This window comes from Tursiops truncatus, chromosome 3 (assembly GCF_011762595.2).
Source record: "Tursiops truncatus isolate mTurTru1 chromosome 3, mTurTru1.mat.Y, whole genome shotgun sequence".
Lineage (NCBI taxonomy): Eukaryota > Metazoa > Chordata > Mammalia > Artiodactyla > Delphinidae > Tursiops > Tursiops truncatus.
Window position 1 is genome coordinate 3,522,803 of NC_047036.1, and position 72,089 is coordinate 3,594,891.

Sequence of the window (72,089 nt, forward strand, 5' to 3'; positions counted from 1 at the left end):
GCTTTTTATAATAAAGAATCTTTTAGAAGGCAGAAATGTGTAGAAATAAAAAAGAGACATTTCTTTCCCATTGATGAATGATGAATACTTAAAGTATTTTGTGAACTAAAATAGAGTAGTAATTTTGTAGATATTACAAAATAGAATGCATGGTCTCAAATATTGCTTGACTGAACCATATAGAGTAAACACTGCATTTTTACCTAATATTTTACTACAGGTGCAATTTATGTATTTTGCATGCGTTTAGGAAAGATGAGCTTTCTCTGGAAGAATATGACTTTCATTTCATGGCATTCAAAGTTTTGGTTTTCAAGCTGACTAGCCATTGATTGAATTCAACATGATCTAGCTGTCATTTTATATCAAGACTAATATAAAAATTGTGGAGAAAAGTTTTAGCTTACATTTTTTATTTTAAACAAAAAAGAAATTTGATAAAAATTATTCTTGATATTCCGAGTATGATGACAGCCATATGTTCCTTCAACGCTTGCCCTTAACAGAACAATAAATTTGTTTCCAACAAATACACTTAATATTCCAAGCTGTTGTCAGAGACAGCACAAGTGTCAAAGATCTGGCAAAGACAGAGAATAAAATTTGGGATATTGTTTTATTGTTACCTTTTCTCTATCTGTGTTTAAAGTTTTAATCTCAGGTCTAAAACTGATTTACGATTAATTAACTCTCAACGTGTTAATAACAGTCCTGACTGCAATGTGAGTTTGCAAATGTCTCCTTCCGTCATGTAAGTATTTATGGCAGGCAGTAGCCATGTTTTCTGGGACTCCAGAAGGAACCAGTATTTCTGGGAAAATTTAGTTTAGTCAGTGTTATCTAAGGGAGTCTTTGTTGATAAAACTCCAGACTGTGCAGACTTTCACTTGTCCTTATTTTAGGAACCCCACATAAACCAATTCCCTTCACTCATTTTCTTCTTCATTTGCATATAGACTCATAAATTACTTAAATAAATGTTTATTGAGTAATTCCTCTGCATCACATGAAAGATCAATGGGGAAAAATCAGCAGCTATAAGGGAAAAGTTGTCCTGGACTTTGTGTTACAGTAGGTCACTATCTTCAAATACTTATATGCTTTTTTGGAAGTGTATGAAGCATTTCCAAGGATTATGAGGGGTTGGATAATTTCAGAGAGTGAGCTCTCTGGATTTTCATCCTAAGTACTCATTCACAAAACTGGTTTGCAGGAGAACAGGACAGAGTGCTTGGTAGGAATTTGCCCATTTTACAAGAGAAAGGCATTCATCTGTCCCATTCCAATTAGCAAGGTTGTATCTTGTCCCCATATGTGAAAAACCCAAGTTCCCAGCATCTGCAATCAGAATATCCCAACACAGAAACCCCGTAGGTTTCCAACTTCCTTGACAAGTTAGATGAGACAGTTAACAGTGTTCTCTGACCTAATATGATGCCTTGTTGGGATGTTCTGATTGCAGATTATGGTGGATGGGGAATAATGACCTTTCTGTTTCATGATTTTCTTATTCCCATCTTCCAACCATTGTTAAAAATGTACAATTCCTAAGAGACTATCTCAAGAGAAAAGTCAAGAGTTTTGGAAATTTTTAGGAATGCCAAAGTTTTAAAGATACTTTGGATTAAACTCATGGGCAGAACTTTACGTGATTTTTTTCAGATTTTGTTTGGATTATTCTGTGAGGCATGAAAACATATTTTATGAAGTTATATCACAATATATTCTTTTCAACTGTAGTTAATTCTCAATTCATCTTAAAAATGTTTACTGTGCTCTACTGTCAGTTAACCAAATATAAAATATATAAAATACTATGAAAACTACCATACTGATTAGATGCAACAATATGTACATTTTTCTCTTCATTAAAGGCATAGAAAAAAATCAACGATTTATCTCATTAAGAGTTGCATTTCTGGGACTTCCCTGGTGGCACAGTGGTTGAGAATCCACCTGCCAATGCAGGGGACAGAGTTTCGAGCCTTAGTCCAGGAAGATCCCACATGTCGCAGAGGAACTAAGCCCATGCACCACAACTATTGAGCCTGTGCTCTAGAGCCCATGCTCTAGAGAACAAGAGAAGCCAGCACAATGAGAAGCCTGTGCACTGCAACTGGAGAAAGCCCGTTGTGCAACAATGAAGACCCAACGCAGCCAAAAATAAATAAATAAAATAAATAAATTTATTAAAAAAAGAGCTGTGTTTCTAATAAAATTTTGCTTCTTTATTCTTAAAATTTATATACATATGAAACATAGGTTGTTTTAAATGATTGGGCACTAATATTATTTGTAATATTTTAATTCTTAGAGCCTTTAATCACAGGCAGTATAAAAATAAAATTTTGAATTTACATACTTTCTTTTTCAGATAAGTTAGATAGGATGATCTCTAAGAGTTTCACTTTTAAAATACATTTTACTTTCATAAAACTTACCAAAAATTTTAATTTGATCAAGGAGGAAAATCAAAGCTGTGAATCATTGGAATGTTAAAGAATATTTACATGTATTTTTAAAAGTATCAAATCTTTTTCTTTTTTTTAATTGGGGTATAGGTGCTTTACAATGTTGTTTTAGTTTCTTCTGTATAGAGAAGTAAATCAGCTATATGTATACACATACCCCCTCTTTATTGGATTTCCTTCCAATTTCTAGGTCACCACAGAGCACTGAGTAGAGTTCCCTGTGCTATACAGCAGCTTCTCATTAGTTATCTGTTTTACACACGGTAGTGTATATGTCAATCCCAATCTCCCAATTCATCTCACCCCCCCTTTCCCCCCTTGGTGTCCATACATTTGTTCTCTACATCTCTGCCTCTATTTCTGCTTTCAAATAGGTTCATCTGTACCATTCTTCTAGATTCCACATATATGTGTTAATATACGATATTTGTTTTTCTCTTTCTGACTTACTTCACTCTGTATGACACTCTCTATGTCCATCCACATTTCTACAAATGACCCAATTTTGTTCCTTTTTATGGCTGAGTAATATTCCGTTGTATATATGTACCACATCTTCTTTATCCATCCATTTGTCAACGGACATTTAGGTTGCTTCCATGTCCTGGTTATTGTAAATAGTGCTGCAATGAACATTGGGGTACATGTGTCTTTTTGAATTATGGTTTTCTCAGTGTATATGCCCAGTAGTGAGATTTGTTGAGTTATATGGTAGTTCTATGTTGAGTTTTTATGGAACGTCCATACTGCTCTCCATAGTGGCTGTATCCATTTACATTCCCACCAACAGTGCAAGAGGGTTCCCTTTTCTCCACACCCTCTCCAGCATTTATTGTTTGTAGTTTTTTTTGCTGATGGCCATTCATCATACTCGTGTGTGGTGATACTTCATTGTCGTTTTGATTTGCATTTCTCTAGATGTTGAGTGTCTTTTCATGTGTTTGTTGGCTATCTATATGCCTTCTTTAGAGAAATGTTTATTTAGGTTTTCCACCCATTTTTTGATTGGTTTGTTTGTTTTTTGGATATTGAGCTGCATGAGCTATTTGTACATTTTAGGGATTAATCCCTAAAAGTATCAAATCAATGTGGTTTTTGGGTTCTATTGGATACTTTTAAATGTGGTCTGTCATTTTATTTTTAAATATCACTGTTCATAGTATGTTAGAAACATTGGAATGTATAAAATATGAGTTTCCCTGGTGGCTCAGTGATTGGGAATCTGCCTGCCAGTGCAGGGGACACGGCTTCGAGCCCTGGTCTGGGAAGATCCCACATGAGGCGGAGCAACTAAGCCCGTGCGCCACAGCTACTAAGCCTGCACTCTAGATCCTGCGAGCCACAACAACTGAGCCCACGTGCCTAGAGTCCATGCTCGGCAACAAGAGAGATCACCACGATGGGAAGCCTACGCACCGTGATGAAGAGCAGGCCCCGCTCACTGCAGCTAGAGAAAGCCCGCTCACAGCAACAAAGACCCAATGCAGACAAAAATAAATAAATAAAATAAATTTTAAAAAATGTATAAAACATTATAGATGTCTATTTGAAGTTCTGTGAGTGGATTTCAAATTTCCTTTAGGAGGATTTGTGCAAAACCACTGAAGTTCAGTGATGTGTGTGTTAATAACTATGTCCTATTTTCCACTCCTTAGCACACTCCATGGAGTTTACAGCTTCTCTGGGTCTCTGGACCAACTTGGAGATGAAGACACTCTGAACTGGAAAAGGGCTGCTTTTCACCAGCCCAGCATGTCTCCTCAGGTCCTGTCTCCACGTTACCAAATGCTTGCTATGCTTAGTCGTCAGGTTCTTTCTACATACATGCAACATCTCAGAATACTAGCCCTACTCACGCAGAGAGATATATATCACTTGGAAAGGTTGACTAGAAAAAATAAAGTACTAATTAAAAGGGCAACAGAAATCCTCCCATGTAACTTGCTATTTCATTCCACACCGGAAGGCCTATGTTTTCTTCTCTGATTATCTTTTATCTTTGGTAGCCGCATCATCTTCTTTTTTTTTTTTTCTAAATTAATTAATTAATTTATTATTTTTTGCTGTGTTGGGTCTTCATTTCTGTGTGAGGGCTTTCTCTACTTGAGGAGAGCAGGGGCCACTCTTCATCGCGGTGCATGGGACTCTCACTGTCACAGCCTCTCTTGTTGCAGAGCACAAGCTCCAGATGCACAGGCTCAGTAGTTGTGGCTCACAGACCTAGTTGCTCTGCGGCATGTGGGATCTTCCCAGACCAGAGCTCGAACCTGTGCCCCCTGCATTGGCAGGCAGATTCTCAACCACTGTGCCACTCACTCCCAGTGAGTCTCTATGCTCTGTCAGTCACCTAGCAAAGCCAAAAATTAATGTTCAACACTGTATATAACTGTGAAAGGTCATCCACTATGGGAAGAAAGTACAAGTATCATTACACCAAAGTTTGCCTGTAATGCTTGCTTGTTTGTCCCAGGAGAAAAGGAGAGATTTATCTTTAAAAATCCCACGTGACTTGAAAATGGGTTGCTGTGCAGACAGATAATATTTTGATCAAAATAAAAGAGACCAACTCTGATCAGCTTGAGGAAAAAAAACATGGGAAATCTATTATATTATTATTATGGAATCAAGGGATGGTTGGACCCTCAGAATATGGGATAGGTGATAAACAGGCATCCTTTTGTCCTAAGTATACAAGGACACTTCTTGGACCACTGCCTTCAATATCATTTGGTTCCAAATACTCCCAGACTCATTTTGTTCCTAGGAGAAAAACAAAAACTCCTAAAGAGAGAATCTGGTTAGTTTGGAGTAGATGCCCACCCCTCCCCTTAACCAATGAGCTAGGATTACAGCCTAGGGCTGTTCAGAGATATGGTACTGGGATAGATCCTTCTAAATAGGAAGAAGGTCACAAACAAGTAGGTATTGCTATGCATAAGGAAGTCCACCAAATAGAGCTCACTTCCTCTTCTTACCACAGAATTGTCTAAGGGTGCAAAATCATCATAAAGCTTTGTACAGGTAGCCATGTCCACCTCTCCTCAGAAAAGGGAGAATTATGTTTACTGTGTGGACACTGGGGGAGGTTGAATTGTGTTCCTCCAAATTTTATATGTTGAAGTCTTAACCCCCAGTACGTATAAATGTGACCATATTTGGAGAAAGGATCTTTAAAAGAATAATTAAAGTCAAGATGAGGTCATTAGGGTGACCTGATCTAATATGATTGATATCCTTATGAAAAGGGAAAATTTGGACACAGACACAGACGTGCAGTGAGGGATAAGATAAGAAGACCCAGAGAGAAGACGACCATCTGTAAGTCAAGGAGAAGAAGACTCACAAAGAGCCAACCCTGCCAAAAACTTGATCTCAGACTTTTGGCCCCCAGAACTGTTAGAGAAAAAAATTGTTGTTTAAGCCTCCCACTTTGTGGCACTGTGTTATGGCAACTCTAGAAAACTCCTACAGACACCATGGGCAGCAGTGAGCTCTCAGGTCAGGACAAACTGCTGCTAAACACATTTGAGCCTGCTTTGCTCTGAGATGGAGAAAATGTTCCTGAGATCACACCAAGGATGCACACCAATAGCTGCTCCTGAATCTTCAGCTAAAAGTATTTTGCTCAATGCAAGGTCATGGTTATTAGTTAAAAATTTATACAACAACCCAATGTTTCAAGTGTGTAGTTATGCCATATTAAAGCAAAATTAATAGAGTTTTAAATATTAACTTAGAACCTGGGACAAATAAGTCTAATCCCAACAATGGCATTTCTGGTTTAATGGCAGATATTTGCTATTACTCTTCAGGCAGAGCTCAAAAGATTTAGCCGGTGGTCATTTCACATTTACTTCCTTGAATGCGCCACATGTTTTATGGTGTCTTCCATGGGATTTGCCTTCCTTCCTCCATAATGAAGTACATTGGCTTGATTTCTAGCAATATCTTTAAGTAGGTCATTAAGAAAAAACATTCATAAGAAGCAGAGGTCAATCCCAGGCCTTTCCCCTTCCAGTTAAATTAGAAAGAGAAACAGATCTGAAATTTATCTACTGTGCCGTGACATTTTCTTTTAAGATATTTGGTACATTTTCAAAATTAGTTACCAACACAAACATAATATATTATGTCCAAGAGTATATTTGACATTTTAGAATTACACATTGTTTACTTAACATCCTTATTTTATGTTTTGAAGTGAAGCAATACATTTTGAAAAACCCTTAAACTTTTTTTTTTTTTTTGCATGATAACCAGTGGGTTAGGCTAAAATTTCTGGGACCCACATGTGCTTTGCTCATCTGGGAAGGCTTTAAGATTTTGTGCAGGTTTGAATTTTCTGACCTGAGGTATTATGCCACCATGAAGTTATTCTTGAAATATTATGAACATTTTCTAATCTTGGACATCTTATTATGAACATTTCCTTAGTGTTTTCCTTGTTTTCTAATGATTAAGCACACAGTTCTCTAATCAATATCTATGTCTAAGTACCCAGGCTGATGGTCAAGAAACATTTATCCCCATTGATGAATCCATCAAACCGTTTCACCCTCACATTTATCCATGTGGCTTTGGAGAGGAATGTTCTGTGGAGGGATTTGGCAATGGTGCAGTATTCATTCATTCAACTATTTCTTTAGCAAACATATTCAATTAATGAAGACCAAATATTAATAGGTACAAAAGGAACTGGTTTTGGGTATCTGTGGAAATATAGAGCAAGGACACATTTGTGGTTAACCTAAAATTTGTATTTCCAACAACACTAAGAGCTTGCCTTTATCTCTTTTCCATAGAAGTAGAACTCATGTGGTAATAACTGGTGCCTAGTGTTATCTATAGGGTCAGTTGTTTATAGGAGGTAGAAGTCACAGAGCAGGGATCCAGTTGGTGATGTAGTCTGTGTGTGTCCCGGAGCAGAGAGAGGCAAATAAAATGGTGCAACAGGTATCAAAGATCACAGTAGGAGAAACAACAGAACTCTGAGACTGATGTGACACCAGTTATGTTAGTGAAGTTTGGTAGAATCATAATGAATAATAGGGATCACCATCTTTAAAAAACGGAAGCTAGTCTAGGAGGGACGAAAATGTGAATAACTCAGTAAAGGTTTCACTCTTTTTTAATGGTTAGAACAAAAATGGATTATTTAGAATAGTCATTTGAAAATTTATATGGTAATTTATATGATTTTGTGATATCTTTATGATATTTTCATAAGAATATGAAATAAGTTATCTGTCTTTTGTTCATTTGGCTACGTTGTAGTCACCTCATAAAGGCTGGATAAATGTCCTTAACACAATGGCTAGACTGATGATTCAACACATGCCAAGAGGGTGTAGTTTTATTATGCACATAATAAGGCTTTCTCGGGGGAGGGAAAGGCAGGCTGTCAAGCAGGTCAAACGGTGTCTCAGGAGAGTGAGCTGGTGGAACTTGTTTGGCTTTACTTGTAGTTAGGGAGTGGGACCAGATTGGGGGTTCCTTCTTGAGGGTTTGGCTTGCTTACATGGCTTTAACGTCCCATTCATACAAAAGGAAGGAGCATCTGAGCTTCTGTATTGACTTGGCCAGAAGTGAGGCAAGAGGGAAAGAGCAAGGGTGGAGGTGGGAAGCAACAGCAACAGCATCCAAAGTGGAGTCAGACTCTTTAGTATAATCTGTCCAAGGTGTTCAAGTGAATTGTAATTGACTTTCCACAAGGTTTTGAGAGACTTGTCACATGATAACTAATGATGTCCCACAGGTATTAACCCCCTGGTAGAAGTTCTTGCTCCTGAAAACCTCTACAATTTGGGATAGATGTTTCCAATAGCAGCCAGAGACGTGAAAGTTAGTCTGTGCAATGTCAGAAAAAGCACTGGGCATGGTCGCTGGGAAGCCACAGCAAATGGGGGAGGTGCCCGTGCTATTAGAAAAACTTTGACTGAGAAAGAAAACCAAATAAATAAAACTCAGTTACAATAGATAAACTTGGAATACCTGACCTCTGTTTTATCAAAATAGTTATCATAAAAATAATTGGAGAAACATAATGACAATATTCTAAAATAAGATAACATTATATATTTTATTCTGATGGGAAGAATATTTTCACCTTTCAAGAAATAGTGCCATGAGAGAAAATAAACAAAAAATTTGAGCATGTAATAATAGCAATACAAATACAGCACACAGACTTAGATTATAAGCAGCACCAGCCTAGCCCAACAGCTAACTGAACTTCCTAAATAACAATAATATTTCTTCATAGCAAAGCTCGCAATGGAAGGTAACTTAATTTTTAAAGAAATTAACAAAACTCCTCGCTTTTCCTGAAATGCTATCATTTATGGTAATATTCAAGGCAGTAATGTGTAGATGTAAAGGTATAATACATAAATGGTAGAAAAGATAGGTTGGAAAAAATAGTATTTTAAATACTAATTAAATATGGTTCACTTTTTTAAATAAATAAAAAACAAAGTTAAACCTTGATATTTTAATTGTGTAAAACAAATAGTATATTGTGGACTCAAATTTACAACCTGTAGCCACCAAAACATCCCTGTGATCATTCTTCAAAGATGTAATAAAAAACGGGTTGAAGAAACATAATTAAGACAGACAGTAATTGGACTTTAAGTTCTGTGTCCCTGTTGTATAGTAAATGAAAATCATCAAATTAATCTTTAAGTATTTTTATTTAATTATTTAGACACAAATGAACTTCACAAAATTCTGACCTAAGTAAAACAGTTTTGTGATGTCCAAACACAGGTAATTTGTTCTCATACCCACTGCTGGTTTTGTGACAATTGAGACACTTTTTTCAACTCTTGAATATAAAGTTCTACTTCTAGATATGTTCATCAGATGGACATAAAATTCTACTTCTAGATATGTTGACCAGACTAGACCATGTTTCAGAGTCTGAGCTTAAATACAAAGTCATGGTGTAAATCCAAAGAATGAATAAGTGAATAAGAATTTACCATTGAATATTCTATTTTTAGATAGAATTTTTTTTTTTTTTTTGCGATACATGGGACTCTCACTGTTGTGGCCTCTCCCGTTGCCGGGCACAGGCTCCGGACGTGCAGGCTCAGCGACCATGACTCATGGGCCTAGCCGCTCTGTGGCATGTGGGATCTTCCCAGACCAGGGCACGAACCCATGTCCCCTGCATCGGCAGGCAGACTCTCAACCACTGCGCCACCAGGGAAGCCCTTTAGCTAGAATTTTAAACTGATTTTCTCAGATATTTTCATAGTGAACCCAAAATGATTTGAGTAGGCTATTCCTGAATAAATGTAAATATATTCTATGGAAGTATTCTCTACTGCCCTTTTACTTCTAATTTTCAATTATATGGATTTATTTTAAGTGCTGATTGATTTATTAGATCTTTGTGCAAGATACAGAAAATCGATACAAGAGAAATGAATGCAAAATATAAGTGGCCACAAAAGATCTCATGTGTGTCTACAGAGGTAAGTTATGATATAAATTTAACTCAACAGCTAAAATGTCTTTTATTCCAGACTTCTATAATCTTTGCTCTTAACACAATATTTAATGAAAGAAAAGAAAGTAAAACAGCAAATCTGACTTTAACAAAGAAACTCTTTAAAGAGTAAAATCTATTTAATCTAGTCCATTTGAAAATGTCAAAATATTATTTTTAAATTTGTCATTTTATTCTGAGATAAATATATATTCACATGCAGTTGTAAGAAATAACACAGAGAAATGCTGTGTATTCCTAACCCAGATTCCCCCAATGGTAGCATCTTGTAAACTATAGTAAGTATCACAACTGGAATATTGACACTGATAGCTGAAATGCAGAACATTTCAATCACCGTGATGATCCCTCATCCTGTCTCCTTACAGCCACAGCCAATTTCCTCCCAATACCCATTCTCTCCTTAACCATTAGCAACAGCTAATTCATTCTCCTTGTCTACAATTTTCTCAGCTCAAGAATGTGATAAAAATGGAATCATACAGAATGTAACCTTTTGGGATCATCATTTTATATTCAGCAGAATTCTCTGGAGATCCAACCAGGTTGTTGTGTATGTCCCTGTAGGTAAGGCGCCATGTCTCCCCTACTGTTTTCAAGATTTTTTTCTTTATCTTTAGTTTTCTAGTGTTTGTGATGTATCTCGGCATGAATATTTTTAGGTTTATCCTATTTGCACTTCATTTGGCTTCTTAAATCTGTAAGTTTGTGTCACTTTTCAAATGTGGGAGGTTTTCTGTCATTATTTCTTTAAGATTTTCTTTAAGTCTTTCTTGCTCAGCTTATTCCAGGGCTCTGATGAATCAAATGTCATGTCCTTTGTTATGGACAAACCATTCCTTAAGGCTCCATTTTTTTTTTTTCAGACGTTTTTCTCTCTGTTTTTCAGATTTGGTATGGAAGATGAGAAATGTAATTGTAGAACTTGAAGATATTTTTATCTGGTGTAGGGATCTAGAACCTGGTCTTTGGAGAGAACATGGATCTTGACCTTTTGGGAGAATAAGCTTCTTCTAAATTTCAAAGCAAATTCTATGTGTGTCTATGTGTTGCATTTTTTCTGGGGTAATGTTCATAAAGCTCATCTTTTTCTAAGAAAGGTCCCTACTTCCCTCATCCCTGCCTGCGAGCCTCCTCTTTTCAGAACGGAGGATGCCTTCCGGTTTCCATTCTTTAATCACAGTCCCAAAGCCCCTTTCCATGCCCGACACTCCTTGCCCAAGGATATATTTGTTGAAAATGCACAGGACATTTCAGGAAGGCAGATGTGTCACCACATCAAGCCAGATGACTTGAGTGAGTATTGCCAATCATGAGCAGATTCATATTGAGGAACAAATAATCCCCAAGCTTGTAGAGATGACATCTTACGACTGTAGAGGGAGCTACAGAGGTGTTGAACAGATAACAGACACAAAGGTAACACCTCCACTGATAAAGTCAAGCTCACGCCTCTGGCTCCCCCAACACGTGTGGCTCCAGCCTTGATAAACTCCATTCAAGTCCCTGAAGGCCCCACACATTCTCTTCCCAGGCTCTACAAAGTTGATTCCATGGTCTCTTTAGAAGACATAAGAGTCATTTAGAATTTGAGGATTAAAAATACACAAGAATAAGATTTTTCTTGTCTGCAAAACTGTCTTGAAACTGTTCATTCAGAAATTTTAAAATGAGCTGAAAATTTCAGCATCCAGAACACAGCCATGGTACAATCAGCTCATAATACAGAGCCTGTGAGTAACTGGTCTGTGCAGGCTCCTTGGGTTCCAAGATAGCATCTAAGCTAAAATTCAAACAAATGTTATGTGAAGCTCTCAAGTGGAAATTCACATTGCAGAAGCACACTGAAAAGAGTACCTTCATTTTGACATGGCATTAACTTTATTTTTAATGATAAAGATATAAGATCAATTGAATGATCTAGAACTAAACAAAAATGAAAATGGGTTCTTCATTTTAAAAAATGATACAAATGAACTTATTCACAAAACAGAAACAGATTCACAGACATAGAAAACAAAATTATGGTTGGTTACCAAAGGTGAAAGGTCGGGGGAGGGATAAATTAGGAACTTGGGAATAACACACAAAAACTACTATACATAAAATAGATAAACAACAAAGATCTATTGTATAGCACAGGGAACTATACTCAGTATTTTATAATAACCTACATGGGGAAAGAATCTGAAAAATAATATATGTGTATTATACATATATATGTATAATAGATATATATGTATGTATAACTGAATCAGTTTGCTGTACACCAGAAACTAACACAACATTGTAAATCAACTATATTTCCATACAAATTAAATTAATTATTTTAAAAAAGAAGCATGACAGATTGGCAAATGTGTGTGCAAATATGTGTGAGTCACTCTAGTATCTATTTTCCATACTGTAGTATTATAGAATATTACATTATAATTTTATAATAGAATTATTTATGGCATTATATTATAGTATAGCATGATATTATAAATATAACCCGAGAGGCTGGTATAATTGGCTTAATTCTAGAACAGGATTTTTTTTTTTAATAAAAGTGACTCTACAGTGCAAAGTGGCATCCAGTCAAAGGGAAAGATTCTCTGTTTGGGAAGGGTTGGCTTAATCTCTGCTTCCCTGCTTCTCCTTTTCTTTAATAAACAGATCAGTCAAGTCCCTCCTTCCTTCATAAGTGACTGTTTGGATCAGGGAATATTGGATTGGAAGGTTGTTGAAGCAGTGAAATATGTTAAACAGTATATGAAAGGGAGGTTTTTTTTCTCCATTTTATAAAAGTAGAGGGAAGGGCTGTAGGAGGACATGACAGATGAAGGCAAAAGTAGAGGAGATCCTTGGAATTCATACTGCTAGTCAAAAATGTTCCACATGAATACTGACTTTCATACCCATTATTGAATATACAGATGGATATTTAACTTTGATGCACATTAGTGCATGAGCTCTTAGGGGAACCCAAGCCCAGGGCTCCCAGAGCTTAAAGTCAGGGATAAGGGTAGAGTGAGTGGTTTGGGAAATGTTCTCAGAGAAGGAGAAATGTCCACTCAAGAGGGTTTTGATGATTCTGATGCACAGTAGGACGATGAGGACAGTTTGTTCAGAAAGAAAAGTGTGAGCATCAGAGAAAAAACAAAGTGACTTACCCATAGTCAGAATGTGACTCGCTGCTTGTTGGTGAATACATTATAAATAGAAAACCCAGATTAAAAAAGTAACCCAAGAGCTATTGTATCTGCTTTCTATTCCTATTTAACAAATCAACAGAAATTCGGTGACTTAAAAGAGCACAAATTTAATCTCTTACATTTCTGGAGACCAGAAGTCTGCACTCAGTTTCACTGGGCTACAGTCAAGGTGTCCGCAAGAGTGATTCCTTCCGGAGGCTTTAAAGAATTGCTTCCGTGCCTTTTCTAGCTTCTGGGGGCTGCCTGCATTCCCAAGTTTATGAGCATTCCCTGCATCACTCCAACCTCTTGTTTCTATCATGGCATCATCTTTTCTACTCTAGTCCAATCCCCCTTTGCCTCCTTTTGTAAGGACACATGTGATTACATAAAGGGGGAACTTGCATAATCCGGGGTAAACATCCCATCACAAGGTCCTTAACTACACCACACCTGCAATGTCCCCTTTGCCATATCAGGTAATAGCCACAGATTCTGGGGACTAAGATATGAACACCTTGCGGTGTCATTATACAGTCTACCACAACCATTAAAGAAATTGAATCAATAATAAAAATTTTCTACTTCCTCCCACCCCACTAAATCTCACCACAAAAAGATATCTGGCCCAGATAATTTTACAGTAAAAAATGTTCAATTCATCCAAAGAAACCAATCATCTCTATTTTACTTTTTTCCAAATATTTAAAATTTCAGAAAAAAGTGAGAACTACCCATCTAAGGCTATTATAACTTGATCTAAAATGTTATTTAACAATATAAGAATCTTTGAAAACTAATCTTGCTTATGAATATAGTTGCAAAAAGTAATTAAAATGAAAGCAAAGTTAGCTATATCTAAGAAATGCAGATACAGTGAAGCACCAGAAAAGCTATTTATATAACATACTAAATTAGCAATTCAAAGCAAAATTACTTTTGATCATATTAAAGATGCATAAAATATTTACTAAAAGTCATTACCCATTTATGATACAAACAATTAGCAAATTAGAAATAAAATATAACTTTATAACCTAATAAATTATAATCTCCCCATCTAAAAGAAAAAAAGCAAAGTATCAACATATAGATATGAAGTTCATAGGTAATAAACACAAATAAACAAAATACAAGAGAAAGAAGCTCAACCTTACTAGTAATCAAGGCACTGCGAGTAAAAGCCACAGTGAGATACTGGCACAGGCTGTAGATTAGGAAAAATTATAAATATCTAACAATTGCAAACATTACCAAGGATAATGAAGAAACAGGGAATTACACACCTGTCAGGGAATCTACATTAATGTAAGATGTTGAAAGCAATTTATCTGCTCTGAAGTGATTACCATTAAGCCTCCTCCTTCTGGTTCTAGGTGGGCCCATCTTGGCCTGGGTGGGTCTCCTTTCTCCCCTGAACACCTGTTTGCATCCCCCTCCCCATGTTCCTGGGACAGTAAAGGGCTGTCCTCAGGTGATATCTCACCACCCATTCCTTCCTTGTCCTTGCAAGAGAAGACCCTCCAGGTGCTTATCTCTTCAGGCTGCACATCTTCTCCACTTCATATCACCTCTTAGCCTTCCCTTTTCTCTTTCCTCAGTAAGGAAAAACAGGCTTTGTGGGTGCACATTTCAATCTTTATTTCTCCTGGTGACCAGTGCATCCTTGGAACATCTGCTTGGTGGAATTGGAGCAACAAAGAATCCAGTATTACAAGAATAGAAAACAGAGGCTGGAAATAAGCAGAGAGCACTCTGTGACTAGTGTGTTCAGACTGCTATACCAAAGTACCACAGATAGGGTGGTTTACAAACAAAAGACACTTATTTCTCACACTTCCAGAGGCTGGGACATCCAAGATCAAGTCTCCAGATTAGATGTCTGGTGAGAGCCATCCTGATTCACATATAGATATCTTCTTGTTGTGTCCTCACATGATAGAAGGAGTAGAGAAGCTCTCTGGGGTCTTGTTTATAAGGGCACTAATCCCAATCCTGGGGGCTTCACTCTCATAACACAATCACCTTTGAAAGGTCCCACTTCCTGATTCCATGACTTTAGGGGTTAGGTTTCCACATATGAATTTTGGAGGGACATAAACACGGTACTCCAGCTTCCACACATTGCCCTGCCACTGCACTAGCAAAGCTGAAAATGAGCATCATTTAAAGAGATAAGTGTGTAGGAAGTGTCAGAAAACAATGTCCATTGTAGCACTGGTGTTATATTGCATTAAAGAAAAATACAGAAACAATGTATATCTCTTAATAGGAGAATGAATATATACATGGTAGCACATTCAAATACAATACACAGTTCAAACTCATGAGCTAGCACTGGATGTGTCAACACGGATACACTGCAAAAAACAAACAAAAACAACACAAACAAAAAACAAACAAATAAATGATGTTTGGCAAAATACAGAAGTTGGAGAAATATATATATATATATATATATGATATAATGTCATTCATCCAATTTCAAAAATATATAATTTATTTATATGAAAACAGGTATGGGTACTATAAACACAAAAGTAAGGAGAAGACTTCTATCTGGGAGGGAAAAACAGGAGTGGGAGTGAGAAGAGGATGCACAGGGCCTTCAATTCCATGTGGATGGAATTTTTTCTTAAAAAATACTTGGAGCAAATATGTAAAAATGTTAAGTTTTGTTAAAACTGGGTGAAAAGTACATAGTTGTTCACTACATTATTCTCTATGCTTCCCAGTATCTTAGAAATACTTCACAGTAAAACAATCATGATAACAGCAGTCCCAACAAACTCACACACTGGGAGAGAGTGGCTGGTGGGCCATGAGTTCCAGTGAGGTTTTCTTTCTATTTTTGCCTCTTTCTCTGCCTTCTGCTCTTTGTCCTTTTTCTTTCCTTTTGGTAGCTAAGATACATTCATATTTAATCATCACAATGGAAAGAACCAAAGGAAAGAAAGAGGGGGAATGAAGAAGCCAGAGAGACAGGAGGTACCCAAGGGGCTTTGTCCAGAGAAAGGCTGAGATGGAAGGATGAGATGGGAGGATGAGACAGAAAGACAAGTTCCTTTCCAGATTCAGATTCTTACTTTAGAATAAAGAGAGCAGTTTCTCCTTCTCTTCTGGGAAAACACCCAAAAGCAACAGGATCGTAGGAAGCACATATGCAAACTCCATATTTGATGAATTTAGGAGACATCTGCAAGCCTGAACCGCAGAATGTGAGGAAGGGATGCCAAGTGCAGAGCAGGAAAGGACGCAGAAGATGCTGAGGGTGGGACCTGAGACAGCAAAGCTCAGGCTGCTAGAACGCTGTGATTCCAAGCAAGTGGTCGCTCTGCAGGGAAAACCACAATTCCTTTTGTTTAAATAGGAGAGTCTACCACCTCTCCTTTTGTTTAAATAGGAGAGGTGGTAGAAGGAGAATCAGTGGACGCAGCTTGATGTGGTTTCAGGAAACAGGGAAGATGAGAATAAACATGTAAGCACAGAGCTTGGTCATCTTTGCAGGGAGCCATCTGCCATGGATGAGAGAATGAACGAGCATTCCTGAGTGATGAAAAGCTGCCATGTCGTACAGGCTTCAGGGAGGAGAAAGGCTAACAGAGCCCTCTCCCACACATACCTCCTCATCATTAGGAGAACGGCTCAAGATCATGGTCCTGATCTCTCCCAGAGATGATTCTCCAGCAAACCCTAGTGCAGGAAAACTAGCCTAATTCAAACATGATCAAAGACAATCATCATACTAGGCACTAATAGTATCTTCCAGATATTTTAAGAGAAGAGGAGGAGTGAGGCAGGAAACCAAAGGCAAGCAAAGAACTCCCACCAGCAGGATGCTGCCACTGGGCAAAGGAAATTACACCAAAGATACTGGCAGCTTACACATAGATAGTTACTAACCAGCAGTGCAGGAGCTGGCTTTACTGCTCAAGAGAGTGAATGAACATGTTTCTTCCCAACTTTAGGTTCAGTGACGATGCAGTGATGGCTTGAAATGGGTCCTGATGAGGGTTTACAGCATGGAAACTGGCACATGTTGCAAATCAAGGTATTCTGTTTGTTTGCTTGTTTTGGCTTTTCCTTTGGAAGGTGATTATTAATCATTCACCGGCACACCACTGGTACATATCCTATGCCTGGTATTGATTTGGTCTCTCTTTCTCTCTCTCCATATATATATATATATATATATATATATATATATATATACACACACACATATATATATACACACATATACATGTATATATATATAAATATACAGATATATATGTGTGTGTGTATATATATATATATATACATTCTTTTCATTAATTATCTACTATTTTCAAAAATTCTTAGTTCAATAGGATTACATTACACTTAATCTGGTAAAAACTACATTATTCCATTTAGATTATTATTCCCTTTAAACTCAAGAAAAAAAGGGAAGTTTTCTTTTATTACAATTCTTAAAATTATTCTGGCAGTGTTAGAAAAAATAAATTATAAAAACAATGGAAAGTGTAAATGGGATATTATTTTGCAAATTATGTGATTTTTTTAATATGGAAAAAATGAAGAAGATCAACTAAAAGAAGATTTCTGATGACTAACTGTAAATAATATTGATATTTAAGTATCAATCTAACACATACTAGAAGAAATACACCATTTACAAAAGTTACAAAAATGTCAAAATAACTAGGAATACATTTAAAGGATACATAGTACGTAAAGAACATTTTAGACATCTAGCATGAGACATTAAAAAAAGTAAAATGGAAGATACGTCATTTCCTGGGTAGAAATATGAAGATTAAAAACTAATCTTGAACCAAACTATATATTTTTAAACTTCCCCCAAATTGTAGTATAGTTTACATACAGTGAAATACACATATTTTAAATGTATAGTTGGAGGAATTTTGATAGTTCTATATACCTAGGAATCAATCACTCCAAATCAAAATATAGACTATTTCTATCATCACTGAAAGTTCCCTTGTGACACTTTTAATTACATCCCTCTAGCTAAATGCAACTACTACTATTGGTATATCTGTTTTTATATATCAGTTGTGCCTGTTTCTGAGCTATACATAAATGGAATCATATACTATGTATTTCTTTTGTGACTGGTTTCTTTGTTCAATGTAGTGTTAAGTATATATTTAATATAATTTTCCCTGTTGTATGCATAAGCAGTTCCTTCCTTCTAATGATGAGGAGCATTCAAATGCATGGATAAACCTCAATTTGTTAATCCATTGTACAGTTCGTGAACATCTGAGTTGTTAATCATTTGGGGCCCTTATGACCTGACAAAATCTTGTCTCTAGAATATGGAGACACAACTCACAAACACTAGAATAGCTAAATTTTTTTAAATGACGACAACAAAGGTTAATAAGGATGTGGAGCAACTGGAACTCTCCTACATTTTGCTGATGAGAGTATGAAGTGGTGAAAACATTTTTGAAAATGATTTGGTAGAGAAATAAACATATGCTCACAAAATAAATTATATAAAAGTGTGCACAATATTTTTATTAAATAATAGCTAAAGTCTTATTTTATTGTGGTTCCAATAATAATGTCAGTTAGAATTATTTTTTTTAATCTTTTTTAGTTTTTAGATTCTGGTAATGTTCATATAAAAAAATAAACAAAAATAACCATAAATTTTGTGGAAAGAGTAAGGAGCAACTGACGTGCCAGATATTAAAAGGCATTATACAGCTACAAAAATTTTAAATACGGTGGTACTGGTACATGAAAACAAAGATACTCTTGGAAAAAACAAATATATATATATATATATATAGCTACAAGTATAGAGATAGACCAATACAGGCATTAACTATTTCAAAAAGGTGACATTCAAAATGGGGAAAGGGAGAAGAATGTATTGTTGCTTAACATTTTATGTTAGACAAATGAGCAGCCATATTTAAAAAACAATACAGTCGGATTTCCTACTTGACAGATTACCTCATAATAAATTCCAAGTGGATCAAAGTTTTAATTCACATATTAGATAATAAAACATTTATTCATCCCAATATGTTCTTCCCAACAGATACAGACAAAAATTGGATAAATTTCAACACATTGATTGCAACCTAATAGTAGCAGGGAAATGCCTCAATCTCATATGAAATATCCACCAAAAACCTACAGTAGATAGGCTTAATGTTAGCATATTAGAAGTATTCTCTTTAAAATCAGCAATGAGTAACACCAACTCTTCCTGTCTAAATTCAACATTACACATGGCCCTTGTCCATGAGGCAAGATGAGGAACAAATAAATAATAAAAATACACAGATGGGAAAGGAAAACAAAAATTCCTGATAGAGACAATATTCTGTCTACATGAAAAATCATTGGGCAATTTATCATAGCTGATAAGAGACTTAAGTCAAATCACTGAATAAAAGTTAAATAAGATACAAGATAAAATATTAGATAAAAATGAACATTTTTATTGCCAACTTTACACAGTTAAAATGTCTAATTATAAGCAAGATTTACAATGACAACAAAATTTAAGCTAACTAAAAATAAATCTAGCAATCTTGCAAGAATTTAAGGAAGAAAATGGTGATGCTTGCTTGAAAGATACTGATGGAGACCTAAATTAATGGATAGGAAAATGAAATTTACAAATGTCAATTATCACTAAATTATATATTCCCTATAATTTCAAATAAAATTCCAAAACATTTTCACCTTTAAAGTTGATCAGCTGATTTTTAAAGAATAAAGAACCTCAAATAGCAAAGATATTTTAAAGAACAGGATGAGGGGATTTGCTTTACGTTTTATCAAGTCTTTTTATACACAGTGAAGGAAACCATCAACAAAATAAAATGACAACCTATTTAAGGAGAGAACTATTATTGCATAAATTAACTCCGAAAGATTAAACATATAAATGTGAAAAGCAAAATTTTAAAGCATTAAGAAGTCAGAAAATACCCAGTGAATAAGATATTTCCTTAAACAAAATGGAAAGAATAAACTATAAAGGAAAATATTGGTAATTTCTACTTGATTATTTAAATCTACAAGTGTGTTCAGCAAACATCACAATTAAAATAGCAAGAAAACAATAAAAACAACTGCCAGAAGTTATTTCCAAGATTTAAAACCAACAAAGGAGCAGTATTCAGAGCATAGAAAAGACTGCAAATCAATGAGAACAAGATAAATGACAAAATATTAATATGAGTAAAAGATATAAGCTGACGGTTTCCAGAAATGGAATGGCTCATAAACAAGTAGATTGTTTGGTCATCCATTTGGTCATCATTTTTTTTTTTTTTTGGTGGTACGCGGGCCTCTCACTGTTGTGGCCTCTCCCGTTGTGGAGCACAGGCTCCAAACGCGCAGGCTTAGCGGCCATGGCTCACGGGCCCAGCTGCTCCGTGGCATGTGGGATCTTCCCGGACCAGGACACGAACCCGTGTCCCCTGCATCAGCAGGCGGACTCTCAACCACTGCGCCACCAGGGAAGCCCCATTTGGTCATCATTGATGGTCAATCAATTTAGTAATCAGAAGATTTTCTCTTCTATTCACCAGACAGGTAAAATGTATAGATTTTGAAAATATCCATGTTGGTTAAAATGGGACCAACATGAACACTGATGAACGCTGGTGGAAGTGGAAACAGGCAATGACCAAATCCCTAGCAAAGGTGAACGTGCACACCCTCCATACCCCTACAATCCTTCTCCTGGGTATAGTCACGGTATGGCAGGTGTTCACAAGGAAACCTGCACATGCATGTTCACAGCAGAAAGATTTGCACAAAAACCAATTTGGATCGACCTAAATAACTTCTACAGGAGAGTCAATCCATATATCCTCACATTCTAATGCAGTTGGAATATCAACAAACTAGGAAGACAAAACCAACATAGAAGAATCTCGTAAAAAGGATATTTCTACCAGATATTTCTAACATTATTTAGATAAATTAAAAAGAAAATATATATTGTTTCAAGATGAAAGTCACCTATGATAAATATGAAAAGAAATATAGGAATAATGAAAGCTAAATTTGAGATCATGGTCAACTCTGGACAAGGCGGAGGGGCTGATGTGGTTTGAAAGGCTTTCCTGGAGACTTCAACACTATGGATGCTACTTTATTTCTATATAAACCACTGTCTAGTGGACACATGTTCCTTGAATGTTGACAGCCTGACCTTAATTGTCCCACCCACTTGGCCTTAATAACTCTCCAGCATTTGTTGAGATTCTCCTCAGGTTCCACCTCCTTTTGGAAGTGAGTTCCTGATTTCATCCTGCTCTTAAACATCCCCCTGCATCACATGGCATAGTCAGGTTGCTTTATAGTTATCAGTGTATCAGTTCATCTCAGTCACAGGGCTGCCACTGGAGTCAATATGAGAAACAATTTTCATATTTTTCCATACCTTATATAGGCCACTCACCATCTAAACAAGTTATACATATCCATCTCCAGATTAAAGAGTTGATGAAAATTATGTAGGCATTGTTTAAAAGTATTTTCCATTAATCTTTATGTCACAAACAGCACTTATTATGTGCCGGCCAATATCAGATGCTTCCCGGATTAATTTCCCAGAGCTTCTATAGACGATTATCCCATGCCGGTTAGCATAAAACAACAGGAATTTATTTTCTAGCAGTTCAAGAGGCCAGAAATCCAAAATCAAGGTGTCATCAGGGTTGGTTTCTTCTGAGGGAGCATGAGCTTCTGGTGGTGCCTACTGTACGTAGAGTTCCTTGGCTTGTTGATACGGTTCACCAGCCTCTGTTTCCATCTGTACAACATCTTCTCCACTGTGTGTCTTAAAAGAACACCAGTCACTGGATGTAGGGCCAGCCCTAAAGCCAAGCTATTTTCGTCTTGAGATCCTTAGCTAATTCCATCCACAGAGAACCTATTTGTAAATAAGATCCCATTCCGAGGCTCTCAGTGGACACACATTTGGGGGGACATTATTTATCTCACTAGACTTTCCAAATATTTACTCATTTAATTCCCACATAAGCCCAGGAGGTCAATACATATTATCATTCCCTTTTATAGACGAGGAAACCAAGATACAGAGGGTATAAGTTCTTGCCTAGAGTCACACGGCTAGAAAGAGCAGGGATTTGAATAGGGTCTGTCTGACACCACGTCCAGGGCTCTGTCCACTTTTCCAGGCTCACAAGAAGGTTATCTGCCCTGAGCTCTTGCCCGGGCTGCCTCGCAGGGGAGGGCACGAATAAGTTGACTTTGATACTCGCCAGTGAAGTACGACTTCCCCCACCCACTCTGGGGACCCGAGCACACCACATTTGAGCACCGTGCTTTTAAGTGATGAGTGCAATTACACGTGAGCACCAGCAGAGGCGCTGCAGTACAGTCCGTGGTCCTGGAATCCGGGGCAGGGAAATGGACCCTCCATCATCTCCTTGGAGACGGTTAGTTTTTAACTTTGGTTTGAAAGTAACCCATGTCCTCCCTGACTAGCATCCCAGGCCTGAGAAGACAGTTCCCAGAGTACTCGTGAGAGGCTGGAATGGGGAAGGAGGAGACCTCCTGCAGGCTGGAGTCCCAGCCCCAGCGCTCTTCGTGCCCGAGATCACGTGGAATACTATCCCCAGTTCTACTTTTCCCTGGTTCTGAGACTCTTGGATGGGACATGTCTGTCTGTGTGAACTCATCCCATGGAGTGGAGGCGCCGCTTCCACCCCATCTCCAGGCCCAGCCCGTCCGCTCCAGGCAGCCTGCGCTCCGCCAGCCATCCTGCCCTGCCTGCTGTCCTGGGGCCTCAGGAGGGCAACCCTGGGGGTGTAGTGATCATGGGGTAAACACCCCCCTGGGTGTTGGGTTCACAGCTGCAGCTCAAATCTTATAACACCCGGGAGGCGCGATTATCTGCTGTCATGCTTTAATTCTTAATTAAAATAAGACCTAACACTGAAATTGGATTGGGGAGCAGATTATGCTCTACTCTGGTGAGACAAGGGGTGCGTGGGGTCCCTGAGAGCTCAGGTCAGGCCCCCTCCTCGGGGCAGAGAGGTACCTCTGTGAAATAGTGCTGCATAAATTGCCGAGGATCCCCCCAAAAAGCACAGGTGCTGGGACTTTCTGATGCCAGCCGCACTTCAGGGCATTCTCAGGTTCACACTCTTTTAACCTTTTAAGCGCGTCTGTGAGACGTGTTCTCATTAGCAGTCTTCTGTGGAAGCAAGAGGGAGGGGCTGGGACTTACCCTTCTTATTACGGAAAATTAGAATAACTGGGTGTTATATTTAATACAGTCTGGCCAAACCTGCAATTAAAGAAAGTAATTTTAAACCGTGGTGAAATATTAATATTAAAAGTGTTTCAAGGACAGGAATCTAATTAACACAAGTTAAAGAAAAGCCTTAAAGATTCTAATTTTATGATCTTCTTAAATAAAAATTAACCTGATTAGACTCCTCTCTTAAAGGTTACATTTATTTAAAAGTTCCAAGCAATTTAACGATAATGGGTTTCGACAAGACAGCTTCCTGTCTGCACAGCCTCCCTATTTTTAAATTTTATGAGGTTCTTCTGGCAGAGTTTTGTAGCAGTTAAGATGAAAATCTGGATGCAGGGCACCCTTTAAAAGAAGGGTGGGGAGAGAGGAGGATGAGGAAGAAGAGGAAGAAGAAAGAAACATAATCAATTTGGTATCAAATTTATTCCAAAGCAGAGAAGTGCATATTTTTTTTTTTTCTGATGGTGGAAAAAAGACATGCAGGGAGGTCAAAGGTCACACAAAGAGGAGACAGTATTGTGTAGAAACTGTCACGCATCACCACCTATTTTGACATGCATGGGGCCGTTTGTTGTCTGTCGAACATGCAAATTAAGTGCCTGCTGTCATAGCCAGCGGATATCTGAGAGTGGAAAATGAGGCCACCTGTAACCAGTGAATGGCATGATGGACAAGCATTCAGTGTGCGGCATCTCCGAGGCCATTCACACCACCTTCGAATTGCATATGACATGTAAAAATCTTTTCTTAATATTCACAACCGGGAAGTTTGGGGAATTATGGAGGCTTCAACTGCTGCATCTAATGGGTTCTCCAAGCAGACAGCTGTGACTGCGAGCTGGCTTGATAATTAGGTGTCCAGGAAGATTTTATGCTACGAATCAGTTAAAAGGGAGAAAAGAAAAAGAAAATAATGGCAAGCAAAACTCGCTGGAATGGAAATTGCATTAACCCTTGTGTGTCTTCCCCGGCTTGGAAGCTTTATAGGCACCAGGATTCATTTTCTAGATCTGGCATAGACACACCTCTCTGTGCACGCTTTTAATTTATAAACCTGCCCCCGTGTACAGGATGTAACGGCCAGCTAATTCGGGCTGCCGTCCAGAAGAGGGTCACTCAGCACTAAATGCGGTTCCGCTTTCCAAAGTTATGCAATGCTTCTTCACATGCATGCAGATTTTGCTGTCAAAATAAAAATTTTGAGAGGTGTAGTCTATCAAAATAATAGGCGAGAACAGGGAAGGATGGCTGCTTCATGCAAATCAAAGAACTTAATACACAGCTCCAGTCCTTTACAGTGTTTCTTCACCAGATGTTCATACTTACTTGTGTGAAAGGGGCACCAAACGTGGCATCTATGCAAAAAGAACAAGGAAATAAAGTCTGATGGAGAACTTTGTACTGCCTGAGTTTGTGTTGAAACTGAAATGTAAGAAGCACTGGCTACCTTTCAATGCAACCTGCTGATTTAAAGTGGAAGAATGTTGTTTATCAAAAATCATCATGATTCTCCCCCTTCAGACACTAACTCCCTAATTCCAGCTGAGCTTAATTGGTTAAATCCAGAATGGCATCTCTCAGATAATGGGCTTCTCTTTCCTCTGCTGTCCCCTCAGTGAGCAGGGATGCTGACAAATTGCACAGACTCAGGCGACGGTTGGGGTATCCGAGGCTATGTGTGGGACTTGCCTGGTGCTGGCCAGGAGCTGAGTTCCTGTTTCTCCTCGTCCCTCTATCAGAAGGCCAAGAGCAGAGCTTTGCTCCAACACGGAGCACAAACAACAAGGAAACTAGACTTCTTTGAAGGAAGCCATGGGAACTATAGCTAGTTCATCTAGGGTACAGACAGATGTGGAAACAGGTTCCCATGTAGGGCTTGGGGTAAGATGATCTCATCTTTCTTCCATCTGAAGATCACAGGATTAAAATATTAAATTAAATATATTAAATATATTAAAATATATTCTGAGCAGGCACGACCATCATCCTTTATCCCTAAGTCCATAGATGACCTCTTGTTTCACCTGCGGTTTGGGATGTCACTGCTATTTGTATTACTTCCAATCTTAGTGTTGCTATTGTAGAAAGTGCTGATAATTGGCCAAACTACCTTTTGTCCAACAAGTATTTATCAAGGACCCACTGTGTGCCAGGTTACAGGTACCAGTGATGCTTCGATGAACAAGAGTAAAAATCTCTGCCCCGTTGGCACTTGGATTTTAGTGAAGAAAAACACCAAGTGGCAAAGATATTAAATGACTGACCGTACAGAATGTTACAAGGCAATGGAAAAATAAGCACAGCAGGGAAAATGTTACAGGAAACACTGCATTTAGAGGACAGCAGGAAAACAACACCAAGCTAAAAGCTCACTGTTGCATCCTGTTGTATCCGTTATTTGCCAAAATTGAGAGTATTATTAATTAAAACAACCTTATGAATAATGGAAAATGTCAGAGAGGTCCGCTCCCAATGATATACCGCAGCCAACCTGAGGGGCTTGTCAAACACAGCGACCTTTTAAAAAATAAATTACATAGACTTGCAATTAAATTATATCACAGACAAAAGTAGTAAACTATAAATAACACTTTGTAATTATTTTGGTACCTTTTACTATTACGTTTGGTCTTGAGGTGACTTGGGTGTCTTGCAACTGTATGAAGGAACTACTACATAAGGACGGTTGCTGTACATCTTTTTCCAGTGCTGTGTTCAGTGATGTCACCTCGGTAGGATGAAGTTGACTGTAGTGGGAATATTTACACCATGGGATTGGCAGCTGCTACCTACCAAGGCCTTCCTCCCACCCGCTGAGAGCTGACCAGTGGCTAAACACTTACCAGCACATCGGTTACTTAGGGAGTGTTGCCCTCACCACCTCATGACCTGGTCTGCTCTGGTTGGGGTCCCACGACTATAGGACAGTTGGTACATCACCTGAAAAAGGTGTGAAGCATCAGGGGAAGGAAGCCTAGTGCCATCTCATCCTTTTTGAGCCCGGATGCTGGCCGCGATGAAGTTTACTGTGAGGGACCATATCCTGCTTCTTGGGAAAACTTCTCCCAGCCCAAGACCTCCACCCTTCCCACCTCTAGGTGACTTTAAGGCCCTGGGTCAAGTTCTCCTCCCCATCAAAAGAGGTTCAGCTCCTAAATTAACATACGGGTCCCAGAGAAGCATCCGCATAGATGATTCTGACTGAGATGATTTCTAATTGGGAGAATTTCAGAGCCTGGGAGTTTGGTTCTGATAGAGTGACTTTGTTACGTGTCCTTTGGAGGGTCACATGCCAAATGACCCTTGGAGTGGCCACAGGAAATGAATTCCCTCACGGGGCTCCTGTGTTCCCTGATCCCGGGGTCCTCAGTGCCTGAGAACAGGTTAGGCAAACGCTCCTGGCCTTTTTCCAGCAACATCGGACAACACAGAACCCCTGGGACTCTGTGAGGCCACATCTCCTTGCTGGGTGGGGTTCCCACAGGCCAGCCCAGGTAGCAGACTGAGCTCTAGAAGCCTGGAAATGAGACAGAGAAGGGGGTCACTTATGAAAGCCAGCAGCATTTTTAAATGAGATGTTTCTACCCCAGGCTACATCATTGGGCTACATTCCTCCAAATCCATTTCACAGTCATCTTGTCTTGGAGGAAATTTATCAACTACTTGTTTTCAGTGTGGAAAAAAAAAATAGTGGCTATTTTTTGAGATTATATTTTATTCGTTCTCACTCTTTTGAGGGTTTCTCTATGTTCTTGTATAATATTCTGGGGCTTCATATCTTGTGCCTTCTGACTGTGTTTTTGTCCTTCGCATTGGAAGTGTGGAGAGTCTTAACCACTGGACCGCCAGGGAAGTCCCCGTGGCTATTTTTACAGAAATAAATAGAGATGCTTTTGTAAAAAAAGATACAGAATGCATTGGTTCATTCATTCAGTCAGTCATTCTAGTTCCACGCGGTGACTGAGAAGAAAGATGCAGAGCATCAAGTAATGCGTCCCAGTTATTTCCTACCTGTGCTGTTTGGTTTAGGGTCTTATTTTTTTATCATTTTCAATGACAGGAAACAATTAAAATATGCTTTCCAGTAAATTCAGAGGAAAACATCTTTAACTATCCCATTTCTGAGAGCTTGCACCCAAATTAACACAAAAGCAGCAGCTTCACTTCTGTAGAAGGAGCCAGTGTCTGGTGGAAAAACGGATCATGGACTTGCTGTGGTTTAAGGGCTGCCAGCAGTGGGGCCATGGGCAGGGTGCTGGAGCAGAAAGACAACCTGCTTTTCCTGGAGGATCAGGACACGTGTCCTCTGGAGGCAGCAATGTGGCTGTCTGTGCCTTGAGTGATGGGCAGGGTTTCTGTGATATTTATTCTTCTGGCTTAAGGGCAATTTTTGTTCCCAAATAGTGGAGCCAGGCCTGGAGGCTGGAATTTGGGAAGCAGGGGTTACAGAGGTCTGGAGCTGGAAGGAGGGGCCCTTTGGGGTGGGGAGTTCTGTGTGAACCACTGTTGGCCACTCTGTCAACTTCCAGGGCAACCCAGGTTTTGAGACCCTCAGAGGTGGGCTGCAAAGGCATGAGTGCGAGGGCAGTGTGATGACAGCCCCCTTCCCTCCTCAGCCTCCAGACCCACAAAGGCTGTGAGAAAGATTTACTCTTGAACAATTTGGAGGTTTTATATCTTTCTCTTTCTTTTGTTTTTTGTTTGTTTTAAAAACACTTCCCTTGTGCCATGTATTACACTAAGCAGTTATTAAATATTTAATATTCAAAACAATCCTAGCAGGGAGTCATCATCATTTCCATTTTACAGGTGAGTGAACCAAGCTTTGCTGTTGTTTACAGCTCATTTCATATTTTGCTTCTCGGGCACAATTCTGAAAAATGGATGATGTTACACATCATGGTTGTATTTTTTTCTATAAAAAAAATGTCAAGAACTTAACTCTAGAACTTCAAACATACCTGTGTTAAAACAAAAATTTAAGGTAACCATCCCAAGGATTATTTTTTACTACTGAGGTCAGTTTGCTGATTTGCAAACAGCTGATTTGCTGTTTAGTGATATACCTTTGACTAGTATTCTTGCTATATTTTAATAATTAAAGGGTTTGAACACTTACATAAAAACAAAAGCAAACCCATGCATATTTAGTTTACCCTTTTAGCTGACATTTATTTGCTGAAATCCTAACTACTTATGTTTTTTGTTAGCGTGGCCCCAAACACTGGGCCACCATCTAGAGAAAGAGATAAACATGAGCTTCCTTCAAGGATCTTCACCTCATGGAACAGGCAAGGAAAGAAAGAAAGATGCAATGGAGGATTAGACGTACATGAAGGAAATCCATGTGGGGGGCCGGGGGAACATGAAGTGGCGAGGAGTCTGTTCTAGCTGAAGTCCAAGAATGTCTCAGAGACACACCTGAGGTGGAGGGATTCCCAGCCCTATGGGAGGGGACAGTTCCTTTCTCAGCAGACAGTGTCCACCTGCCCCACCAGCTCCTGCAGAAGATGTTTTATAAACTGCTAGCACACTGGTGTGGGGCTCCAACCGAAATGCAGCCTCTTAGAATATTGTCTTCTGACCCGAGAAAGTTCTAGATTTTAAAGATGAATGTTCATGACATCATTCGACTGAACAAGTCAGCAATATTTTTTTCTTTCATTTGAACTGGAAATGGACTCAACAAGACTCTAAAGTCTATTGAATTTGCCATATATTAGAACAGTCTTTTTAATTTGTCTTTTAAATTCTCTTGTTAAATGATTAGCACCACACTGCCTCCCAGGGTCTCTTCACACTGCTGCCTTCCAGGTCCACAAACCCAACAGCTCTAATTTCTATTTCTGGATTCTTTTCCATTTTTTTCCATTGTGAAAAAGGCAAAGCAAGAATCATAAAATGTAACCATCATGTGTAAAATACATTATTTCACATGGAAGTTTTTCTATCAGCTTAAAGTAGAACATCTTGGATTATAAATTTCTCGGAAATTTTGGCTCCATTTTAAAGGTACAACTGGATATGGTTGTCATTTTAATGTTCTACAAAGGCTTCAAGTTGTGGACAACTATCAAAAAAGGAGTTTTGACACACAAGTTGAGTGTTTTCTCTATTTTCACCTTTCATGTTGTTTCAGATTATTTGTTGGAAAGGAGCTGAGTACACTGAGAATCCTATAAAGGTTTAATTACAGTTTCATACAGCCCTTGGAGCTGTGCAACATTTCCTATGCTGCATTTACTTGAAATGGGGACTCCGTACATTACACCAAAATTAGCCATGTCAGATTATAATTGAAGAAAACACACTGAACCTTTCAAGGTACAACTACGTTTTTCCTACTAATTCTATATTGAAACTCTGACTAATCCTAAAGAAAACCTTCAAGGCTCTTTTTTTTGTTGTTTTTCCTGGGATTATGTTGATGTGATCTAAGATATTAGCATGAGTTTTTGTTCTACCTGCATTTCACTTTAGAAGACGACATTACAGTGCTTTTCTCAGAAGACATCAGGGCTGCTGCAGAGATTTGCAAGCAGAGAAGAAACAATGTGCATAGGTGCAGCTAGCTGGAAACTTCCACCACCCCTCGTCTTTGTTGATGTCAGGACAGGCATGGTTTTTCATCAACATCATTCCAAGGAGGGAGAGTGAGAGAGAGTGCATCAGGTGATTCCTTCTGCAAGAACATTTGCAGGTGTAAAACCAGTGCCCACGATGTCTCCATAATGTAAAGAACTCAATGTTCAACAAAATTAAACAAAATCTTTCTAAAGACATGTGAGAGCTATTGGACTAGTGCACTGATTTAATACGAAATGGGGCATTTCGATTCTGAAGAGCAAAAAGAAAAATGCTTTTGTTCCTTTAAAAAACAAAACCGAACACCGGAGCCTAAGTAAAGGCTTCTAATTGATCAAGCGTACATAATAATTTACAGTCTCACCCGAGAAAGTGTGAAAGGCCTCCATGCAAACTGGTTTAGAAAACATGTATTTTAATACTTCCATTAATACGCTAGTTTTTAAAGATTTTGACAGAGTTTTTAGGATATTTAATTTGCAATTATTATTCAAAGTTTGTGTGATTTGGTGATAGAAGTCTTAAAAATACTTTATCTTTCAATAAAGTTGGGTAGTTTCCTCCCTAGACAGTCTTCTTATTTTTTGGCAGTGACAAATATCTTTTCCTTAATATCACATGCATATATATCGTGAAGGAGTTCACTTTACTTCATGGGTCTATGGTATGTGAAACTGGTTACCATTAGTAATATTTAAAAATATAAGAAATGAAAAGTTTGGCTCCTACTTTTTTTCAGAATTCCAGACTTCTTATTGTGTTTCAGTCTCATTTGAAATTGAGAGTGTAATTCCATTGAAAATATTTCCATTTTAAAAGTTTTTCTGTTTTTAAAATATATAATTATTTTAGAAGAAATTTTCCCTTCTATGCTTTTTCAGGAAAAAAACAGAAGGATTAAAATTGCTTCTACCCTGTCTGTAGGGGAAGCTCACTTTTGGCACAAGTGTCATCCAGGGATGCAGAGAACAAACATTTTCTATCACAAATACCTACAGCTCCACCTGCATATATAAATGTGCAAATACAAACATAGCCATATGTGCTTCCTATAGAGGCGTAAGGTAGACCTTCAAAACAGAAAGTGGTCTGGAAACGGTGTCTTGATCATGATCAGTCCTAGAAGAGATTTAAAATATTAGATTAGGTCATTGTATATTTTTATATTCTATAATTTTTGATATTGCAATTTTTAATTGTTTAAATTTCCAATTTTTTAGACACCAACTTTCTCCATTAGTTTCTTTTTACAAGAAAAAAATTAAAACTTCTTTCATGTCTAAAAATGTCTTGGGCTTCTCTGGTGGCGCAGTGGTTGAGAGTCCGCCTGCCGATGCAGGGGACACGGGTTCGTGCCCCGGTCCGGGAAGATCCCACATGCCGCGGAGCGGCTGGGCCCGTGGGCCATGGCCGCTGAGCCTGCGCGTCCAGAGCCTGTGCTCCACAACGGGAGAGGCCACAGCAGTGAGAGGCCTGCGTACAACAACAACAACAACAACAACAAAAAAAAGTCTTGTTTCCAAACTGACTACTATAACATGCTTAATGTAGAGAAAATCTCAGAAGATAACAATGTAAAAGAAAACATACACCATAATAAAGTATCCCCCAAATGACCTTTTTTTAGAAATATACTTTCAGAATTGAAGGATGTATTCTATTTTAACTTTTGAAAAAAACTATTTTGCGTTCACTTTTATATAATGATATAATTAGGCGCGTGGCATCTTGATGCTGTTTTTGCAAAGACCGTTGATGGCATTGATTACAGAGGCTACCTATCTTTGTGATCATCTAGCTTACTGCTAAAAATACCTATTTAAAAGTCATCCATGCAGTTATTCACAGTGAATCAAAACATGTGACTGGAAAAACAAATACTAATGATGTCAAGTGTGTTTTTGAGTATTTTCAATATTAATAATTTTTTCTTTTACATTTTAGTAAGACTATTTCGATAGATTACTTTCAGGAAACTTTTTCAACCTGTTTTAAAATAGTTGGTTAAAAAATGTAGGACAGCACAGTATGAATATAAATTATTTGTCAACATATGGTGACAGAGGGCATGGCCAAACCAAACTCAAAGCCTCCACAAAGAGCAGGCGTTGTTCAAGGTGATGAAGTTCTCAAATTGAAGTTCCGTGGTGGCGGGAGAAGTTGCTTGCACGCTCTGAGGTTACAGCACTTGGTAAAGCCGGGGACAGCTGCATCAATTGTACATAATTAGTCAAGGTCAGACACTGCAAATGGAGGACATTCGCCATTTGTCAGGAGAACAATGGATGGGACCTGAGCCTCTCAACTGGGAACGACTCAGGGAGAGGCTCATTGAATCCAGGGTGAAGCAGGCCTGCCCTTTTTTGTGCTCCCTGGAAGGGGGGCAGCCACTCAGGAGGATTCAAATGGTAGCACTAGCCAAGCTAACCAATGTCACAAAACACAATCTTGTTTTAACTACCAGAAGCATATGTTCATTGACACAGTGTAATGTTGGTGACACTTGAAGGAAACAGTAAAAGAAGATATGAGAGAATAAATGAATTTTCTCAATGTGCTTAGCATTTCATGTTTTCTTCCTCCAAGGGTATAATCTTTTAAGTTACCAACTGATGCAATGTAATCCTTTAAATAAAGGGGCGATTACTTTCAAATGAACAGTAGAGCTTGGAATGAGTACAAACAGGTCGTTGTATATAGAATAAAATTATTTTTGTCTTAACGGTTGCTTAGAAAAATGCTGTATTTTTAACAGGAGAAATTAAACATGGTTTTAAATGGTCTACTAAAATAAGTTAAAATAAAGGAAAATGTTTGGGGCTGATAGATATTTTAGACCCACTAAGGAATTCTAATCTACCCAACAGGCAAGTGTATACTGTGATTTTGAAAGCTAAAAAGTCTGCACTAGTTTTAAGGAAAAGAGAATAGGACCTTAGCGTTTAAATTGAGAACCACAAAGGCTTGAGATGTTAATTTGTAAAAATGCCTGTGCCTCTGTATCCAGTGAAAAGGAGGGCTGTCCTTTATCTTCCTGTCTCTCCTGTGCTGCTCCTTCCAGGGTGGGTGATGTCGTTTTAGCCCAGGGAGGGCATGCTCCAGCCTGCAGTAGGAACACCCTAAAGCACACAGCGGGTCCACGGGACACCTCCTTCTTCCTTCCCCAAAGCAGCCCTGTGGGAATGAGCTCGGGGAGGGACAGAGGACAGGCGGGCGTAGAGGGGAGCAGCAGGGCTCTGTACTGCCCTGATTTCTCATTAGCTCGCTCCCCTGATCACAATTTCCAGGTGACATTCTTTCTTTGGACTCTGGGCCCTCATTAGTGTCTCATTATAATATCTTCCCACATTTCAGATTTATTTCACCTGCCACAGCATGGGAAAAAAGTCAAAGAATTACTTTAAAATTAAGAAAAATTTAGTTGATGGCTCACACACACACACACACAGCACATGCACACAAAAATCGGTTAGACATTTCAAAGCACCTTGCATTCATAGAAGGTGCCAGAAGAGTAGGACGGTTTACCATCTTTCAATTATATGTCCTTATAATAGGAATTCATTATCTCATTGTGGACAAAGCAATACAGTTCCTAATTAGCCTTTTATCACACCTTCATTTTCAAATGAATAAGTCTAATAAGAAACTGCACTATAAAATCCTCCCCCATTACTGCTAGTGAGGCAAGTGAATTATACATTACACATAAAGTGCTAAGTTTTCATATGAGTAAACGGTATACATGTACTTACATGTATGCAATATACACATACAGAGACACAGAGACACACATGCATGCAGAGTGTGGGTCCCTCTTGTTCATCATTCCAGCTGAAAGAACAGCTCTTTCACTCACAAACCCCTCACCGCCACATAAAAATTAAAGAGGGGGGAAAAATGTTATCTCTGCTATTAGAACCATTTCTCCCATATTCTTCACATCTTTAATATTTTCTCCTGTGTCCTCTTGAGGAAATGACAGAAGCTGCTGTGTAATTTAAGCAACCCCAAATACAGTCTTACAAATTTCACTCTCTGAAAAGTTAATAAAGATAATGACCTATTAACTTCTTTATTTCTCTATAGTGCAATTTATCCTTGGGCATAAGGAACTGTCAATTTTATGTAAGCATGGAAAATGATGTTCTTTGCACTCTCACTGGAAAATATATTCAGCAATTAAAAATGAAATATGCTATTAAGCAAAGGCATCATCTATGCATGTGTTCCCTTTATGCTTGCATTCTCTAAATTCAGGGTAAGAGATGCCACTGTTTCGACCAGGCAGAACTGCATCCATTGCAGTTCCTTTAAGACAGATTTTGAGAAAAATCCTAGCAAGAAATTCTGCTGTGCAGCCCCACTGTCACCATCCCTGCATCCACAAACTACTGTGTTAAGGATGCTCCTGGTACTTCATCATGTCGGGGGAAGGGATGCAAAGCACACCAGGGCATCTATTGTTTCAATTTCATGCAAGTAGAATAGTAACTGCTAACGTGAGAATATGATTCAGCACGTTTATTACAATGTCATTCTGTCTGATGATTTTTATTTCAGTTACTACCACCTGCAATTAACACAGTCTCTAAAGACTAAAAAGTAGTCCTATATTTATTTCTGATCTTAAACGCAACTAAAATTGACTAAACTAATATAATGAAATAACATTCATCCTTAAGCGCTCAGTGTTTAAGCCTCAGCCTTTGATAAATGAAAAATGGTTTCACGGCCAGAAATGTATTCAGACTGAACTGATTTAACCTTAAAGAGGTAATGGTATGCATGTAACATATGAACAATCTCCTACTTCTCAAGATATTAAAGAAATTATCTTCACAGGTTAGTTTCCTCTGAATGTAGGGTAAAGCAAGCACATTTCTATTGAAACCAAAAATAACTTTAGTATCTGAAAACAGTCTACTTTTCACCTTTAACTTTCCTAAGTTTAGAAGAACAAATAGTAGGTAATATACGGCTTATAATCGCATACTCCCTGTTCTTTCACGTGGGTAACTTTAGACTTCACTATAACATATCATAAAATAACACAAAAGTGCAATAACTAAATAATTCTGGAAAAGGGACATACTGTAGCTTTCTCTTGTTTCAAAATTTAAAAGTAGCTTAAAATCACCCCCGTCCCACCTTCGTTTAGGTATACAATGTTTTTCATATTAACTGAAAAAGAAAAGGGGACTCACAGGAGAATATTTTTTTTCTGAGTTAAATCTCATTTTAATTTTTCAAACTAACTCATCTAATTTTTAAATATTAGTTGAAAAACTTTAAAAGTCTAGGAATCTGTAAGTTAGTGCATGATTTTAAAATGTCCTCTTTGTCTCATGAAGTGATTGTTTTCCACTTTGAAGTATCTTAACGCTGTAATTATTACCATCAATCTTTTTTTTTAAGACCATATTTAAGTCAGTTCCAGGTAGTGAATATTAATAACTACCACAGCGTACCCAATGGGAATCCTAGTGAACTAAAATAATTAATACACCTAAGAAAAGGCCAAAACTGCTAATTAGAAGCAGGCCAGGGAAATCCTACAGACTCAGCCCCAAGATGCAAGAGATTCTGTACCAGCAACAGACCGATTTGGGATTTCCCACTTCTGGGTTTAGATTTACCTTCCAATATCTGTATTTTCACATGTGTGAAGATAGTCACACATGATAGACCATAGGTAGATGGGAGCCGACCATCGCTGTTTTTGTTTGCTCCACACTTTTGCGTTTTCTTTATGGAAATCACTAACTGCTCATCTTGACTGAGGTTCCTGGGTTTACACTCCACGAGTAGAAAAGATGCAGAGCTGATGAGGTTGTGATATCTGGTTGGATGGCGACATGGCTTCCAAAAGCTGCTGCCTGGGGCTTCCCTGGTGGCACAGTGGTTGAGAGTCCGCCTGCCGATGCAGGGGACACGGGTTCGTGCCCCGGTCCGGGAAGATCCCACATGCCGCGGAGCGGCTGGGCCCGGGAGCCATGGCCGCTGAGCCTGCGCGTCCGGAGCCTGTGCTCCGCAGCGGGAGAGGACACAGAAGTAAAAGGCCTGCGTACCGTAAAAAAAAAATAAATTAAAAAAAAAAAAAAAAAGAAAGAAACACAAAAGCTGCTGCCTGAGACCTGAGACCGTAATAAATGTGCGAATATGCACGTGTGTTTGAGAGTTTTATGTTCTCCTCTGAAGTCTAATGAGTGTATTCATTTCTTCATTGTTTCATTAAATGTTAATGAAGAAAAAGGTTAATCATTAGCATTAAATAGCTACTGAAATTAGATAGTCAAAGAGTTTATTGTCTTCCAGAATCTGAGAACAAAAGAGAAAGGCTAACTTCATACAATTTTTCATGAGATACTGATTCTGAAGGAAGATTTACTATTTTACATTAGGTAGCTCCTAAACTATTATTAGAATTATCTCGGCATCTGACGTTATTGAAATCCGTTTGGAAATTCAAGCATATACTGAATGAGGGATTCATACATTGAAACAATGGCATTATTAGTGATTTGACCAAATTGTTTCTCCTAAGTTGATGCTGTATTTTCCTTCATTTTCTTTAAATTCTGTGATGACTGTCACTGTGTTTCTTTGCTCCATCCCAAAATATTAATTGGGGAACTACTTGTTTATACTTGTGCCAAACTTCCAACTGAAATGTATAAAACATGCCCAAGAAAATAATAAGAAAAAGAGAAAAAACTTTTAGTAGAAATGGTAATTTGGAATCCTGATTGCAGGTGTAAAATTTAGAAAAGGTCCCTTTCTTGAAACAGTCCTCTGGAGTGGTCCAACAACACTCCCTCTGCTCCCTCCAAGGGGGAAATATCCATCACATCAGCCAGCATCCCTGCCTGCGGGAGCCGGGTTTTGAAAGACATCAGCCTGTTTCCTTGTTCCAAAGCAGCCCTGTAAGTACAGACCGGGCAGAAACCAGTGAAAACCTCCCATAAAGGCTTCCCAGGTGAAGCCTGTCATAAGTTTCTCTTCATTAGCCGACTTGATGACTGGCCGGAGGTCACAATTAAAGGGGGTTATTTTACGGCGTTATTAGTGCAAAGAGTATTAACTGTGACTCCATTTGTCATGCCTTATTGGCAAAAGCATGGGAAAATATTAAAATCACAATAAACTCAACCTCCCCCCAGAATGCTGCCAAATGGACTTGACTTTCCCAGGCTCCACTCCATACCAGTGCCTTCCTGTTGGAAAGAGATGGAGCTGAGGGAGGATTTGCCAGCCCGGGCCAGGAAGAAGCAGGCTTACTTTATGGCACTGTGGTTCCAAATCTGAATGTTCTGCATGCCTTCTTGAATTCCCAATATTTATTCCTAAGGAATACACCTAGCCTAAGGTACTGACATGGAAACACCTTGCGGTTTTAAATCCCAGGGATGTGGATTGAGACACAAGGCCTTGTGTGATTAAAGCAGAAGGGCTTTACCTGTGGGTAGGTGTTCCTGTTCGCAAAGGAGCTTGCATTTTGCTTATTAAAGCAACAGAATACACACACACACAAACACATACATACACATATACATACACATACACACACACATACATCCTCATATACATACAAACACATACACACAGAGACACACATACACACACATACACACCACACACATATGTATATCTTAATTAATAAATTTATTTAATTACCTTATGTATAATTTCATATGTCACGTTTACCCCCCCAAAAAAAAGTTTGTGCTAATTCACGACATGCAGCCTAATTTAGATATTCATATCATGTTTCTTCAGGAAAAAGGAATAAATATGATCTTCACTAGTTAAACCATACTTATCATTTGAAATCCTTTGCCTATGCTATACCATGCTACTAATCCACCTTGATGTGTTTAACATTTACTGTGAGTCATTTTCCTGGTACAAATGTGGTATTCACTCATTCACCCATAATTTATTTAACATTACTGGGGACTTTACTGTGGTCTGTCTGAGCCCTGGGCCACAGGCCTGGGAGCAAAGAGTTTAAGCGTGCCTCTTTGTCCAGGGCTTACACAGGGGAGGAGACAGCTGCCCAGAGTTAAAACTGCAAGGGAAAGATGGGAAGGTATGATAGATATTATATATTATTCTATTAATATTATATACTATAATAGAGACACAATCCCAGAACTGTCACTTTATTCCCCTGTACAAGCCAGCCATGACCTTGAATAAAAACATATATATTAGTAGGCTAATGTCTTCATGTGCGTATTTAAGGAGTATTACCTTTTGCATACAAGACACAAAAGTATTATTCCAAGGCAAAAGAAATGCTCTCTACAATAATACTTTCCTCTCATTTTCTCTTCACTGTACACATACACACATGCACACTCAATGTGATACAATCATTTATCAAATTAAAACATAAACAAATTATTTAGCATCCATACGGTACTAACAAAGAAACAGCCTTGTAAAAAACAGGAGTTTATTAGCACCCCATCCTCTGAATGTACAGTGATAGAAAATATAATTAAATCAGCAATTTTTACTGCTCACTCAGCATAAATTGTCGCTGGCTCTGCAAGACTGATGCGGTGCATTGTTTGTGCTCATGAAGACAATAGTCTTCCAGGCTGAAATCTTTTTTTTTGTTGTTGTTTTAATCTACAAGAGGTGTCCATGCCCAAACCCTGGCAAATGGAGACAGAATGTTGAATAGCTTCATCCCCATCATGACACCAGAAATTCTCATCATGTCCATTACCAGTGTACCATGTACGGAGAGCATTCATGAACCAAGAGCTGATGGTGAAGGGGTCTTATAAGTTACTAGTTATATGAGATCCAGCATTTCACACCAGATAAACCCTGCTGAGAGGCAAAAGGCAAGTTATCCTCTTGCCCAATCCTAAGCCTTCCAGTCTCTGAACCCACGCTGTCAGTCAGCTGTGGTTGCTATAACAAAATACTATAGACTGGGTGGCTTCGACTGCAGACATTTATTTTTCACAGTCTGGAGCTTGGAAAGTCCAAGATCCAAAATAAAGATGCCAGAAGATTTGGTGTTAAGTGAGGGCCTGCCTCTCAGCTTGTAGATAACTGACCCCTCTCCCTACCCTCTCATGGCGTTTCCTTGCGGAGTGCTCCTTATAAGGGCACTAATCCCATGCTGGGGCCCCATGACCTCATGTAAACATAATCACCTCCCAAAGGCCCGACCTCCAAATACCATCACAGTGGGAGCTAGGGTCTCAACATGGATTTTGGAAGAACACAAATATTCATCTCAGAATAAGTACTGTAATGTTTTTAGACTAATATCCCTGAAGTTTATCTCTCCTAGAATCATAGACTGTATCAAAATTCTGCCATTTAGTTTTGAAAATCTCCTAATAAAGGTGAAAAAAAAACCCTGAATCACACTTAACCAAACCAAATCAGACTGAGCTTAAAAGGCCCCATGACACCCTCCAGTCCTGTATACATACCTCAGGGAGGCAGAGGAAGGGAAAGACAGAGATCTCCGGGGATGCTGTGGCTCAGGTGTCCCCAGAGACATGGAAAGTGACACAGGCATGTCAACCTCCAGCTTAGTGGAAAGAAAATGTTCCCATTGCCCCGTTATCATATTAAAATGTCTTAAAACTGAACACATTGAAAGAAATTAACAATACATGAAGGTGGGTCTTTGCCTAGAAAGGGGAACTTTACCTGTAGGTGAAGGGCCACGTTGCTGGTCTAAGTGGCAAGTTTGGTCCAGGAGCTTCTATCCCCAGGGCTTCTCCGTGTGGCTGGAGGGATTGTGAAGATGCCCATTGTGACCCCTGGTTAGAGACATGTGATCTGGACACGGAAGCTCCAACATAAGTGAGCTGCTAACAAAGGACATTTGCTTAAATATGCATCAATTCAAAAACAATGTCCTGGTTGGATCAGTGTTCATCAATTAATTGGTGTGAAAATGAAAGAGCACCATGAAATACAAAGTACTTAATGTGGGAACCTTAATTATCACAACTTCATGTTCTTCCCCAAATTCTGCCCTGATCTCCTTGCAGACCAGGAGCAGTTGGGGCCAGGCTATGTCACCCTAATGAGTGTCTTCTAGCCTCCCAGCCTGTGGCAGCTAAATATGGTGCTGGAGCAGTGCAACCACATCCAGGGCCCGGGTCTCGTTTCTCTCCCTATAGAATTACCATGAGGAGCAAGGCCCTTTGGGACCATGTTTGGGATGAGCCCCCGGCTTTGTTTTTCTCTCAGCCTCTAAGAGTCTTCTGAAAATTTCTAACCCGTCATGAAAGGACTCATTCCCAACACGTGAATGAATCAAATCTGTTAGTCTGAGGCCAGAAATACATACTCTGTGAAGACATAGTTGCTGTCACTGGGCATGCAGAGAAAAATGGAGCTGACCTGGGAGTGGAGGATGGGGGGAGGGGCAGCAAAATGAAACATCCAGGACGTTATGCTGAGGATAGTGTCCTCTGATAAACTGGGCAGGGTCCAAACACACAGCTGGGCAGACAACCAGGACTGGAACAACAGTTCTTGAAGACCAGCAATCCTCAACACCAAGGGGAACATAGGGAGAAGGCTGGGGAAAGGAATGAGCCCAGGATCTGGACCCCAGGCTGCACTGGCTCTCCAGGAAAAATGAGGAGAAGGAGAAAGAAACACATTTAGAAATAAAAATTGGTGGCATCTACATAAAGAAAATCTTGTATATGGTAACAAAAATACATACTGTGTGACTCTATCTATATGATATCCCCAAATGGACAAAACTAATCTATGCTAGTAAAAGTCAGAATGCTAGTACCTACAGAGGAGGATTGATTGGAAAAGGCACCAGGGAAATTTCTGGGTGATGAAACTGTCATATGTCTTGTTTTGGTGGTGATTAGTAGAATGTGTGCCATTGTCAAAAGTCACCGACCTGAACATCTAAGATCTGTGCGTTTCACTCTATGTGAATTATGCCTTGATGATGATGATGATGATGATGATACCATGCTTTCTTTATCTGCTTTATTATTAGACTCCTACTTGGCCATGTGGATACTTTTAAACAAAAGTCCTTCTGAAACCTGATCCTAGCAGGCAGGAGCAGCTTTCATTTTCAGGCTTCTTGAGTGTTCTCTTCTGCCGGTGACACCACAGAGTTATGTGTAAATAAATAATGGTGGGAGCAGCTCATCGGAACACTCACTTAACCTGTGAATCGCAAGGTTATTTTTGTAGCTGTGTCCTGTCTTCCAGTGTGGAGGGTGATTTATGGTTTTCAGCCGAGCGTCATCATCATTATTCTCACCTTTGTTTCCATCATAGTTAATTAAAGGGAAGGTCATTGTCACCTTATGTTTTAAACCTTCTTAACATAATATATCACCCTTGGTACACTTTAATAAGGGGATTTGTGAAGGAATGGTGTAATAGGAAAAAAGTTTACGGCATAATCCATCCTGTTCACAATTACACTTTAGCTATTGTACATAATGAAAGTTAATAAGTAGACAAAATGAAGGGTCTACCTTGGGATTCATTCAAGGGTTGATTAATTGGCTGGGTGATGTAATGGAACAAGAAGATACCTAGCTTTTCTAAACTGCAGGCAAATGTGGCCAAAACAAACTCTATTAAAGGACAATCTCTCCTTCCTTTTTTTCCTTGCAAATTGTCACCCCCAGACAATATGAAATTAATTAAACAACTGTTTATTGAATGCCTTCCACGTGCCAGGCACAATACAGAACCCGGGACACAAAGGGTGAGGTAAGACACCGTCCCTTTCCCAGGGGGAACATAGACCAGTGTTGGTGGAGATACAAAGGAAGGACAAATTATTTATTCTAAAAGGTTACTCCTGGGGAATACCAGAATTAGTTAAGATTCATAAGAATGTCTGAAATAATATTAAGTATGCCAAGCGCATCTTCCAAGAAAATGTTAAGTCCTTTCTGCAAAGCCATTTATTTTATTTAACAAACACTTATACAGCACTTACTAAAAGGCAGGCATTGTTCTAAGTGTTCTCCAAATATAAAGTCATTTAATACCTACAATGTCCCTAATGAGGAAGGTGCCATTATTATTCCTGTTTTATAAATGAGGAAACTGAGGCACAGAATCTTCTACCCAAGGTTGTATAGTTCTCCAGAATCTGAGCCCATATCTACTAGGCTCTGCTGCCTTTACAATAGAATTTTTTTTCTAAGTTTCAGAAAATAATGACTTTTCACAAAATATTCAATTGAAAGGAATAGTTTTGTGTAAAGATCTTATAGAATTCTGCATTTCTAATAATAATTCTTGGCCCTGTTAAATAAAACAACTCACCTAAGCTAGAGAACCTATCGACCCAGTAAAATAAGTTACTGACCCAGTTAAGATTTAGGAGACTATGAAGCAAGATTGGAAAATGTGTTTTAAAGAACATCCTCCTATATACTTGCAAAAAGAAAGGAGAAATGTCAAATCTAGGATGAGGAATATCTGAAGTGAGACTTCACGCATCAAGAGAAATGTCATGGTGATTAAGCTCAAAGGGGTTCACCAATGACATGACTCACTGTCCAAGGTATCAGCAGGCCCATCTTTAATCTGTGTTCCTGTAAGATAAAGGTGGATGCAAGTTTGCATAATGCAAAAGATGAATGCAGACTAACATACATCACAAATGGTCAATCGAGATTTGAGCATAAACAGTGTGATGGGCAGCTTCCATGATGGACTGCAAGGATTTCTGCTTCCTGGGGTGACCCCTGCCCTTGACTGTGGGCTGGACCTTGGGAGTCACTTCCAGTTGCTAGATTGCAGCAGAGGTGCTGGGTGTTAACTTGGAGGTTAGGTTAGAGACGGCAGCTTCGGTGTTGGGTACTGTCTCCCTCACTTGTTCACTCTGATGAACACTCAGCCACTGTGTCATGAGCTGCGCTTATAAAGGTCCCTGAGGCAAGGAGTTGAGGGTGGCCTCCAGCCAAGATCCAGAAGGGAGCTGAGGCCTCAGACCAAGAGCCTGCCAGTAATCCAATCCTGCCAGCAAACAGAGGGGTGAGATTGGAGGCACACCCTCCCCACTTGAGATTCCAGATGACACCAAAGCCCTGCTGGAAGCAAATACTGCAACTTCACAAGAGACCCTGAGTCCCCAGATACACTGGCGGCACCCAAAGAAGCTTCACCCACACTCCTGACCCACAGAAACTTGGAAAAAAGACAATACCTTGTTCTAAATCATTAACTTTTACATGTAATTTGTTATGGGTCAATAAGTAATAAAGCACCTGTGTTCAGTACACACTGATTTTCTAAGGAATGACAAGAAAGTGAGGAAGACATTGAAGAAGAGGTGAGAGGCCTCTGTGGACTTGCGTGTGAAAGAATAGACTCATGAAGTCCTAACTGATTAAATGTGGGTATTTGACATTCATCAGTATATTTACTCTTCATGCAGTCTCAGTAGATCATGGAAGTTTAGATGCAATGTGCAGAGACGACTTCTTAATTTTGAAGGTGGAGATAGACCTGCTGGGTCACTTGGAAGTTGGGAAACTGTAGAAGTCTGCTGTTCTGTCCCTCCCCCCTTCCAATACTCTGCTATATTAAATACAGTTAAAGAATGGCGCAATAAACAAAAGCAAAAATAAACAAGTGGGACCTAATTAAATTCAAAGATTTTTGCACAGTAAAGGAAACCATAAACAAAATGAAAAGACAACCTACGGAATGAGAGAAGATATTTGCAAATGATGGGACCAAGAGATTAATTTACAAAATATACAAACAGCTCATACAGCTCAATAAAATAAAAAGCAATCAAGAAATGAGCAGAAGACCTAAATAGATATTTATTTAAAAAAAAACAAACAAACATACCAATGGCCAACAAGCACATGAAAAGATGCTCACCATCACTAATTATTAGAGAAATGCAAATCACATCCACAGTGAGGTACCACCTCACATGGGTCAGAATGGCCATTGTTAAAAAGTCTACAAATAATAAATGCTGGAGAGGGTATGGAGAAAGGAGAACGCTTATACACCCTTGGTGGGAATGTTATTTTTGTAGCTGTGTCCTGTCTTGCAATGTGTAAAGATCTTATAGCCACTATGGATAACAGTATTGAGGTTCCTTAAAAAACTAAAAAGAGATTTACCGTATGATCCAGTGATCACAGTCCTGGGCATATATACAGAGAAAATTTAAACTCGAAAAGACACATGGACCCCAATGTTGGTAGCAGCACTATTTACCATAGCCAAGACATGGAAGAAACCTAAATGTCCATCGACAGATGAATAGATGAAGAAAAAGTGGTACATATACATGATGGAATAGTACTCAGCCATAAAAAAGAATGAAATATTGTCATTTGCAGCAACATGGATGGACCTACAGATTATCATACTAAGTGAAGTAAGTCAGACAGAAAAAGATAAATATTAATTACATTATATCACTTATATGTGAATTTTTAAAAAAAAAATCATACAAATGAACTTATTTACAAGACAGTAGACTCACAGACATAGAAAACAAACCTGTGGTTACCAAAGGGGGAAGAGGGAGAGAGATAAATTAGGAGGTTGAGATTAACGGATACAAACTATTATAGATAAAATAGTTAACCAATAAGGACCTACTGAATAGCACCAGGAACTATATTCACTATATTGTAATAACCTATAACCTATAATGGAAAAGAATCTGAAAAAGAATATATATATATATATATATATATACACACACACACAATTGAATCACTTTGCTGTACACCTGAACTATAGTAAATCAACTATACTTCAATTAAAAAAATAAACTTAAAAAACATTTTAAATGGCATGAGAAATGACATGTCTGCTTTTCTTCTAATAAATACGAAACTAGTAGCCCTATATACTAGACACAGTGCTTGTGCTGGAGATATTTACATACAGAAAACATGTCTCTCATACATTTCCTTTTATATACTAAAGGACATACTTTACAGTTCAAAATACATCGTAGGTAAGCTGCTTTGCTTTGCCCACATGTTGCTGTAGAGATGATCTAAAGGGGACTTAAGGTCTCCACATGTGTAGTCAGAGCCCCCAAGCTCCTTCACATACTTATATTGATATTTTCTGTCCAATATGAACATCCGTACTTGAAAGAAAATCAGTAATTCCTTCGTAATTTTTATTTCCAACAGTTCCTCATCACAATAATACTACAGTGGAATAGGATACTGGGTATATATCAGTTTTTTTCTTAGAAGAACATTTCCTACTTTCCAATAATAGGAAAGTCATATTTTATGATATAATTCGAAGCATCAGCCCAGTGGGATGCTCTTTCTCTCACTGGTGTAGGGTGCTACACCATATTCATGACAATGGTACATGGATTTCATCCAGCAGAGACTACAAGTTAGCCTCATTGGACCTTACACAAATTACTTCCTTGCTGCAAACCACTTCATGGCCTGTAGAAGGAAAAGGAAGATGGAAAGATAGAGCCTTTGAAGTAGTATAGCTTCCTTAGATTCTGTACCGAGAGGTACCCTCCACTACTCACCAGCTGCATGGACTTGAGTAAGTGACAATCATTTTGACCTAAGTTTCATTATCTACAAATATGGCGCACCCTCCTCATAAGATGACTACTTCAAGAGAAAAAAAAAAAATTCTCAAAGCACAAAGACGACCAACTATCTCGAGATACATGCTCCATCTATAATGATCATTACTATTTCTGTTTCTTAAATTCTATGATTGTTATTTCCGTCGCTATTTTATTACAGTGGCAATTCCTGAGTCTCTGAACCAAAGTGAAAATTCTATACCTAAGAAACTGGGCATTAAGAAAGTGTAACCCAGCTTTGAAATTCTTTTAACAATACGTTTATGAAGCCAAAATGGCACACTTTAGCTCTGTTCGTCCATGGGAGCATAGAGAATGACTTCCCAGGTGGAGACTGGATTCTTTCACTTTTCTTCTCTGTTCCTTGGCACCATGACTGACACAAGTTGGCACTCAATAGCTGTCAAAAGACTGGATTCCTTAATGCCTCTTACAATATTAGAAACTTCATCCCTTCTAATTACTTATGGGAAAGTTTCAAGGTGCTGGAATTCCCCTGAACTCCTGGCTGGAAGGATACCTCTCTTGTCTTAGAAGGTTTCATCCTTTCCTCTTTCTTGGCTTACATTGAGGAACAGAGGAATTATCTAAGGAGGGTTGAGTTTCAACTCGACTCCATTGGTGGTTTTTTCATGGCAGACTCTCATGAGCAGCGCTCCTTATTCAATAAGTATGACACAGAGATTAGCACAACTTCCTGGGGCCCCAGGCCTTGCAGAGTCTGGGTTGTAAGAGCGTGAACGTGCATGCTTGCATCCCGATGGGAACTGAGACTTTTCTAGTGACTCAGGGAGAAACAATGAGTCGCCACCCCAGCAGGGAGAGCAGGGCTGCAGGTCATCGAGGTGAGTCCACGGGCCTGGGGCAATCTCCGTGCTCCCCTGACCACTGAATTCTCTGTCTGTGGTGTCCTCCAGCTTTGGGAGCACCTGTAGGTGATTTCATGTCCATAGGGCTTCCTCATGGACGGTTTCTCTTCACTGTTCTCTTGTGATTGGGCCATATTTTCTGTGTCTTTTTGCCTGTCTCATAGTTTTTTTTGGTTGGAAACTGGATAGTTTGGGATATTATAATGTAGCAATTCCAGAAGTCAGACTTCCCCACCTCCTTGGGGTTTGCTGTCACTGCCTGTTGTGGGCTCCTGTTTGCCTGTTTGGTGGCTTCTCAGTTTTCATGTCTGTGAAATGAAGGCAAGTCCGGGTAAATTCCATCCTTTTCTAAATGTCAATCATCCGTCTCATAATAGAAGCAATCACCCACTCTCCCTTCCCTGAATCCGAGCAAGAATAAATAAAGTCTCGCTTGCATCCCCATCACCACTCCCCGGGGGAATTTTTCCACTTGAAGTCTAGTAGCAGAACTGGTAGACTGTGCTGAGAAGTTCAAGCTGTGCTATTACCCCCTTGTCAAATCAGACCTTGATGACACGGGACAAGTAAGCCCGCAGATAAATTATTTTGTGTTGGACAAAGAACAATACACTAAATAGCAACATTCTGTTAAATGAATTTCCAGCTCTTCACACGGACTCTCTCCATCTGCTGTCCCTTCCTTCCTTGGCTAACTCGCCAGTTCCCAGACCCTAGACAGAGATGCTCACCTAATTGGCTTCTCAGAGATGTCTCCCAAACTCAGCTCTGGGGGCATTGCAGGAAACCCCAGAAGGGAAGAGCTCCCCCAGGTTTTGTGAAGTGTTGCCTGTCAGTTTGTCCAGGGCTTGAAGGAGGTGCAGCTCGTGAAGCGCTTTTAGGATGCACCTAAAGAGGTTAGGTGCATCTCTCCCCTGTTTCCAAGAGAGAAGCGACCTGCAGGTGGTAGTGACCACCTGAGTTAGTCCCTCAGGATAAAGTGCTGCTTTAAATCCCCCTGAGCCAGCCCCGGCCCCTTTCTGTCTTGCAGAAGGTAAACAATTCTGCAAAAGGAAGCTTCTCTGAGTGTCCCAGAGTGCCTAAAGGCCATGTCCACATCTTTCCGTCTCACTCCTCCAGCTCCTCACAGGTGACATCCCTGAGTTTCTTCACTGGCTACTGGACACCCCGTCTCTCTACACAGAAGGTAGAAATCTATAGGGTCTCTGTTACCCCAAGTACGCGGCACAAGAAACTCAGGGGTGATTTGATAACAATCCAAACCTGTCACATAACACTTTTAATTATAAACAATGCAATTTTCAGATAGCTTAGTGACATTTTCAGATACTGTTGTGCAAATTATTTGATAAAAATGCATGTTTCAGGATTACCAAATGGCTTCTGGTAACGGCTTAGAGAATGCTCTATTTTTTTTCAGTTTTTCGCTCATTCCAATTAGGCAAACTCTTCCCCAGCTTTGACCTCTGACTTAAAACTTCAGTTAGGACCTGCTTTGTCACTTTGACACTTATGAAACCACTGACAGCATGATTGATTTATCAGGAGGTGTCTATTGATGTTCTGTGAGGATGTTGCCCAGGGCCCCAGAAGGCGCTGTTTTCTGTGGTTTCAACAGGCCCCGACGCTAAAGGTTCAGCTTCTCAAACTTGCTTCATGCAGATGGGGCACATCTCAGAGGAGTCACACACACACACACACACACACACACAGCTCTGGATCCTAGCCCTCCCACCGTCTCCAGTGATGAAAATTAGTCCCTGCCATTTCAGACTTGTTTGAAATAAAAGGTAGTTTGCCTCTTGATTGAATGACCCATTTCCTAAGATAATGGTTCGTAGTGAGTTCAAGGTGTTCTAGCCACCAAAGGATTTCACGGTCCCTCCTGGGTTTAGTGAGTATTTCCCATTCAGCATCACAGTTCCCACTTGATGATATAGGGTCCACTTCCCTATGCACCTATCTGGTTGTCTTGGCCTTGAGTGTCTGCGTTTTTATAAGCCAAGTAGTATCAGGGCAAGGTAGGATCTGGTTTGGGCACATAGAGTCTGAGATCCCTGATCCACTAAGGGTTGTGTTGAGGGCCTGTAGCTGGTGGATGAGACTGGGAATACGCTGACAATGACCTGCTGAACGAGGGAGCACAAGCCACCCGTGTGGTGTTGGCAGGCAGCTCCCTCAGCATGGGAGCCCCCACTTCGAGGAAGTGAAAACCCCAGGTCATTTGATTGTAGTTTCAGTACACTCACACGAAGGAAGTAAAGTCAGAAGATTTATTCCTTTACAGATGCCAGAATGGAATGATCTGTGCATTGGGGTAGAGGTCACTAACTTTTTGACGGCTCAATTCTAAGTAGTTGTTTTAAAAAGTGACTCAGGAAAAGCAAAGCGGGAATGTGTAGCAGGAATCCTAAGCTCAGGTCCTTATCTGAATGTCCACACTCTGAGTGTGAGCTGGGTTGTCCTACTGTGAAAGCTCAGGCAGCAACTCAAAATAGCCGTTTTCAAAAAAAAAAAAAAAAAAGCCGTTTTCTCCTCACAAGGGTGAAGGTGACCATGAAGCCGCACCGGTGTGGGATCTGAGGGGGGACAACCTGAGGACCCCAGGAGGCTCACTGAAAGGCACAGGGCTGAGAAGAGAGTAGAGACCAGCAAGAAGAAGTACCTCTGGACCCTCAGGTGGGAGCTAGACACTGTCCCCCCAGGAGAAAGCCCCTAAAAATGCTGACAAAACCCTCGGGTGCTCACTGACGCTCCTACAGCCTGAAGAGGATGAGAACCCCTCTGTAGCGGCTAATTTCATGTGTCATCTGGCCGCGGCCATGGGGCCCAGCTGTCCGGCTGCACATGATTCCGGGGGTGTCCGTGATGGTGTTTCTGGATGTGATTAGCACTGACTCAGTGGACCAAAGAAGCAGGTGGGCCTCCCCAAGGTGGCTGGGTCTCATCTCACCTGCTGAGGGCCTGAGCAGAACAGAACACTGAGTAAGAAAGATATCTCCTATCTCTGCCTGGCTGTCTTCGAGCTGATCACTGGTCTTCCCCAGCCTTCAGATTCAGGCTTGGACTGGAGCTATACCACTGTCTGAATCCCGACTTCTCAGACTCCATCATCCTGCGATCCAATTCCACAATGTCTATATACATTCCAAACACATGCTATCGGTTCTCCTTTTCTGGAGAACTTTGACTAAAATATTCTTTTTAAAGTTAAAAATTACCTAAATTCATGTTATGCCTGCCTGTGTTAGGTGAGAACAAGGCAGCTTCCCACTCACAGTGCAGAGGCTCAAGCTGCTGAGTAGTGGAAAGGGATTCCCGAGCAGAGAATCCTCCTGCATGAGCCACACTTCCTGCGTTCCGGTTCCTACCCAGTAGGGGTCTAGTTGCCACTGGCCGGACAGGTGAAAAGGTGTCCTTTACCAGGTCTGTTCACCTTCATGCTTAACTTATGATCATGAATGAATCAACATTTTAATAGAAAATCGGCAGGAAAACTAAGGGGAAAATGGCTATCTGAGTCTTATCTCCACTTGTTAGCTTTGAAATGTCTCTACATGTATACATCTGACGAATATGCCTATTTCCTTCTTGTTCATCACCACTTCCTGTGTCTCTCAGCTTCCTCTGTCTCTCACACCTCCTGTGTCTCTCAGCTTCCTCTGTCTCCCAGCTTCCCGTGTCACACGACTAGTGATTGGAAAGCCATGGGTTCCAGCCATGTCCACCCTAGCTTCACCCCAGCATCCTCATCAGCAGTTACCTGTCACATCAGGCAACTACGTGGAATCCACTCCCTCTGTCCCCTGGCTACTACTCCACCCCTGTTTCTTGTGTCATCCAAGAGTTTCACGATGATGCCCTAATGCTTGACCACTTGTCCTACCCATGAAGTGCTTTGAAGTTTTAAAAGTCATTGAGAAAGACTAACTTCAAATCTCTCATAGTTGCAATAAACCTTCCTCAGAGAAACACATTCTACCATTGAAAAGAGAAAAAAATAATAAGGTGCTTACCAATCCATTTTTAAATGTGGAATCGATACAACCTACTAACATTGTTTCCAGGTTACCTTTAAAATGGTGCTGAGGGAAAGGTCTGTGTACCTTAACACATGCAAATAATTCAAGATCTAACAGCAGCATGAAGATTTTCTCAAAGGAAGAACCATATACACATGCTTTCTCATAGGCTCTCCAATTTATCATTGTATTCTCTTAAACTCTAGGGTGTTGCATTTTAGGGTCCTATTAGATAAATCCAAAGAGCATATTATCTGAAATTAGGAACCAGACAGGACAGCAGCTAAAATTAATTCACCCTAGTAATCTCCTCCTAAGAAATTCCCCTGAGGGAAAACATTATATGCCCATTTCCATGGGCAGAGATTTAAATATATCTCTTCTATTAGCTTTACATGCCTAAATCCCTGTGCATTAAAATAAAAATATATCTGTCCTCTCAGAAGAGAAAACTGGAAGTCCTCACTACCCTCTAAATGAGTCCAATTAAATTTAATCGAATTACACATCTACGCTTTAGAATCATACTGAATGTGTGAGGGACAAAACAGGTCTCAAGATAGATGCGCCCATGTACATTTCCAAACAGTTCAACCCTTGCCTTGCCAATGAAAAGAAAACCCAAACCAAGAGCTATCGACACAGCCACATGCATGTGAAAATCCAATCATCTTAACTCCCACAGCTTGAAGCTACACATGCAAAAATAATAGCTGTGTGCAACAGAAGTGTTGTTCAACATTGGTACCCAAATTCCATTTCATTTCACCTCCACTGGGTTTGGGGGTGGGGGTCTCTGAGTGGTGGGGTTAGTTGAAGATAATGTGATATGGGGCTAGAAGCCCTCCTTCGATTTCAAACGGGTCAACTTGTCAAAGCTTTATGTGGGAGCCAATTACATTAATTTTCCACAGCCGTCGAATACATATTTCATTTCCATCTCCCACAAGAGATGGGGTCTGGGGATCCTGTTTCGAAAGGCTCTTATCACTAAGTAACATTCATACCCCCAAAGGAACCCTTGGCAGCCGGTGGCCCATTGATGTGATTGAGCGAGGCCCAGGCTGCCTGATGCTGCCGTGGAACCGCTCACAGCCCCACACGCTCAGGGACAATGGGCCGCCACATTGGCCACATTGCCAATAAATTTCAATTACACTAATTGCCAAGAGTTCAATGAGTGCACTTTGAAAAGGGGGAGAAAGGAATATTAAAGAGGGAGTTTATGCCTCATAGGGCTAAAGAAAAGGAAGTAATAAATAGTCTGTGTTTTCTAATGGGGGCATTCCAGTATTTTTCAACATGGCTTAACCAGATTTTACAAGCTGTTTCAGCTTCAGGGATCCTGTTTTACATTTCTTTGTTACTGTCTCCAAACAACATATACAGAAACTCAATTATGTGGTGTTATATTTCAGGAGAGATTTAATTTCTAAGTAGCTTTTTTTTTTTTTTTTTTTAAGCACATCCATCTGTTCTGCTTGGATGGATAACATGCTGAGTGAATTTGGGAAGGCGATTTCATGAATGCATTGGACTGCTTTACAAACTAACCCATAGGATGGATGTGACTGCGGGCAGAGTGTCCCCGTTCCATCCCTTCAAAGAAGGTAAAACATTGTAAAAGGAACTTCTGAGGACCACATATACATATAGTTGGGGACCTCTTTATAAGGTGGAGGGACCTTGACCTGTTTTTCAGGATTGGACAAAATCATTATCACAGCCACTCATGTTGGGCTTCACAGAGAAAGAACAGAACAAAAAGCAAGAATGGTTTCATGGCATTTAGGAGGTTGGGTGGCTCCCAAAGCCTGCTGGGTACCAGGACAGCAGCTTGTAAGGCAGCTCCAGCACCTCAGCTGCAGAGGGGACTTACCCCCATGAGCTTGATCCAGACATTGGGTGGGTTCCTGTGGCCTGCCCCATGCTGAAACCTGGCTGCCCAGGACATCAGGAAGCCCAGGCAGCTAACCAGACAACACACCTGCTGGTTCCTCCTGTAACCGTGTTGAAAGGACTAAATTAGGCTTCCTTCCACCGGAGGTGCCCTTTATCCCAGCTGGTTGCAGCAGAAAGAGCATGGGCCTGGAGTCAGCTGGCTATAAACACAGACACCAGCCTGCCTGGGCCATTTCTTCATTTGTAAAATGGAGATAATAGCAAACTCTTCACTTAGTCGACCCTGGGCACAAGGCACTGTACTAAGCCCTTTATACATATTAACTCATTTCATCCTCAGACTGAATGCTCAGGGTCATCTTTGCTCATCTTCTGACACAAAACCTGAATAGCAGAGAAATGGGCTGTTAGTAAATTATGCTTCAATAATAGTTTCAAGTCATTGTATTGCTTCTTCCGAGGATAATTTCATTTTAAACAGTATTTCTGCTTACTGAATGAAAAGTTTTGTGCTCTGTAAAGGGGGTTTAAGCATCAAGGAGCAGATGGGGAAATTGCAGTAGCTTGATCTTTGGAAACGTGGTGCTCATTACGCCCTGGGAGGATTAACAAAAATGAGTGAGGATCACGACAGCACTTCTGAGCACGTCCAAGGGAGGTAGTCACAGGGCTGTGCTCAGTGGGGGACTGTGTCCTGGAGAGCAAAATATTCAATTGTGCCACACATGGCTTTGTGAACGCCTCACGCCAGTGAACTGTCTCTACCAAGGTGAATGCAAGGCTGCTTTGAATCTGAATCACCGACTCAGCCTCCCATGTGCCTGTAGCTGGTGCGCCTTCGGTTGAGCAGCCCATCCTCCCAGTCCTCCCAGATCCTTTATCGAGGAAGAATAAATTGTTTAATTTTTAAACAATTAAAAAGAAAAGGAAAAGAACAGAATGGAATGGGAAAAGTGAGAAAGGGACTTTTAGGACCACAGAACTCTTTGTTCTTCAGAGTGTAGGGAGCAAAGCTCAGAGGACACTGGTGTGTGTGTGGTGTGTGTGTGTGTGTGTGTGTGGTGTGTGTGGTGTGTGTGTGTGTTTGTGTGTGTGTGTGTTGGCTCGCTTGCAAGTCTGTGAATAACAGAGGTCCAAAATTATCTTATCGGGCTTCCCTGGTGGCGCAGTGGTTGAGAGTCCGCCTGCCAATGCAGGGGACATGGGCTCGTGCCCCGGTCCGGGAAGATCCCACATGCCGCGGAGCGGCTGGGCCGGTGAGCCATGGCCGCTGAGCCTGCGTGTCCGGAGCCTGTGCTCCGCAACGGGAGAGACCACAGCAGTGAGAGGCCCGCGTATCGCCAAAAAAACAGAAACAAAACAAACAAACAAAAAATAATGCAAAATTATCTTAGCTTCTATAGGCTTATAAAAAATTCACAGAAACACAAATACAATTGGAAGAAAATAAAGCAATTTGGAAAATATGTTCAAAAGAGAAGCACCTTCTCCCTTAAAAGTTTGCTTTTCTTAATCTTAAACCTTCTGCTGCCCAGTGGGATAGGGCAGGAGATGATGTCTTTGGCCCCTCACTGCAATTTTCTTTGGGGAAGGGCCTGGTCCCCCAAAATGCCATGGTTCTTGCCGTTACAGCCCATCTCAGAAGGCCCTGCTTCTAGGGATCTCTTGCTGGCTCTCCACAGATGAAGTCTTAGACTCTGTGAGGTGAATGATAGGTCTTGTCATTTATTTATAGATTTGAGATTAGCTCAAACACATCCATCCAAATAGTCTTCTTTAGAAAGAATATACGCAAGTCCTTTTGAGGGAATAGGGGGAAAATAATTAATGTTTGCATTTGAGCAATGGATAAAAGGAAATGGAGACTGATTAATAGAAATCCAGATTTAACTGCAAACTTCCAGGTGACTTGAAGTTATCTTTCAAGTGGTTATTAATAAGATATGAGAGGAAAGAACATTTGCATCCGGGACACATAAATGGAAATTTAGCTACAATGCAGGAGGATGTGTGTGCCTTCAAGAGACACTTTATGCAATTTAGGAATGAAGTGGGAGCAATCCTGCTGGGCCCAAAGCAAATGCATCCACTCAACTGGCGAAAACAGTGAAAGTATGAAGGAACGATAAACAAAAAGTGGCGGTGGGGAATTAGGGCAAAGCAGCAAAAGGTTATTTCAATTTGAAATGTAGCATATTTATGTTTAAGGAGGTTAAAAATTGTTTCATCATTGACACTTGGGAAAGTCATTTATTTTTACAAGTTGAGTTTCCGTCAGTATTTTCTCCTAGCATAGGGCTTGTTGGTATTTTTAAGTGCTTATTTAATGTAGCATACGTTGGTTTCTTCAGCTATCAAGTATTATGGCATTCTGATCAATATCCTAGAGAAATCCATGAGATAGAATGAAAAACTATCATCCCAGACCTCGAAAGCGGGCAATATTAATTCCACTCAAAAGGCCCCATACTTTACTCAGGAAGCAGAATGAACCCTTGGGGAGCTTCTACCCACAGGCATTAAGCGATGGTAGTTAGGAATATTGCTGCCTTGGCCTTCAGGAAGGTTAAATGCAGCGTGAGAACTGTTGTCTTGTGTTATTTCAAGACAAAGAGCAAGTAAAAATTATTATTTTCCCAATCTTGACCTTGTCTCATTTTAGATAAAGCCATCTTTCTGCTTCTCCCTGAGTTTCCAGTGATAATGTCATTATTATCATCATTGTCTTGTTATAACAATGTTGACAATAACGATGACTGTCTTACCAGGTGACGCTTACTGAGATCTTCCTGTGTGCCAGTTTGGGCTAAGTATTTTTTGAATGAATGATCACATTCGATGCTCTCAAATATCCCATAGGGTAGACGTTACTACTGATTCCTTTTTACAGAGAGAAAGTGGAAACTCCAAGAAGATAAGTAACCTCCTCGTAAAAACATGACTAGTGAATGATGAACCCGGATTTTGAACCCAGTGCCCCCATCTGCCCAAGTCTGGGATGTTAGCCACTCAATACTGAGGCCCTTCCATTCTTTATGGACACGTGGCCCACAGAGTCAGACAAAGTGATCCTGTTGCTGGCGAGGGCTGGAACAATACAAGTTTGAACAAGCTTCTGCCTCTCGGTTGAAGCTCATTGTTAATTCCAGCAAGCCTGGTGGAATGACACCATCGTGGATTTTTAATGTAAAAGCCCAGGATGGACAAGGGAACCAGACTCTGCCAGCTGAGTCCAGCCTCCTCACCCCTGAGCACACCTGTACCAGCTGAGGGTACCCATCCCACCTGACACAGGGGCTCCCACGACCCTCCGAGAGCCTCAGGATGGTCTCTGTGGCTGAATCAGGTCACATGCTTCATGGGACAACTTGATTAGCCTTGTCTGCTTCTTAATCTCATTGTGGTTTTCTACTGAAGAATCCCAAATGTGTGCAACAGAGACAGGCACTGGGACATGATTGCTGAGAGTGAAAGCAGGGGCTGGCTCACCCAGGAGCTCACCTGATATGGTTCACATTCAGGATTCCAGGGTGCCTGCCCCCTTGTTGTCCCTTTACCCCACCTCAAGCCCCAAGCAGAGGCAGCTGTGGCTCCGCGTGCTGGGATTCATGACTTTATACAGTGCAAATTTTATTACTTCCATCCTAGAGGAAAAAAAGAAAAATCCTTAAGTGTCCGCCTTATCCTGTGATCTAATCTCTTGTCCCATTCTAGAAATGTTCTCATTACAGTTCTTAAGATGTCTGTTAAGCTGAACGGAACAGAAAGTTCTGTGCTGGTTTCAGCCTCTCAACCCACAGTATCTTGTCAGCAGTCCTTCTGTGCAATTCCTCAACAACGTTGTGGGGTTTTTTCCTCTCTTAAATGGGAAATAAGAATTCTTTATATGTACAACCTTTAAAATGAGGAATTATTTAAAAACTTATACTAAGAGGAATTGTATTTGCTTCCCTTTTCAGCTTTAGATTTTTTTTTTCTGCCACGTCCAGTAAATGCTCCAGGTGTTTTTAAACTCAGAGAAGCAATGACTCCAGTGCACAGGCTAAGTAAACTCAGAAGTGTGATGTATTGAACTTGGCAGGAGTCCTTCATTCATCTTTGAGGTGTAGCTGGAGCATCAGTAATTCCAAAAGGCATTACATTAAAATAAAAAGCCCCTGATGGCAACTGAGGGTGGTTTTCTGTTTCCTGTCATCACCCATTTGTATCTGCCAATAGCCTCTAGTTAAATCAATGCTCCTGATAAATATTGCTTGACTGAGGAAGTAGAGCCTATCACCATTTCTTAGTAATGGATAGTTATCTCTTTTGTGATAACATTTATTTTTCAGATGTACCCATGCACAACTGGATCCGATTTTACAAACAATTAACACAGTTAAACGGGCTACGTAAAATTAAAACTACTGAACGTGCAATAGTTTGCTTTCTTGTGCGTTCATATTTTCTTTCCGTAGAATGAATTATAAGTGATGAACATTGGATGCATAGAAAAGAGCAGGACAGAAGCGGCCGTTACCCCTTAACTCTGGGTACCCTGATGTCTTCCTTTCATCCCTGACTCTGCAGGTGTTCGCTGGGCACCCAAGCCTGTTCTGGGCCATGCACTGGGGCAGCTCGGAGAACTCAAGTAGCCTCAGTACCTGCAGTCATGGGAGAGAAAGAAGTGACTTACAAATCACACCAATAAGTGGAAATTGCAGGTGTTTGAGTGCTGTAACGGAGGGTCAGTGTTTGAGATCTTCAGGGTGAGATGTGAGCATGGGAGAAAGGGTTCCCAAACCAGTGGCTCTGCAGCCGAGCTTTGAATTATCTCTGTAAGTCCCTAAGGTAGACCTTGGAAGGAAGCATGTTCCAGGAAGAGGGAAGAACCTGGGCCAAGGTCCCGGGAAACAGCCATCCTATAGAGTGCAAGGATGTGCATGCAGTGGGGACATAGGCAGTAACAAAGAGCACCAGGCAGTAGATGAGAGAGCTGGACAGAGCCAGGCTGCAGTGGTATCCAGAAGCTCAGAGCAGCAGGAAGCTCCAGAGGGGCCAGCAAGTGGGTAAGATGGGAAAAAGGCTGTGTATGTCCAGGCTTGTATTTTGAAATGATGGCTCCAGCGGAGTCATGGAGACTGGACGGAGGAGAGATGGAGAAGGTCCGGAGAGTAGCTCACCTCTGCGTGACCCCAGGGAAGGTCAAGGGGCGTGGTACTGGTGCTAGTGATGGTAGAGTGAAATGGATGGATTAAAGAGATCCACGGAAGATAAAATCAACAAAATTGGATGTTGGGTGGGATACTCAACGAGAACAGGGCAGGATTTAACGGTTCCCAGTCTTCTGGCAAACTAGTTAACATGGATACTGTGCCATGATTAAAGGCAGTCATAGTGAGAGAGCTTCCTTTCTGTGAGAAACCATGTCTGAATTCAACCAGCCCAAGGAAGCTCCTTTGTAAAGAGACTCTCTCTGTGGATCATATGTTCGCTTGCGTACCTACATCGTTTTACCCGTGCCAGGCACTGGTCTAAATTCCTTACATGCATTAGCATAATCATTTCTCATCACAAACCTTCGAGTTGGCGACTATTACTGTCCCACAGAGGTCCAGAGAGCTTACTCTGCTGGGCTGGGCACTCACAACAAGTAAGCAGTGGGCCCGGGCCTCTGAGGAGGCCAGAGCTGGGGGCTCTTACCACTGGGCAGGGCTGCCTCCCTCTCTACTAAGCTGGTCCAACGTGTTCAGGGTTTTAACAGAAGGCAGACATAGTTTCCCTGTCTCTGAGTTTTTAATGGAACCAACCCCCACTCTTTTCCTGCAAGACAGTAGCTCCCTTGGCCAGATCCCATAGTCTTCCAACATAGTGAGTTAGTAGCATAGTCTCATTCAAATGTTCAAAATTGCACTGACTTTCAATGCAGAATTCCTCTCTCTTCTCTTCCAACTCAAAGCTCTCCTTGACTCGCTTCCTGAAGACTAGCACTAGGATGTGGACTGTGGGTCTGATGTGGTCTGATTTCCAGATTCCTCTCCTCTGTCCCTCTTCTAGTGTAAATACCCTGGAGTTGAACTTCGAGGCAGGAAGAGAAAAAAAGATGGAATTCTCTCTGTTTAAATGCGTGAAGCAGTCAACTTCTGTCGGTCCTGGGCTCCATATGTTAGAGGACCATCGCTCCCATATCAGACACAGAAAAAATATAGATTAAGAGCATGCAAGTGGCTCCCTTCCTAGGGCCTAGGGCTCAGCTCTGGCACAGCACAGACAGTTTCCTTAGACACCTTCTATCCCCATACTTTATACTGAGAGTTTGCGTCTATATGTTTTGAAAATCTGACATGCAGTTACTATAACTTAATCTTAGGAGTGAATTCATTTCTTTCTTTTGATTTTATTGTGGCAAACTCACTGAAGTTCACTTATGCATCAATCATTTTTATCATGCTCTTTCTACTTGTCAGGGAAGATGCACAGGTACCAAAAATGACAGACATGTTTCCTGCCCTCATATGGACTGTGTTTCTCAATGAATCCTGGGCTTCTCAGTCTCTGCTCTGACCCCACACTGCAGAAAGTCTAGCAGGAGCTCTCTGGCTGGACAGGCAATGTGGTGTTAAGCGCAAATGCTCTGTGATGGCCGTACTCTTATAACTGACCCATGCTGGGCAAACAGGGACCTAGATGTTCTTGTTTTCATTTCTTCTGAGTTTCCTGGTCCCAGGTCTGTCCTTTGAGGTTGGTGTTGCCCTTTTTTCATGCTCCCTAACTCACAGCTTAGCCCTACCTGCTGTGTTCTCAAAGGCACATCTCTTTTACTTTTGTAGATGCTCATGGACTTCTAGCTTCTTGTCTGCCTTGTAGGAGCTATGGCATCTACCTGAGCATTCTCTGGCTCTTTCTTCACCTTCAGTTTCTCAAGCATCCGTGGGTCTCATCTCCCCATCCATGCTCTGATTCTGCATGCTCAACCTTGCCTTATCTCCCCGCCCCACGGACACAACTTCTGTCAGGGAGTCTGGCCCTAGACATCTAAGAAGACATTTGTCATCATGTAGGTCCAGGGAAACTCTTAAAGTCTTCCCTCAACATATGACTCAGTAATTGCTCATTCATAATCATTAATTGTTTTCAAAAAATTCTTTAAGGATGGTGAAAGATCATTTCTATATGCAAGTGATAATGGGACATTATGAAAAGGAAATTTTACCTTATTTTAAGTTTATCTTTTAACTAATCCATGTAGACATTGGTAAATACAAGTATTCATCAATGGTATGGATTGCTACTTTATGAGACCAATGCAAAGCCACAAAGGTAATGATGTAAAAGTCCATAGAACTCAGGTGACACTGGAAACCAGAGTAATTAACCTCACCAGGCCTCCATTTTTGGATCTGTAAAAAGTTCTTAGATATTTTGCATCAGACTTTCTCAACTGGAAAAAAAAAAAAAAAGAATTTCTCAACTGGGGCAATTTTTCCCAGGGACATTTGGCAAAGTCTGGAGACATTTTTGGTTTTCACAGCTGGCGAAGAGGCATGCTTTGGGCATCCAGTGAGTAGAGACCAGGAATGCACATCATCATCATCATACAATGCAGCGGATGGCACCCCCCCCACAAAAGAAATGCCTCGTCCAAAATGTCAGCATACCGACGTTGAGAAACCCTACCTCACATAAGACGGAAATAGTGGGACTATTAGAAAGATAGCTGAGGGTTACCTTGGAATGTTTGGAAGCTAGGAATCTGATGAAAAGAGGAACCCGGGTTGAGCCTCTGTGCAAAGTTTCTACTCAGCGCCAGGTACACAAGACACAAGACTGTGTCCCTTCCTTCGACATTTCTGGCAGGTGTCATACTCAGCAGAGAAAGGAAGAGGTAGGTAAGGTGGGTGGCCACTCAAGCTCAAGCTTATATAACAAGGTGAGGGTGGAGAGAGGAGAGAAAAGGAGGCAGGGTGTCACCCTCGTACCGACTTCCCTAACTGCCTGGGAGACAGGGAGTGATGGTGTCAAGTCCTCTTAAAGTACAAGACCTTAGAAAATGGAATTTTCCTGATTTATTCCTCGTGTTGATTACTACTATGACCTACAATAAACGACAATCCTAAAAGCTGCACTTTATCAGTACTTAAATATTGATGAAAAGAAAAAGCGCTAGGTTATTGAAAAGTAACGGAAAGAATTCCAGGAGAAACTGTGAATGATGTCATTCTCTTTCTGGGGTATGAAAGAAGCATTTGACATTTAGAGGACAAGAAAAACTGGATGTGATACTTGTCAACTGCAGCAGCACATAAATACTGGCACTTAAATCGCCTACATGCTAAATGCACAGTTACTAAATAAATACTCCCCTCGCTGCCACCAAGAGTGACCTTCTTTCGGTCAGAAGCCAACAAAAGCAAGGGCTATTTATAGTTTCCCTAAAGAGACCTCTCCGCTGCACTCTTGATTCCCCCGCTTTCCTGACTGATTTTTCACTCTGACCATCAGTGCCACCACCCATCGGTCTGGTCCACAATATTTGCAGATGCACAAAGCATGTGACTCCCTCAGTCTGGACGCAATTTTTAGTCAAAGAGAACTGGACAGAAAGCTTCATGCAGGCAGCAAAGCAACGGCTGCAGGCTTACCATGTCCTCCTGCCACTCCCTCTCTGAATTAAGACAGTGTTCTTTAAATCAATTTAACCAGAGTTGGAAGCAAAGTGCTTCCTTGCAGATGGCAACATAACCCAGGCAGGATCCCGACCATTAACATGGTCTGGGTCACAACAAAACCACCAGGACAGTGACAGAATGTGTGCATCAAAGGAACATCACAAGCCTGAAATGCAACCACGTTATAGAGACTCAATTCCTATATTAACATGGTTCGGTCTAACTAGTCTGGGTAGATAAAGGGCATGTAAAAAGTGTTAGTTTCTTTTTATTGTTTTATTTTTTCCAGTTATATCAGTTTATGGAGATGTCAACTAAAAAGTATTAACTAATAAGACAAAAAATTTTGTTGATTTTAGTAATTCTAGAATTGATTTTGAATATCAAAAGAAGATTATGAGAGAAGTATAAAAAATAAGTGGTAAGTTAGAAAGAAACCAACAAGCTCTGAAATTGCAATTGCTTGGGTTTGGAAGATGAAGTTGCCAGTTACTGGCCATTCCCCTTACAAAAAGTCCTGTTCTTAACTAGTCAGTATCTCATAGAGTTGGACAAGGAAGAGGGATAAAAGGGAAATTGGGTACATATGATAATATTTAACGATATAGTGAAATACAATTAAACTTGACTTAATCAGACTTGTAGAAATTCTTGGTCATATGTTCTTGGAAGGGTAGTGGGCTGGTATAGGTAAAAAATGAGTTTTTCTCAGGAAAATTTAAAGTTAAAGAATCAGAGCTTGTGGAATCTAAACTATGACACAAATGAACTTGTCTACAAAACAGAAACAGACTCACAGATATAGAGAACAGACTTATTGCCAAGGGGGAGGAGGGAGGGGAGAAGGGATGCATTGGGATCTTGGGATTAGCAGATGCAAAGTAGTATAAATAGATGGATCAACAGAAAGGTCCTACTGTAGAGCACAGGGAACTATATTCAATATCCTGTGATAAACCATCATGGAAAAAAATATTAAAAAATGTATACATATATATGAAAAACTGAATCACTTTGCTGTACAGCAGAAATTAACACAACACAAATAAACTATACTTCAATAAAATAAATTAAAAAAAAAGAATCAGAACTCAAACGTGTAGATTTGTCCATTTACATATTTTTTTGAATTTTAGTTTAGTTTATTTTTTTATACAGCAGGTTTTTATTAGTTTTCTATTTTATACATGTAAGTGTATACATGTCAATCCCGATCTCCCAGTTCATCCCACCACCACACTACCATCTTCCCCCCATTTCCCCCCCTTGGCGTCCATATATTTGTTCTCTACATCTGTGTCTCTATTTCTGCCTTGCAAACATTTATTCAGCTAGCATGCAATTAGTGTCTATTCTCTAGAAAAAGGGGATTGGAGAGAAAACGAGACAGCTGGCCACAGTCCACTAGGAGGGTATTTAAAGGTCAAGATTAACAACAAAATAATCCCAGTGACAATGTTTTCTGTGTTGTGTTGTGTGGGAACCCTTGCTGACCACAGAGGCTGGGGCCCTCGCACCCTCTGAGGAAGAGGAACTCTGAAAGGCACCCATCCAAGAGGCTGCCCCCTTCGTGGTGTGTTGCTCAGGAGCCTTGTGAGAAGCAGCAGATGCTATGGGAATGAGGTAAGGAGGGGTGGGGTTACCAGCTCCCCAGGGGAGCTTCCAGCAAGGTGGGCTGTTGGCCTGGGTCTCCAGGGAACGCCATCAGGATGCTGAGGAGTGGGGAGCCAGCACTCTGGCCCATAGAACAGCACATGCAGATGTGTTCAGGGAAAAGAGCATTGGGAGTATGGGACCCACTGGAGTCTGGCGTGGCCGAAGCAGTGTGGGGAGGTGAGGGCAAGGGGAGTAGCAGATGCCGCTGGGTCCTGCCCACTGTCAGCAACCCTGGGCTACATCCTGACTCTGCCGTGGCTGGGCCGCTGCAGCCCTTGGCCTCAACCTTTCTGGGCCCAAGTTTCTTCATCTACACTTCTGGACTGTTGGATCCAAGAGTTCCTAGGGCTTCCCAGGAGGTACAGAATGTGGTCTATGACCTTCTTTAAGCCCCACAGCAAATTGACTCCATAATCAGGAAAAGAACAAGTCTCAGCACAAATCCAGCATCATCTAACTTGGTATTATTGCTAATACTGTGCATAGTGGCTCTTAATGCGCAATTATACCTTGAATTAAACCCAAAGGCACTTACAGTGTCTCAGCTGATACAGGCAGCATCTTTCTGGCTCTAACAGTGATAAGCATGACAGGGGAAACCGGATATTTACCCAAATCACTTTGCCATATGTTCATTAATGAAGCGGCATTAAGCTCTTGAATATAAAGGGATTCCCCTTTTAATTCACTTATAAAAAATATATTAATGTCTTTACAGGAGGACAGAAAGACATGATCTACAGTTAATTTCCATTTTGCCATATTAAAAGAGAAGATTCACAAGCTAAATAAGTTATCTTATTCCCTCATGTAAATACATTTACAGAATTATAGCTGAAAATTATGCATTTTATGAAAACCATTGGTTAGTATATAAAACTGCCAGATGTGTAACATAGGCACTATTTTTACATAACTACTGTGAATTATGGTACCCCTGTGTTATTCAATATCAGCTAGGAAGTGAGAAATTTTCCTCAGAATTAAGAACTAGAACAAATTTGTCTGTCTTCATTTAATTGCATATACCTGTAACTAAATGATGTGGGACAAATTCTGAATTTTCTCACTATTTTTTCCATAATAGAAGTTATAATTTTGTCATTCATCAATACCAATGAACTATACTTGCCAATAAAAATTTAATCTGAACTGGCTCAAACTCTAGACCCAAATTCTCGTTTTCATGATATAGAAAGATAGAAGAAGCAGAAAAACATATCCACAGAGAAATAATCATACAAATCCCAAATGTGGTGTATTCATCAAGACAATTGACCCAGATACATGAAAGTCAGTAAGAAAAAAGCAAAGATATCAGGCTGTTTAGATTAAAAAGAACTAAATGGTATGATTACCATGAAATTCTGGCTTAAAACAAAACAAAAAATCTCTATGATTGAAACAAGTGGGCAAGTGTGGAAATTGTAATATGATTGGGATAGTAAATTGACATTAGATGCTATTAATGAATTATTGAATAATAACAATTATTATAGTTATCATAATAACTATTTCAGATGGGATAATGCCCTGTTGGTTATGCCATATAATGTACTTGTTTTTAAGCGAAGGAAGCTAAAGTTCTCAACAGTGAAGTGTCATTATATTTTGAACTTCTTTTGAACTTGATCCAACTCGTTCAGTAACACGTGCGTGTGCATGTATGTATAGTTGTGTGTGGGTTTCTGGAAAGAGATAAAATAAAAACAGAAATATTAACAACCGTGGATTCTAGGAGGAGACTGAATGACGGGAATAATGGCTAAAGAGGTAAAAACTACTTTTGCCAAGATTCAGTCTCTGAAAACATTTGAATTATAGCAAGTCTACAAAAAGTTAAAAGTGATTAAAGGATGGGACAAAACTTGGGAATGATTCTAAGAATTTGAAGGGTACAAAGCAGGCCCAATAAGTGCTACCTGGCTGATACCTCTGCTGAGTCCCGTGTGCCTCTGAGTTTCCCGTCCTTGGCTACTACACATGTGATTAAACTACATATAAAGGGAAGCCTTCAGTTAGCATGTGCAGACTATATTTAACCAAATGCAGTGTTTGTCTTGCAAACACTCTCCCCACTGCTAACATCGCCAGGGCCTGGTCTACAGGGGCAGGACCCAGAAAGGTGCACCATGGATCAGAATCTAGCAGATCTGTGGAGTTTGACAGAAGCCAGAAGACCAAGATATGCATGTCTGTGTATATATATATATAAAGTAATTTTTTATGAAAAATATCTTTATTTTAAACAAGACAGTGAGAAGAGTGGCATGTTTCTTTAGCTTTTTGCAAACCTACTTAGTGCTGAGCTACCGAGAAGACAGCTGGATCCTCACATCTGCTTTTTCATTCCATCTTCTGTGATGAATTGTTTTGGTTCAAGTATATGAAGAAAATCTGGCCTCACAGACATATGTGCCTGGAAAACAGAACTATTTTCATAACGTTTTTGTGGAACTGAGGATATTCTTCTGTGATACTATTGAAACAGAACAAGTAGTACCAGATTCCATATTAGCTTCTTGCAATGTGGAATCTGAGAAAAAAAAAAAAAAAACACACAAATTTTCATGCTCAGTTACATTAAAACCCACTGGTCTTTTGTGTACTTTGAATAGATGGAATTTTTACCCATTTGTGATAATGTAACATCCCTCATTGATGATTTGGACATTGGTTCACTGAGTTTTGCAGATCTTCTCATTGTTGACACATTTCAGTTAAAAATATCAAAAAAGTCACCTTTATTAATAACACCACCAACCTCATCAGAATAGTCTCTAAATATTGAAAAGTTGTCAAGCTCATGTTTAAAAACTCCCTTTTTATTCTTAGCAACAAATACTGTCAGTTGTTTTCCATGAGGTGTCAGGCTCACTTGATTTGTTTTTGAGAAAATGTCTACAAAATGTCTACCAAAGTGTGAATAATTATAGTTTGTCTGTCAGTTGTTGTTTCAATTAAATATGGTGTTCAGTGAAGAATGCGGCTAATTCAGCTTCCAGCTCAATCACAGAGGTGATTTTCCTCAAAACATTTGCCGTGCTTCAGTGTGAAGCAGAAATGCTTTATGGGGACTTCCTGAGCCATCCCACAGGGTCCCAGAAAGCCAGAGTCTCTCAGGTGGACCAGTCCAGAACAGTGGAAGCAAAGGGCCTCCTGAAAGCATGGCTTCTCTGACTCCATGGGCAGTGGGTTGGGCCAAAGGATTACAGTCTCACATGGCTCTGTGTTTCTCTCTAGAGGGTCATGTCTAAAAGCTTCCAGTATACATTTTTACTAAAAGTATTAAGATTTTTTGCTACACCTTTTAGATGTAGCAAAATTAACATAAAAATTAACATATTCACAAGAACTTGATAGATTAATTCATGAGTTTAATTTTTAAGATTTCTAAGATCTTACTGTTTGGGATTATTTTATTCCTGGGGTCTTATGTTTGCCCTCTCAGGAATATGAAGTGCTCAAAGAGATTACTAACACAGTATACTCAAAATAAAGTTTGAATACTTAAGATAATTTGCTCAAATAAGTAATTCAGTGGCTCTGATTGTTTTAAGGGGAGTTTTATAAATGCATTTGATTAATTCAATATTCATTTAAAAATTGCTAGATTAATAAATCAAACACTAAGATTTATAAGTTGAATTTAACTATTGAGATGAAGCTAAAGTTATGAAATTTCCTTATTAGTACATTGTATATTACTATAAAACCCAAATAATTACTTTCTGGCCTCTGCATAGACCTAAGCACATCCACACACATGCATACATGCACACACCTCCTTATTTAGATCACAATCATTTGAAAGAATAAAATAATCTGGTAGAGTCTCTAAATAGATAAAGTTTTAAGAAATCAAAGAAAAAGAAAATACCATGAAAACAAAAAATACATTAAAATAAAAAAAAATTATGTGATTTTAGAAGTAAAAATAAAATAAACAAAATGTATAATCCAATAGATGAGTTAACAACATATTTTGTTTAAGGAAGAGAGAATTAATAAAGTGGAAGATAGAATTAAGGAAATTACCAGGATAGATTAAAGAGATTAAAAGATGGAAAATAGGATGAGAGACTAGGAGAATAACAGAGACTAGTATGACAAGATGCAACTCAGGTAGAAGTTGGAGAAAACAGAAAATAGAGAAAGGCAAGACTCACAAAGTAGTGGTGAACTTTTTGCAGAATTGATGATTGACAATAAGTAAAATCTGTTATAAACAGAATGGATCAAATTAAATCCACTCCTAGACATGACTTAGTGAAACAGTTGAATTCCATAAACAAGGGAAGGCTAAAATCGTCCAAACTAAAAAGAGAGTCTATCTCAAAGGAACTATAGTTAGAATTATAGTCTTAAGACAACTATATCATCTAGGAAAAAAAAAAAAAGAATAAACCCAATTTATATATAAATACATAGAAAAGAAAATACAGAGCAAAAAATAAAGTAAAAAATCAAAGAATTAATAAAACTCAATCCTGATTTTTTTTTAAAGTTAAAGAAACTTTGACAAAATGTACCAATAAAATAGGAAAGAAAAAATAAAACAACATTAAATCTGAAAATTGTGGCATATCAAATGATATAAGCAATGTGTAAAAATTATGAGACACTTCAAACTAGTTTATGCTGACAAATTTGAAAGCTTAAATATATAATTCTATAAAAATATAATTTATGAAAATTAAGAAAAAAATGTCAGAAAACCAGAATAAACTGGAAACTGTTAAATAAATCAAATCATTAGTAAACTTCTCTCCAATTCCTCAAAATAAGAAAAGGTACGGACTGTTTTACAAATGGGTTTTCCTCAAATATTAAGGAGTGTATTATCTCTGTGTTATATACCCTTTCAGAGAACAAAAGAAGATCTTCATAACTCATTCATAAAATTAATATAGCCTAGAATACTCTGGAAGAATATAAAATAAAAATTCTAGAACAATCTCATTTGTCACCAGAGAGGTAACAGTACAAAATGAAATAGTAGCGAATGTACAAAAAAACATACAGCATTACTAATTAGTACTATAGGCATTGGCAAGAATTAATGGAGGTTATTGAATGAAGATTAAGCAAGAAAAAGCATATTGTCTCAGTCCATTCACAATATTATTTGCTATAGTTCAACCAAATTTGGAATAGAAGGGATTTTTCTTAACATTGTTAAGTATTTCTTTCATGAAACTAGAGTATAAAGCCAACAGTATAAACTCATATCAAAAACATTCCTTTTGATGTCAGGATTGCCAGTTATAACTGGTCCTATTCTACTTTGTGCTGAATGTCCTAGCCAAGCAGAAAGCCAAGAAATATTTTATAAGAATTATAAAGGAAGAAATACAGATGTCTATGTATAAGACTACATACATGCATAGTATACACATATATAAACAGTAATATTATATATATATGAACGGTATTGTGCAACAATAGTAGCTGTGAAATGTAATAGAAAAAAGCAAGATGTCATTTACAGTAGAAATAAAAACTATTGAGCTACTTAGGAAAATGTCCAAAAAAGTGTGTTAATGAAGGACATAAAAGAAGGGACCCCCAAATGAAAACTCTACCATGCTTATTTATGGAAATGAAGGCTGTTAATTATTCCCTAACTGGTCTATAAATGCAATACATTTCTAATCTATAAATTTTATGCAATTCAATAAAATTACATGGAAATTGACAAGTTGATCATTATAGTCCTATGGAAAATTAAAGCAACAAGGTAAGCCAAGAGAATTGAAGAAATATTCCAATGCAATCAGAATTCAAAAGTAAAACTATAGTATTAAAGATCGGATATTTGTGTATGGACATAGAAATAAGTTTGTGACAAAGAAATAGTTTTGTGACAAACTAGAGAGGCTCAAAAGTCCATGAGTATGTGAACTTTTAGAGTATGAAACGATGAAATAAAAATGAATGAAAGAAATGGAATATTAAAAAAAACACTTTGGCATAGTCTATATGTGAAGATAAAGTCGATCCTTAGATCACACCAAGTTATAAATTAGTCCCAGATGGATTAAAGACATAATTAAAATGCAAAAGTACAAAACTTTCAGAAGACAACTTGGAAAATATCTATCCAACACCAGCATAGGGAGACACTTCTTAAGTAGGTCTTAAAAGACAAAAATGTACTCTCAAATCAACTGTATATTTTGACACTACAGTAACATTAAAACCTTTCTGTTACAAAGACCCCTTTAATAATAATGACAACAAATATTTATATAGTGTTTATTAAACGTATGGTTTTGTTCTTATCACTGTGTATATATCAACCCATCTAATCCCCAAAATATCTATTAGGTAGATAATATTGTTATCATAAATTTTCCAATGGTGGTATTGAGGCATAGCAGATGATGAAATTTCTTCAAGATCAAAGAGCTAGTAATACTAAATGGTGAAACAAAGACTTGGAACTATTACTTAAATGAATAAAGAACACAGCACACAATAGGTCAACTAAGAGAACAGTTTCCAGAATATACTAAAATCCCAACAAATTAATAAGAAAATTTGAAACACGAGTAAGTAGGCAAAGGTATAGTTTTGTTGTCATGTGATTGATGGAAACATGCATCAGAAACAGAGGGTGTAATATCTCATTAGAAAAGGAATAGGAACTCCCATTTGGCATTGAATAGAAGTGGGGCAGGTAGTATACTTCCAGCCAAGGAATGTGTTCCCAGGTCTACAAGGGCAAAGCTCTTCACAGAGACAAACAACTACTGATAATTAACCAGAATTATATAAGGATTCTGCTGGAATTCAGACACTTGACTTTGCCATTCTCAGGGAGAGTTTTGTGCTCTCCTGCTCATTGGCCTCTCCCTAAACACTTTGGAGAAGTTGGCTACAGCTCTACTGGCTCGTGGGTTTATGCATTTGGAGAAACAAAAACAAAAATAGAATAAACAAGAGTATATTCATATGCGTTTACTGAAAACAGGATGAGTGATCGATTGTCTCTGCCTTAATATCCCAGGAAACACTGATCTCCGGGTTTGCTCAGGTCCCTTTACTGCAGACAAGAGAAGGCAATTCACAAAAGGAGAAACATGAGATCCCAATAAACCTATAGGTACATGGCTAAATTTGTCTTAAATGAGAAGTGTAAATTAAAACTGCAGTGCAATGACACTGGCAAAAATTAAGGAGTATGATGATGCCATATGTGGGAGAGGATTATGAGAAATAGAAGGAAATGGGGAATCTACATCATTTGTGGGAGTATATATTGACCCAACCACTTTGAAACACTGGACAATACTTAGTATATGTGAAGATGCTCACACCCAAATATGCATTCCAAACATGTATTCTAAGTCAGACAGAGGAAGACAAACACAGTATGATGTCATTGATATGTGTAATTAAAAAAAAAAAAAAACTCATAAGAGCAGAGTGTTGGCTGCGGGGGGCTGGGGTTTGGGGAAATGGGGAGATATTGGTCAAAGGATGCAAACTTCTTGTTATGAGTAAGTTATGGGGATCTAATGCACATGGGATTATAGATAACTGTATACTTGAAAGTTGCTAAGTGAGTACATTTTAAATGTTCTCAACACAAAAAAGAAATGGTAATTATGTGACATGATGTAGGTGTTAGCTAATTCTAAAGTGTTAATCATGTTGCAATATACAAATGTATGAAATCAACAGGTTGTACACTTTAAACTTACACAATGTTATATGACAATGATATCTCAACAAAACTGGAAAAAATATAAATGTATATATATAATTTACATATATTTTATTCAGAGAATATATATATAGAGAGAGAAATATGCTCACAAGACCACATGTACAAGAATATTTAATGCAGCATCATTTGTTATAATGAAAAACGAAAATGACTTAAGATCTTGTGACCTTCACTTAAAGATGTTTTAGATATGACATCAAAAGCCCAATCCATAAAATTAAAAAAATGACAAGTTAAACTTTATAAAGGTTAAAAGAACTTTCATTCTTCAAAAAAATACATTTAAAGAGAATGAAAACACAACTACAGGCTGAGTAAAATGCTTGTAAATCATATGTCTAATAAAAATTTTTATAATAAATATGAACCCCAAAACTCAATAATGAGAAACAAAAAGCCCAATTTAAAAATGAGAAAACTATGTGAACAAACACATTACCAAAGAAAACGTACAGCTGGCAAATAAGCACATTAAAAGATCAGTTGTCATTAGGGAAATACAAAATGAAACCACAGTGAGATACCACTACACACCCATTGGAACAAATCTTATAAACTTACAAAGTTTTAGTGCAGATTTGGATGAACACAAACATACATATGCTGCTGGTAGGAACATAAAATGTTAAAATAACTTTCAAAAACAGTTCGGGTTTCTTAAAAAGTTAAACACACTCCTCCTGTATGATCTAAGCACCCCGTTCCTAGGTATTTACCTTACAGAAATGAAAGCATGGGCCCCCCCAGCACACACGCGCGCACACACACACACACACACACACACACACAATGTTTCTAACAGCTTTCTTAGTATTAGCCAACAACTAAAACAACTCAAATATTCATTGAGGTGAATGGATAAACTATGGTATATCCATACAATGAATACTACCCAGCAATAAAATAGAGTGAACTGTTTATACATGCTACCACATGGTCAGTTATCAAAATAATTATTCAGAGTGAAAACGGCCAGAGAAAAAAAATAAGTATTGTATGATTCATATTGCATAAATTTCTATAAAATGCAAACAAGATAGAAAGCACGTCAGTGGTTGACGGAGGCAGAGGGACAAGAAAGGGTGGAAGGAAGGGATTGCGATGAAACTTTGGGCATCGATGATTAATGCATTATCTTGACTCTGGTGATGGTTTCACGGGTAAGAATTTATATGTCAAACATAAAATTGAACACTTTATGTGCAGCTAATTTTATGTCAAGTATACCTCAATCAAGCTATCTAACAACAACAACAAAAAAGTCCTATTAAGACCATCACATCAATGGGCTTACTGTCCATTTCAGCTTCCATATATAAACATATATGTGTTTTTAATTCCCTCCACCATGCATGTCTGCAGGAGGCTGCTGAATCAGTGTTTTGGGCTTGACTGTGCTCTTTATTTTCTGCTGGTCCAGTGAAACCTGCCAGGGAGGAGTATCTCCATATGCACAGCAGATACTGTGACAGGTGACAGCTGATACCTGACGTGAAGATGGAATGAGTCTCGGGCACCTGCACATTGTATGTGGGCAAGTCTCCTCGGAGTAATGTGCTGATTATATATAATTGTGTGTGTGTGTGTGTGTGTGTGTGTGTGTGTGTGTGTGTGTGTGAGATCACTTAA